This window comes from Coenobita brevimanus, chromosome 111 (genome assembly GCF_032717465.1).
Source record: "Coenobita brevimanus isolate Jiangsu-jjx chromosome 111, ASM3271746v2, whole genome shotgun sequence".
NCBI classification, from domain to species: Eukaryota; Metazoa; Arthropoda; class Malacostraca; order Decapoda; family Coenobitidae; genus Coenobita; species Coenobita brevimanus.
In genome coordinates, this window is record NC_137064.1 from 6,458,964 (window position 1) to 6,526,559 (window position 67,596).

The following is a 67,596-nucleotide window of genomic DNA, read 5'->3' on the forward strand; positions in this document are numbered from 1 at the left end:
ATCATCAAGAAGGTGATTGATGGGTGTGCAGGAGAGGTGGAACAAGTGAAAAAACTTGCGAGTGGAGACCTTCTCGTAAAAACCAAGAATTCAGCTCAGGTCAAGGATTTGCTTAAACTGAGGAAGTTCCACTGTCACGATGTCCAAAAAACGAACCCGCACGCCATGAATTCCTGCAAGAGTGTTATCACCTGCAGGAATCTTGTGCTTATGGAGGAGGAAGAAATCGTACAGGAACTTGCTTAGCAAGATGTAACAGAGGCCAGATTCATCACAAGATATTCGGAAGGCATAAGGACGAAGACCGCAACAGTTGTTTTGACTTTTGGAAAGGTATCTCTCCCAACCAATGTGAAAGTTGGATATGAAATAGTAAATGTCAGACCATACATCCCGAACCCCCTTCGTTGTGCAAAGTGTCAACTCTATGGACACAACGAAAAGGCTTGTCGGGCTTCCAACATTGTGTGTGGTAAGTGTGCGGCTGTAGGTCACTCTGCTGACAACTGTACATCCGAGACAGTGCTGCTTTCACTGCAAGGATGCTCACTCCACTTCCTCAAGGGCTTGTCCCAAGTGGAAGGAGGAGAAAGAGGTCTGCACAGTGAAGGCAACTGAGGGCATTTCCTTTTACGATGCAAGGAAGAAGGTGAAGGAGTTGGATGCAACTCCCAAGCCTAATATCTCCTATGCATCGGCGGTTGTGTCCCGTCCCGTGATGTGCACCGTTGAGACATAGACTGACCTTACATTCGCTCCTCATGCTCCACGCCCTACCTCTCGGTCTAAGCCTCCTGTACGTTCCAACTCTCTGACAGACATCCCTGTTGCCACTTCATACTCTCAGGCTGCCGCTGCTCCTTCGCAGTCAGTGCGGCCAAAACAGAAGCCTGACAAGTCAGATAAAATTAACTTGACCACCCTCACCAAACAGTCACGTCCTCATGTCCTTCCTGCTCCTAGTCCAGCGAGCGAGAGAAAGAATAGCTCTTCCTCGATGGATTCTGGGAGCCTTGTTATTGACGAGAATATGGAGATCTCCACGAGCAAGCACCGGGAAAGGTCCCCCGGTAGCCACTCGCCTGGTGGCGGGCGGCATAAAAAAACTAAGAGCACTGGCCACCCTCGTAAATCTTAAACCGTCGCTTTCACTCTATTACAGTGGAATTGTAGAGGTGTCGGGAATAAGTTACACAATATAGCAATCTTGCTGTCAATGCACAGGCCAGACGTTATTTGTTTACAGGAGACGTGCCTGGAGGATCACCCTGATCCTCCACAGTCAAAACACTACCACTCGTATAGAAGATATGAAGGTCACAGAGTCGCCATATACACACACAAATCACACCCACAAACGGAAGTGATTCTAAATTCTACTCTGGAAGCGGTCGCGTGCAGAGTAAAATTTAATAACACGTATCTGTCTATTTGCTCTCTGTACTGTACTCCACATGGCCCCATTGATAGTGATGCTTTAAATTCACTAGTTGAACATCTACCTGGGAATAAGTTAGTGTTGGGGCTCCTTTAACGCCCATCACTATCAATGGGGTAGCTTGAGGATTGATGGTCGTGGGGAGCAAGTAGCCGACCTAATATTACAGTCCAACCTCTGTCTTCTGAACGATGGTAGAGCGTCTCGTGTAGATGATCGTACTGGTAACTTTTCGGCCATTGACTTATCTTTGGCCTCCCCTGGTATACATCAAGATTTCTCATGGGACCCTTACGACGACTCCTTGGGAAGTGATCATTTACCCATCTGTCTTTCTTATACACGTGACATCATTTCGGACACTCCACCTCCAAAGTTTAACTATAAGAAAGCAGATTGCGGATCCTTCTCAAGGATCGCCAATTTAGATATATCTGGGAAGACCATAGATGTTAAGGTCGAAAATATACCTACTTCCATATTACACGCAGCTGAGGCTGCTATTCCCAAGACTTCCACAGTTAATGCGAAGCATAGAGCACATTGGTGGACGCCGGATTGGCGACAAGCATTAAGAAAATGCAATAGGAGATACAGGATTTTTTATAGTCAGCCCGCTGAGAAAAATTTTATTGCATACAAACAGGCACGGGCTGAGGCAAGGAGAATAATAAGAAGGGACAAACGTGACTCCTGGCGATCCTTTGTGTCCACGGTGACTCGTACAACACCATTACGTAAAGTCTGGTCCACTATAAGAATATTAAATAATAAAGGCCCATACATACGTATCACCACCCTCCGGGTTAATAATAACATCTATGACGAGCCCGTGGACGTTGCTAACATCCTCGCCAGGAGTTTTTCTCATGTAAGTAGCTCAGCCAATTATGATCCGCGTTTTCAACATCATAAACGCACGGCTGAGCTACAGATATTAGACTTTGCCACAGAAGACGTAGACTTCCCGTACAACCAAGAGTTTACGCTAGATGAACTGCTCCTTGCCCTTAAATCCTGTAAAAACACCAGCCCTGAACCAGACACCATCACGTATGGTATGATCCAGCATCTTAATCAGGACAACCTGATTAAGATGTTAGCATTGTACAATGAGATTTGGGCGTCTCGAACGTTCCCAAACTCATGGCACTTTGCGCTCATCATACTGATACCCAAAGAGGCTGGTCGTCTTATGAATCCCACATCATTTCGTCCTATTGTGTTGACTTTTTGTCTATGTAAGGTCATGGAAAAAATGGTAAACAATAGGCTTCGTTTTGTTTTAGAGTCGAAGATTTTGTTAAATGATCAACAATGTGGCTTCCTTAAATACAGAAGTTCACTAGATCATTTAATGAATTTGGAGCATTGTATTGCAGAGGCATTTGCCAATAAAGAATTCATGATAGGGGTGTTCTTGGACATCCATAAAGCCTATGACATGACATGGTGACATGGTATACTAATGAAGCTCTATGCTTATGGTTTAAGAGGAAATTTGCCAATTTTTATTTCAAATTTCTTAAGGGACAGGACTTTCTGTCAAATTGCCCCGTAACGTAACATCGGATATATTTATCCAGGAAAACGGGGTGCCACAGGGAAGTGTCCTTAGTCCTACTTTATTTAGTATTATGATCAATGATATTCTGTCATCAGCTCCCATCTCCAGGAATCTTAAATACTCGCTCTATGCTGACGATTGTGCAATATGGCACTCCTCCCGTAATGCACAATTTTCGGCGGGCGGATTCAAGCAGCCCTTGACTCCGTCCACTTGTATGTGCCTCGCAGTGGGGATTTAAGTTTTCCGTCCGTAAGTGTGCCGCTATAGTCTTCACTAATCGTAACGTACCTAATTTGTACTTAACTTTGGATAATCTGGCGGTACCTTTTCAAATTTCTGTAAAATTTCTAGGAATACATTTTGATCGAAGAATGAATTTTAAACTTCACGTTAATACTTTGCTTGCTCGTTGTGATAAACCGTTAAATGTCCTTAAGTACCTAGCGGGAACTACCTGGGGTGCCGACAGAAAATCTTTATTAATGGTGTATAAGTCCCTTATTCAATCGAAGCTAGACTATGGCGCACAGGTGTATGGCTCGGCATCTGATGCCACGCTGAAAGGATTGAATGTGCTACAGAATAAATGTTTGCGAAATGTGTCTTGGAGCCATCCGGTGTACACGTGTGGCTCGTATGGAAGTAGAGGCGAATGTGCCTCCCCTCCGTATTCGCCGTGACCACCTGGCCTTGTCCTACGGCGTAAGGACATTAAGGAAAAGTAATATCGGCAATGTGGCCTGTACCCCTCTGCGTCAATACCACCACCTTCTGCGGGGGGTGCGTCGGCCACTTGCCGCTCGCCTCCACTTACTGACTCAGGAGCTTGGTGTGGACCCCAGTGACTGTGACAAGTTGGTGTTTAAAAATATAGCGCCTTGGGAGCCACCCGGCTTTACAGTGGATGTCTCATGGCTCCCAGCACCAAAGGCCAAGGCGCCGGAGGCGGAGGTCCACCACTTGTTTTGTAACATCAGTGTTCGTCACTTGGGGTCCCATCAATTGTACACCGACGGCTCCAAGTCGAGTGAATGTGTGGGTGCAAGTGTGTGGTCGACTGAATGTGCACTTAGGTATCGGTTGCCGACTCATACATCTGTGTTTACCTCCGAACTTTTTGCTATTGACAAAGCCGTAGACTATGCTCTCAATTCTAGGCATGACTCATTTGTCATATTTTCAGATTCAAAATCAGCCCTTCAGGCAATTGCATCTTGTACTACGGACTCTCACGAGATCCAGGGCCGCATCGTTAATAAGTTGCATTCATGCAACAAGTCATTCACGCTGATCTGGGTGCCTGGTCATTGTCGTATCTACGGCAATGAGCAGGCTGACTTACTTGCAAAGTCGGCTGTAGAGCTCGAGGAGACTTGGGACGTTTCTCGTGATCTACGGTCGAGTCTCTCTCTCGGAAAGAAAGCAATAAATCTTCTGTGGCAAGGTCAGTGGACCAGACTAAATATTCCGACCTGTAAGCCGTACCTGGGCGACTGGGACACCGCCAACCGCCCCAGTCGCCTGGAAGAAAAAGTGTTAGCACGGTTACAGCTTAATGCCACCATTTTAACACATATGAAACCTTATATGGAAAGACGCTTCCCACCGCACTGTGACATCTGTGATGCAGTGTTATCTATCAGTCATATCATCCTGTGCTGTCGGCGATTTATTCGTGAACGTGCTTCACTTATAAATTACTGCGGTGCAGCAGACGTCCCCTTCACACTTTCCACCATCCTGGGTGATGGGGACATTGTTATGACTAATAAATTGATGGCTTTCTTGAGAGAGACCGGACTGATCAGAGTGATGTGACTTTTTTACTGTGTGGTTATGGTTTTTATCAACGGTAAATATGTATATATTGTAATATTAATTAGGGTTGACAGTAAAACAATAGCCAGAAACTGATACGTGCTTGGCGCTGCTCCTGCATATCGAGAAATTCTCCACTTCGCCGGCCCCCAGCACACCCTAGCTCTTCTTTAACCTGGTTTGGTGTTTCCCTTATTACAATTTTACAGTTATGGCTCGGGGAAGAACTACTAGACGTGGACGGGGTAGGGGAAACTCTAACACTGAATTGTTGCCACCGCGGTCCGAAACAAACATGGCTGCGGCTCCCGTAGCACAGGTAGTAGTAAACAATGATCTCGTCACTTCATTAGACACCTTTCCTCCTCTGCCTGGAACTACAGTTAACCATCACTCTGATCAGTGTGGAACGTGCAATATGCTAACTAGGTTAGATGCTGTAGGATGTGATCGTTGTGAAACCTGGTTTCACCCCACAGCTATGTGTCTGGGCCTCCCAGACCAGCTAGTGGAAAGCATAAGAGAGTACGATGGTCAGGGCATTGCCTTTATTTGCACAGAGTGCCGTTCTACTACTGGTAAGAGCGGCACCGTGTCTGATTCTGCATTTAGGCAATTGTTTCAGACGGTCAAAAAATTATGTGAGGCTGTCCAAACTCTCTCTGCTAGGCCCGACCTGAGCAGCATTGGCCAGGCAGGTCGGGCCGACCAACAGCCTGAGCCAGGGCCCAGCCCATCCATGACAGACAGGGATAGCCTGAGAACCCTTATCAGAGAGGAAGCTAAAGAAATGGAGGAGAGGAATAAAAGGAAGACATCAATAATAATTAGAGGCCTCGAGGTACAGTCTACTGATGCTGTAAATACTGCCTTTGATCCCATAACCAGACTCATTCTGGGATCCCAGGTGACGCTGTCAGACGTAACATGCATTAACAGGGATAAAAAGTTGTACCGTGCTAAGATACTGGATGACGACGTGAGGAAAGAACTGCTAGATAATGCGAGGAAATTACATAACACCCAGTTTAGCCATATCTATATCAATAGAGACCTGACATACAACCAAAGAATAGAACTGCGTGCCAGGCGAGCACAGCGTAACACTGCCAGTGGAGGAGCGGCCAGGGGACCCTCCGATACCGGCCAAGCTAGCCCCCATGCTGCTGGAGATGCCCCAGTTATACCCAGGACTTCCCGAACCCAGCGCACCCCTTTGGACACTCAGGCCGCTGCAACCCACGCACAAGATAATACACCCATGAGAAATTTAAACCATTAACCTCGCAGTCCTCCCAGGCAACAGTGAGTTTTCACAATTTGAAATTAGGGTTCTGTAATGTAAATAGTATAATTAATAAATTACATGTCATCTCTGATTTTCTGTTGGACAATGGTATAGATATTTTTGGAGTCGCTGAAACCTGGCTGCTGCCTGAAATTCCCGATTCATTTGTTCAGATTAATAACTTTAACCTCTCACGTACTGACACCAAAGGTAATACCCGTAAGCACGGAGTATGTATATATATAAGGAGTAGAATAAGTTATGTAGGTATAAACACCAACTGTGATAATGTCTGTGCCATCCATTTAATTTCATTTAACCTGTACGTAATAGTAATATATCGCCCTCCTTCTAACAGTGATGCTGATAACCAAGCACTACTAAATTTCTTACTAGACTTCTGTCCATCCAAAGAGGTTCTAATTGTTGGGGACTTTAACTTACCCCTTATCAACTGGAAATCAAGCACAGCACTGGCTATGAAATATCCTCCTCTCCATCAGTCATTCCCGGACTGTTTTGCATGTCTGGGTCTGCACCAGTGGGTAACTATGCCCACATATCTAAGCTCAGGCACCACTCTAGATCTTGTCTTCACATCCGAGAATGATAGAGTAGGAGATATTGAGGTAGCGAGTCCCCTGCCCAGCTGTGGACACTGCCCTGTGCTAATACAATATTATTTCCAGGCTGCTGTGGTGACAGATAGCTATTTGCACACCAAGCGCTCCTGGCATAAAGCCAAATACAACAAAATAAATAATCATCTGCGTGAAATAGACTGGCATTTTGAATTCCAAAGCCTGTCAATTGATGCCATGTATGACAGATTGCAGTCCATCCTTAGCCCACTAATTGACCAGTATGTGCCGAATATGCCTAGCACACCTCCCTCACCTCCCAGATCACCTCCCAAGGCCTTAAAAAACCATCGCAGGAAAGCCTGGGAAACATACAAACACTCCAGGAATGTTTATGGAAGACTATCTCCTGAGGCTTCCCGAGCTCTGTCACACTACGACTCTCTCAACGACACCTTTCGTAACTACTTTACACACATGCAAATCAATCACGAAATGTCACTGATTAGAAAACTACAGGTCTCCTCAAAACCTTTTCACCAGTACATCAGAAATAAGAAAGTAGGTGTACCCTCAGTAGGCCCCATAAGATTGGACAATGGTGTGTTAACATCAGACTGTACCCAGATGGCAGAAACTTTTGCTACACATTTTTGTACAGTTTACTCAACTCATGCTCCTCACGCTCCCTTCCCTCACCAAACTTTTGAGGGTATTCTCGACACAGTGACCCTATCCTTGCAAGATGTGAGAAATAGGCTCGCAGCACTGGACCCGAACACCAGTATGGGACCTGATGGCCTCCACCCCAGTCTTCTGAAATATTGCCAAGCCTTAGCATTACCCTTGTTTTTGATATTTCAAAAGTCTGTCACCATTGGTAAATTGCCACATGACTGGAAAAAATCCATTATCATTCCTATATTCAAGAAAGGCTCTCGACACAAACCCCTTAACTATAGGCCTATTAGCCTAACCTCTGTCTGCTGCAAAACCCTGGAAAGATTCATTACAGAGGCATTATACAACTACCTTGACACTAATGGAGTGCTGTCAAATGAGCAGTATGGATTCAGACAGGGTAGAACGGTAGATGACCAACTGTTACTCGTGTATAATGATGTTACGTCGTGGATGGATGCTGGATACGTTGTGAATGTTGTCTTGTTTGACTTTAGCAAAGCCTTTGACATCGTCAACCATTCGATACTCACTGACAAGCTGAGGCTACTTGGGGTCAGTGGTTCCTTGCTAACTTGGATCTCTGACTTCCTGTCCGGCCGCACCATGCAAGTGTCTGTGTCTGGCTGCGCCAGTTCCTCAAGGAATGTTCTCAGTGGAGTTCCCCAGGGATCGGTTCTAGGCCCCTTGCTATTTCTGGTATATATAAACTTTCTACCCGCATACATACGCTCCAAATGTAAATTCTTTGCTGATGACATGAAGATTTACCTCAAGTTGCGCCAAAACACTTGTTCCACATTAGCTGCAGACATAAGTACATGCCAGAAGGACATTGATATGGTCTACAATGTCGCTGAGTCCTGGGGTTTACGTTTTAATCTTGACAAGTGTACTGTTCTGCGATGTCAGAGAGGCCCAGTAGACTGGAATTCTATTGGCGCACTTCAGTACTATCACATGAACAACACCAGGCTCTCCGTAGAAACTACACACAAAGACCTAGGTATCTTGGTTGACAGTTCACTAAAATTTCATTCGCACATAAGAAATACGGTAAAAAAGGCAGCAGGCCTGTCAAATAATTTACTTAGGTCCACCCTCTGTCGAGACCGAGATTTTATGTTGACTTTATACAAATCCCACATCAGACCCATCATGGAGTTTGGCTCCACTGTATGGAACACAGGCTACCACGGAGATCAGAGGCTCCTGGAGTCTGTACAGCGCAGATGGACTAAGCAAATCAATGGCCTGTCTGAACTCAGCTATGCTGACCGTCTGAAAAACCTGGGCCTGTATTCTGTAAAAGGGAGACTGATCAGAGCTGACCTCATTAAATGCTGGAAAATCTTCCATCGCCAGTCCCCAATTGCACCGCCTGAGCTCTTTTCTCTTCCTCCATTAACTCACACCAGGGGCCATAGATTCAAGGTGGCCAAGTCCCGCACTTCAGTTGAGTGTAGACGCAGGTTTTTCAGCATCAGATGTATAGACCTCTGGAACTCTCTTTCAGATGATGCTGTTAGTGCTGACTCAGTTGCATCATTTAAAAAGTCCCTCCACTCACAACTAGGTCACATCCTGTTCGACTATATAGAATAACTACGACTCCTAATTCGAAGTCCTTCAAGTAGTGCAACTACCGTGCATATGGCACAAAACTCAGCCTCTAATCAATAGTCTATTCTGATGATGATGTATATAGGAAACGAGGCTGGCGTGCCAGCAGGTATGGGCTGCCCTACTTCTTGTAATGCAGATTCCTACCGAGCCATACTGTTAATTGTAGTAGGGTAGCCAACCAGGTGAGTAAACCAGGTGAGTTGACATATTTTAAAAAGTTCCTCCTCCCACTGATCTATTTCTAATATAGATGTCCCCTACATTAAGGCAAGTTCCTCGCCTGACAGTCACCAGCTGATGAGTGCAAGTGTGCAATATAGGAAGGTATTGGGCACTTGCAGTCGATGGTGGTCTGCTGGGCGAGGTTCTTCACTTTTTGTACAAATTATGTAAACACATTATACCATCTTGCTTAAGTTATTCTAATTAGGGCCGACAGCTGACGTATATGGAAATGTTCCTGACTCGTCTGGTTCCCTTTCATATATTGATGGCCCCTATATTAGGTTGTCCCTCGACTGACAGTCACCAGGTGATGAGTGCAGGTATGTAATGCAGAAAGGCATTACATATCTGTAGTCGATGGTGTTCTCTTGGTCGAGGCTTTTTTACCATTAGTGTAGGTCTAGTTATTTGTCTCTTAGGATTTAGTATAGGTTAGCGATTTGTCTGTTAGGTGGTTAGTTTTAGGGTATTTAGATTAGTTTTTTTTATTATAGGTAATATAAGGTTAAAAATATAGAAAAAACTAAATAAAAAAAATAAAAATAAAACTACAAAAAAATAATAAAATAATAATTATTATATACGAGTATATATGTACGTCTGCATGAAAGTGTGTATGTTCATATGCATGGATGTGTGCATGTATGTATGTATGTATGTATATATATGTTCGTATATATATGTATATATATGTCAATGTATATACATATATATAATTTTGCCTTAATGACCAGGGGCTCCGGCCTCAATGGTCGATAGAAAAAAAAAAAAAAAAAAAAAAAAAAATAACACTCAGGCTTTTGACCGGCCCGCGCACCCTAGCCTTATGCGTTCACAGAAAGTTCTTTTATTGGGGGGACTTAGATAATTACTCTAAGGTTCATTCTCTGTCCTGCCGACACTGAGTTCTTTTGGGCTATTGGTAACTGCACTGTTCTTCACTTAGTCACTGTTCACTGTTCTTTTCCCCGATTTGTTCTCGACACAAGGGGAGTCACTATTTACCTGTATCTTCTGGGTAATGTTCACTCCGTGACAAGGGCGTGAGGGTAGAGCCCTAGGGGCACCCGGCCTGTAGAGGGCAAGGGATTACCCGCAGGGGAGTCACTGCCCAGGTCACACTCGTCGGTGTGGTGCAGGGAGGCCCTCCTGTCTGGGGGCCTCGACCTGAGAGGTGGCCCTCGGGACTGGGGCTGAACAGCCTGAGTAGTCGGGCCTGTCGTCTCTGGCTCCACGGAGTGAGGGAGCCGGGATCGCCTTCGTCGGGAGCCGGTGGGTCTGGCCTGGGTGTCCTGGGACTGTGGGCACCTAGGGGGAGAGGCGCCGACAGGACTGGGCTGCGGCAGCTTCTCCTTCGGGACTCGGGCGGGAACAAGGATCTCCCAGGCGTGGGAGGTAGGTCCGATATCGGGCCTTGCCACCACTCTAGTGTCACTTCCTGGGCTATATTCCCGGGTGGTGACGAACGACTCCCACAGGGAGGAAGAGGCTGGAGAAGGACTCACGTCACTCGTGTCCTCTCCGGTACATACTGAGGCCGGAGCCTTGGATCGCCTTACCCTGCTACGTACGTTGGCTGTGGCCGTGAGCTTACCCGGCGTACAAGGAGCAACTGAAGGGCGTACAAGGCCGCTCCTTCCTCGCCACGTATAGAGACCGTCGGCGTGGTGTTGCTCCCGTAGTAGGGGACAAGCCGGAGTGAGGGGCACAGAGGCCACACTCTCTCCAGTACGTACTGAGGCTACCTTCAGGGGCTTCTCTACCCTGGTAAGTGCCACGGCTGGAGCCGGATGCCCACCCGTCTTACAGAGAGCAACTGAAGGGCGTACAAGGCCGCTCCTTCCCCGCCACATATAGAGACTGTCGGCGCGGTGTTGCTCCTGTAGGGGAGAACAGCAGGAGAGGGATGCACTGGGGCAACTCTCTCTCTGGGGTGTACTAAGGCTGGAGCCTTGGGTCACCTTACCCTCGTACACTTTATTAGGCCGTATGTCGGGCTTGCAACGATCATGTACTTGCCGCCCACCCAGATACCGCTGCTCCTGACGTCATCTCCACCTCTTACTCACACGGCCCCTTCAGGCCGAGGCCTGGGTCAAGTGGGAGTAGAGGGGGAGAGGAGGAAGGCGGAGAAAGGAGGAGTAGGGAAGAAGACGAATGTGGGGCAGACGAATATGGAGCGAGGGACGATAGGAGAATGGGTCGCGAACGCCAGAAGTACCTGAAAGCAGCATATAGAACGCTACGACGTAAGCATGGTGCTGAGGTTTTGGCACGTGCCCAGCAGGAGTGGAAAAGAGCACAGGGAACTGGGGGACAGCGAGGGCTGGAGAGAATTGCGGAGGAAGGGGAAGATGAAATACAAGAATAAACGAAGTGAATAAAGGAGTGATGAGAAAAGGAGGGTGACTACGTAAGGAGAGTGGCTAGGTGTGGAAAAACACCCAAGATGCACATTAATCATAGCTCTCGAGGATCCAGGGGTCAGAGGCCAATGTACCGGTACTCGAGGTACCCTGGGGGGTGGGTGGTTGTCATCTGTGAATCCTCACTCATAATGGTGTGCCAGTGCGTAAGAACAAGGGTGTATGCTGGATGTATACGGGGATGGAGTATGGTGTATTAGTGACTCAGTGTGTATGAGAGGTGTTTATAAGCACACTCATGAGAGAGATGGGGCTAGAGAAGGTTTGGCAGTCAGACAGGATTGTCTTGTGTTCAGCTGGGACAGACGGCCAGAACAGCCACGACCATGGGCTTCGCGGTACTGATGAGTAGAAGCAGTGAAGAATAGTCTTGCGGGAAAGTAACGCAAGGTATATAAGAGCCGTTAGAGTAAAGTAAAGTACCGGCAGTCTCTACTCGGAAAAACCAGCAATATTATTTGACGCGTATGCTCCAGGTCGTGGCGAATATTAATTAAATAGTAGAGTTAACTTAGGGTAAGAACTATAACGTTTAAGTGAACCTCTGTCACTCATGGATGGACGTCTAGTCTTTAATAAGTAGACTGAAGCCTTATATGGCTATCAAGTCAAGTACTTACTTACAAGTCGTAAATAAGTGATTGAAATTTCCCTTGTGTCGAGATGAGCCTCGGGATAATAAGTTAATGTTATAACTGTGTAATTTGTTCTGAAGTAGTGTAAATACTTTGTAGCAGATTGTTAAAAATTAAAGTAAAAATTGTTTCTGTGTTTTGTAACCTTAGTGTGGAACTGTTAATTTTTGGGAAGTCAAGGAGGGAGTCTGGGGCAGAAAGGGGTATTTAATATCTTGTTGCCCTAACCTACGAGGTTACAGGTCCCTTCTGGGCTTGTTTCCACACTCTCCGCTGCTACTGTCACACGCTACCAATACTCATTAGTGGCGGCCATTCACCGTACTTGGCAAGACTGAGTACGAAACATACCTCAGGTAAGTAGAGAGTGGAGGACACGACAATGGTGGCAGCTTAATGGGATATTTAAGGCTTAATTAAACTTTTGTGTTAAGCGGTTCCACACCTAGGTTCTTACACTAGTGTATGGAATTCAGTAGCGACTCTAGTTCTTACAGTGGTTCAGACGAAATTTCCTTTGCTCATTACTTTGATTTAGACACAGACTCAGACGAAGTACTGTTCGAAATGGCTGATGCTGCAGCTGCAGCAGGGATCGCTACCCTGTCCGACCAACTATCGCTGGCTATTGCCGATAATGCTAAGGATGCTGTCTACCGCGTTAAAGGGTTAAAGAGCTTTGCTGCAAGTAGAACTGCCACATTACCTGAATATCCTGGTGTCATCTTAGAAACAGACCTTAGCAAATGGCTTCAGGACATAGAGAGTAAGACTACGGGACCTAAGTGGACTATTGCCGGTCGCTTTGATGTGGCCCGGGAGTACACTTTAGGTGGGGTACATGACAGCATTGAGGACCTTATTATCAGGGCCAATGATGATTGGGACCGGTTTAAATCTGTTCTCACAACGCTGCTGTCCCCAGAACAAACTCTCCAACCTACGTTTCATGTGTTAAAACATGCGCGTCGTAATCCTGGCGAACGGTTGGTTGAATACTGGCTGCGATTGACTAGTATAGCTAAACGCATTGGAACTCTGCAGCCTTGGTACTATGACTGTTCCTTGTACCATGCTTTGGACAACTTTCTCGACGTATTCCCTGCCCAGTATAGAGCAACACTTGACTAGCAAGAGTTTACAGGCCCTGTCGATGCCCTTGATAAAGTTGTGAGTAAAGCCATTGAGTGGGCACAACGAAGTCACTCGTCGTTGGCAGATGTAAATGTAGCAAAAGAAAAGAGAAGGGATGTAGTTGTACATGTAAGTGTAGAGTCAAAAGAGGCCAAGGTTCCAAAAGAAAAAACAGGCACTGGAAAATCCACGGGGGATGCCCCAACCAACTATAATAGGTGCGGTGAGGCGGGCCATCAAGCACGTACCTGTCACGCGCCTAACCCACTCTAAAGAGGCCAGTACTGTCGCCGTACAGCAAGCTGCGGCAACAACTACAGTAATACAGAGGACAACGACGACGCTGACGACGCTGATGATGGTGATGACGACTTACACCAGGCATTTGGTGGGAACACAACACAGGCGGCTATGGCTGACTCACCCACCATCCGACCACAACCACCCACACCACAACCGCGACATCCACAACAGCCAACCCATGAAGATTACCATGGTGTTCCGACTTCAGTAAAGGATAAAGGGTATCGAAAAACGTTACGCGACAAATATCGTTATCTGCGGCACCTTTTAAGTTGGAAGAAGCCGAGGATCAGTGAATAATGAAGAATAAAATGAAAAGTGAATGATAATAGGAGGGAGTGTCGAGGCCCACAGTTACTCTCCCAGCTCTGTACTGTCTAAACTTAAATGAATTTATGTGCCCCAGATGGAAGAGCTAGATACGGCCTAATAGAGTAATATCCTACATATACGGGACAGAGATAAGAGAAAAGTGATGCAGAACTAAAAGGTAACCATGTCTAGTGTGAATTAACGTTATACAATGGACATTATTTCAAAATGTTGCGGACCAGACCCGACTAAGAACACTGAGAGAAGTGAACGAAGGATATGAGGAGTACACGCCTACTTCCGGCCCCTGTACTTTTCCTGAGGGAGAAGCAGAAGGTTGGAAGTCAGTAGAAGCAGAGAGGGCAAAGAGTCGAGAAGAACCTGGGGAAGATCTTAGCTAGAAGGCCCGCCTGAGCACCCTACCACGACGATGAGACTGGTGATGTCTTGGTACTCTACGGTATCAGTGAGTAGATATTCTTGTTAGAGAACATAGAGGAAAGTGGAACTGAAGGTAGGAAAGAGAGAAAGGAGAAGAAAGTGAAATACACTGTGAAAAATATTGAGAGTATACTGTAGATTCGTGGTAGGGTATAACAGGACGGGCCGGATAATTTGTACGATTGTTAAATTAACTTATTTGCTCAATGGTGAAAAGAACAAAGATTATATAAAAGTTAAGTGTCTTTATGGAGAAGTATTGAGTTAGGGTACATGACTGTGTTAAAGAGTGATATTAATTTTGCAGAAATATATTGAAATAACTTGAGGTGAAGTGATACTAGAATAAAATGTTACAGAGATTAATTTTCTGGTAGTAACAATGCTAGGGTGAGATGATAGTGTGCTAGAGTATTGTTCTTAGTATTACTCTATGTGTAAGAGAATATTACCTTTAGTATTACCTTGTATTTAGCCATAATACTCTTGGTTTTATTTTAGTAAGAGAGAGTATTATCTTCAGTGACGAGTAATAATCGTAGTGACATTTCAAGTGTTACGTGACCATACTCATGAACTGTTACTTGTTTAATGGAACTTAGTTGTATTGTTGATTACCATAGTAAGGTGGCATGATTTAATAGTTTTATTGCAGAGTAAAATCATAAAGTAGTTGCATAACTTGGAGTTCGTAGAGTGAACCAAATCAGTTGATTGCTTTGACTTAGTGTATAAATTGTACATAATTTGTAGATAAACAAAAAAAGGAAAATTAGTTTGAGTAACCCTAGAATCCCTTCCTTTTAATAAGGAACGAGACGCTCCCACGTAGCGCCGGCCTTAAATGGACTTGTGATTACTTGATCCAGCGCTACCTAATGAAACTTAATTAAATCTGATTGACCTGATCTGGACTTAACGTAACGGAACTTAGTCTTCCATAGAAGAAGAATAGATAAAGAGTAAAGCAAGCAAGTGGGGCACGACATACTGGTGGTAGCTGTGGTGGGATTCTAATGTGAAAAAAACTCGTGGTTTAATACAGAGTCCTGAAGCGTGGTTTAGATTACGTAGGTGCGCATCAGAGGATGCGTTACATCAGTATCTCGCGAATCTTCGTATTCAAGCCCCACCCCGGTGTGACTCCGCGTTTTCTGACCATTTATTAGATTATTTTGGGGGAGTTAGAGGAGTTAACATGAGCAGACCACACTCTCCAGTAGGAGGCGCGGCCGCTGCCGCCCCTGCTCCTGCTCTGGACCCTTTGCAGAATCTTGCCGATAAACTAAGTCAGATTTTAACTGGCAATGCCGTAAATAATTATGCTAAGATAACAGGTCTTCCTTATTTTTGTGGTGGAGAGGTAGTGTCGCCGGATTTCCCTCAGTATAGATGCATTACAAGCGCGAGGCGTCGGTTACAAACTATAGATGATATGACAGTGGGACCACTTTGGACTGATGAAGGTCGATTGGAACTAGCTAAAACGCATAGCATAGACGCTGCCTATTCACATCTCAGTACGATTAAGAAAGTCGGTGCGGATTGGACAGCTGTGAAAGCTGAATTTTTAAGAATTTATCCTGCTGATGCAAGAGCCACTACACTTTTAAGTGAACTGGGATCTGCTGTTCGCTCTCCGGGGAAGACGTTTCACCAATTCTTTGTGCGTCTTGAGACTTTGAGTACTCAAGCGAACGAGGTAGAGCCAGATCATGATGATGTTATTGATAAAGTAGCTGCAGGTGCTTTACTTAAGAGTGTACCGCCGGAGGTGCAAGACATGTTGAGCGATGTGGAGCGTGAAGACCCTTATAGGATCTTGGCAGCCATGCTAAGATATGCAGAAACACAGCCCAAGTTAAAGTTGTTAGAGAGGACAGAGAGAAATAAGCCTAATATAAATGTAGTGACGACAGAAAAGCCGAAACCTCGCACTGGCCTCAAAAGTGGTGGAGCTCAAGGAGTGAGAGCGCCTTCACTTATTACTTGTTATTCATGCAAAAAGACAGGACACATTGCTAAGAATTGCCCCGTGGCTGAGTGCTATTACTGACACGGTAAAGGCCATATTGCTCGAGAATGCAACTGGAGGTTTGGCCCTACTTCTAGTCAGACAGGCGTTGCTAGTAATCAGCCAGGGAGATGCTACCACTGCAATAAACCTGGTCACCAGGCACGGCAGTGTTGGGTAGGCAGAAGGAGAGCACAAGAATGGGAGAGAGAAGATAATAGAGGAAGAGGGGGAATTGATCAATGGGGACAGACGTCAGGTGAAAGACAGTCAGGTGCTACACCTTGGACTCAGAAAAAAAAAACGACCCAATTCCGATCGCCTCACTCGTGGGCTACGAGAAACTAGTCGCAATGATGGTGAATGTGAAAGGCCTAGATGAAAGTGTCTTAGCCTTGATTGACACAGGAGCTGCTAGGTCGTTGATTACGAGAGAAGTATATCAACAGTTAAAAAGGAGCGTTGAGCAAGATGATTTGGAATCAGAGGAACGGTTAAATTATTTAACGTAAGTGGAGATGAGATATTGACTGATGGAACTATAAAGGTTGAACTTCAGATTGGAAATAAGTGGTATGCTCATACTTTTATTATAGTAGGAAGCTTAGGCTTACCAGCACCCATGTTGCTTGGGATGGATTTTATGCTCAGCACTAGAATGGAGTTACTAACGAATCCTCTGACCTTGTATATAGAGGGCGAATCTGTGAATATTGTCCCTCTAGAGTATAAAGGAGCGGCACCAGTGAACAGTGGGTCAGAAGCGGACGTAGAGGTAGCAAAAGCCGTGATACCGACGAGTACGGAGCTAGGTCCTTGGACTTGCGGTACCGTCATTTTAGAAGTAAGAATGCGGTCAAGCGAAGCGGCTATCTTTGAACCTCAGGAAGGAAACATGTTGGCATCTACATTGTGTCCAGGATTAGTGTTATTACAAGAGAAAGCTGGGATCCCAGAACGAGAAGAACCAGAGGAAGTAGAGAAGGCACGAGAGAAATCGCGATTTCATTTTAAGGTGAGGTTCGTCAATCCTAGTCCGGACAGGATCGAACTCAAGGGAGGTACATGTCTGGGTCATATAAGGCCGTGTAGTAGTGTATTGTGGGATATAAATGAAGTGTCTTACCTCGGACACATAATTGATTCACTCCATTAATATTAACCTTAAAATTATTCACCGCATTCACCGGCAACACCTCTCCCGCTCCCGCTCTATCCAGCAGACCCCCACCACCTTCTCTCTCACCGGGAAGCTTTTGGGAGCAGTCGATGAGACTGTGATTGCCTTACTAAATGACTCAAGTCGCTAATCAGCCCAAGACGTTCTTTCAACGAGAGCTAAACTATCGATAATCGACCTGAAACTTACTATAATTCACGAGTGAGTCCTGCACTGCCTAGAGTCCCTACTCTAGTACCCGAATCGAATCCCGAGGCTATATGCACGAGGGAGCCCCTTAGTAGGGGTGAGGAGGGGAAACAGCAAGGGTGGCAACAAGCTGGCTAGGATAGGGATAGGCTGCCCATTTTTGGGAAGACCTGTGGTTCACCAAGGACCCTCGAATAGAGGTAATTGGCAGGAGCAACCTCAGGTTAGGTAGGATGTGAGGACTCACTCTTTACTCTATTCAATAGACATTGCACTATGCCTAGAGTCAGATTCAAACATCCCAGCCCTCAAGGGCTCACAGCAAAGCACCAGCTTCTGGAAATTGCGGCTCCAGCACGCATTAAAATTACGGCACTACAATCCTCGAAAGACAGCATAATTGCAATCACAGCCACAGATCAAGATGTGGATCTCCTCCTATCTACTCCAGTCATCGATAAACTAAAAGAGGCTAATTTCACCCCCATCTTGCCTAATTTCACCCCCATCTTGCCTAATTGTCCCCCCCCCCTGTGGCGGGGGGGACACAACCTGGCCGCACTATGGGGTGGTACTACTACTCTGCGGCCAGGTTGTGTTAGGAAGAATACTGCCACCGTATTCCCTGCGTGTCGTAAAAGGCGACTAAAAGGGGCGAGGTGAGGGGACTAGGGACCCCCTCCTCTGTTTTTTAGTTCCTAAAAAGAGACAGCCCAGAGAAAGGGATGGGGGATGGAGTTATCCCCGTACCCTGAAGACTGGGTCTATGAATGTGCGTGGATGTAGTACGATTGAGGCTAAAAGGGAGGAGATTGGGAGAATGTTTGTGAGAAGAAAGTTGGATGTGTTAGCTTTGAGTGAAACGAAGATGAAAGGGAAGGGAGAATCTATGTTTGGAAGTGTGAATGGAAGATTGTCAGGTGTTGATAGAGGAAGGGCAAGAGAAGGTGTGGCCTTGTTAGTGAGTCCGGAAGTACAGCAGTGTGTGATTGAATGGAAGGAGGTGTCATCGAGACTGATGTGGGTGAAAGCGAAATCTGAACGTGAGTTGTGGGTGTTTGTGAGTGCATATGGGCCTGGTAGTGAAAGGGATGAACAAGAGAGGGAGTCTTTCTGAAATGATGTTGATGAGTGTCTGCAGAGTTTTGGAGCGAATGTGAATGTGGTAATGATGGGAGATCTGAATGCTAGAGTGGGAAATGTAGCAGTTGAAGGCGTAGTTGGTATGCATGGTGTGCCTGGAAGAAATGAAAATGGGGAACGAATGATAGCGATGTGTGTTGAGCGAGAGATGGTGATTGGGAATACGCTGTTTGAGAAGAAAGATATTTATAAGTATACATGGGTGAGACAGGAGGGTGGAAGGGTTGTTGATAGAGCCTTGATGGACTATGTGGTTGTGTCTAGGAATGTAATAGGAAGATTGTTGGATGTGAGAGTTCTGAGAGGGGAGGGTGGAGGTATGTCTGACCACTACCTGGTGGAGGGAAAGTTAAGAGTAGGTAAGAGATGGGTGAGAGCTAGGAGGGTTAGGTGTGGCAGGGAGGTTTTGAAACTGAGTGAGTTGGATAAAAGAGAGAAAAAGATAGAGTATCAGGAGAAATTGAAAGATGAGTGGAACGCAGTGAAAGATCGGGAAAATGGCAGCGTGGAGGAGGAATGGCAGTTGTTTAAGAATGCTGTGGTGGGGCATGCAGAAGAGGTGTATGGTGTGAGACGTGTGGGTGGTGGTGTAAGAAAAGGAAGTGAATGGTGGTGCGAGGAAGTAAGTATGGCTGTGGCTGAGAAGAGACGTGCATATGAAGTGTGGCTGCAGAGGAAGGATGAGATGTCATATGAAAGGTATAAGGAAAAGAGGAATAGAGCGAGAAGGGCTGTGCGTGATGCTAAAGTGGCAGCAGATGAGAGGTGGGGTAGGTGGCTGACAGAGAATTTTCAACAGAACAAGAAAATGTTTTGGAAGGAGGTGAAAAGGGTGCGAAAGGGAGAGTCTGGGAAGGAAGAACGAGTAAAAGCAGAGGATGGAAGGATGTTAATTGAGATGGATGCAGTAAGGAAGAGATGGGCAGAGTATTTTGAAAGATTGTTAAATGTAGAGGAGGAAAGGGTGGCTGAGATTGTGGCAGATAGAAGGGTGCAAGGAATAAATGTGTTGGGAGAGTTGAATGATTCTTTGATCACGAAGGAGGAAGTGGAGAAGGCAGTAAAGGAGATGAAAACAGGGAAAGCTGCGGGTATGGATGGGTGTGCTGTGAAATGCCTGAAGGGTGGTGGAGTGACTATTGTTGACTGGTTAGTAAGATTATTGAATGTGTGCTTTGAGAAAGGTATGGTGCCAATTGACTGGGCAAGTGCTTGTGTGGTCCCGTGTATAAAGGCAAGGGTGATAAGTATGAATGTACTAGCTTTAGGGGTATAAGTCTGTTGAGTGTTGTAGGTAAAGTGTATGGTAGAGTGTTAATTATGAGAGTTAGAGAGGGTACAGAGGGAGTGATTAGTGATGAGCAGTGTGGCTTTAGGAGAGGGAGGGGATGCGTGGATCAGGCGTTTGCTGTGAGACAAGTGTGTGAAAAGTATTTAGCGAAAGGCAAGGATGTGTTTTGGGCATTTATGGATTTAGCGAAAGTGTATGATAGAATTGATAGGGAGGCTTTGTGGACTGTTTTAAGATTGTATGGACTTGATGGTAGGTTACTAAAAGGGGTGAAAAGTTTTTATGTAAATAGTAGAGCGTGTGTAAGAGTGGGAAATGCTGTGAGTGATTGGTTTCCCGTGAGAGTGGGGCTGCGACAGGGATGTGTGATGTCGCCTTGTTTGTTTAATATTTACATGGATGGTGTTGTAAGGGAGGTGAATGCAAGAGTTTTAGGTGGTCTGAGTCTGGTGAATGTTGATGGTGGAGAGTGGAATGTGAAGCAGCTGCTGTTTGCAGATGATACTGCACTGGTATCTGATTCAGAGGAGAGATTGAGACAGTTGGTAGAGGAGTTTGGCAGGGTGTGTGAAAGGAGGAAATTGAAAGTAAATGAGAATAAGAGTAAAGTGATGAAGTGTACGAGGTTGATAGATGGTAGGGGGATGAATATAGTTTTGAATGGTGAGTTGCTTGAGGAGGTAGATTGTTTTAAATATCTAGGGTCACATGTTGCTGTGGATGGAAGAATGGATGCAGAAGTGAAGTTTAGAATAAATGAAGTAGGAAAGGTGCTGGGAGGAATGAAAAAAGTGTTTGAATGTCGTTCCCTTAGAATGGACGTAAAGAGAAGGCTGTATGGGGGTGTTGTGGTACCGACTGCATTATATGGGGCTGAAACATGGAATATGGGTGTAGCAGAGAGGAAAAGTTTGAATGTAATGGAGATGAGATGTCTGAGGAGTATGTGTGGAGTGACACGTATGGATCGAGTGCGAAATGATGAAGTGCGAAGGAGAACTGGAGTTGTTCGGGAGATGGCTGGCAGAGTTGAGCAGAGGGTGTTGCAATGGTTTGGGCATATGGAGAGAATGGATAATGAGCGATTGGTGAAAAAGATAACTAGATCTGATGTGAGAGGCGTAAGGCTGAGAGGAAGACCACGAATAGGATGGATGGACAGTGTGAAGAAAGCCTGGATGCGAGAGGGATGTCTGTTGAGCAAGGAAGAGTGGCTGTGCGTGACAAAAATAAATGGAGAGAAATTGTAAATGAATAAGTGATGACGCAGCCCTGAGGGGATATTCTCCCGCATTTGGTCTGATCAGCTAGTCAGGTTAGGTGCGGGTAAGGGGATGGGTCTGTTATGATGTGGCAGGGGTAAACCAGCTCTGTTGTCGGGCCCTGCTGCGGATGTCACTGATTGCATTGCGCAGTTGACCCTTGTGCGGTGTGGTACGGTGAGGATCTGTCCGTTCTCCCCTTTGGGGCTAAGATGCGAATGAATGTGTTTGAATGGATGAGTAAATGGGGAGTGTGTTGTCCTGTCTCGGCTACCTCCCTTTCCTTAGGAGAAGCAGCCAAGGTATATAGATAGAATAAGTGCTGAACACCCTAATATATAGATAGATAGATAGATAGATAGGTAGATAGACAGATAGATAGATAGATAGATATACATTTACATATATACATATACATATATACTGTATATATATATATATATATACATATATATAAATAAATATAAATATTAATTTATATATAAATTTCTATATATATATATATATATATATATATATAGATATATATAGAGACACATATATATACATATATATATAAATATATATATACATATATATACATATATATAAGTATATATATACATATATATACATATATATAAGTATATATATACATATATATATATATATATATACATATATACATATATATATATATATATATATATATATATATATATATATATATATATATATATACAGTATAATCATTCTCATCTTAAATGTCAGGACCAACTTGCCTAGCCCCGGGCTCCTACGCTCCTCATTGGGCACCGTAGGATTGGATGATGGATGGATGTGTATACACACACACACACACACACACACATATATAAAGTATGTTTGCACCCAGTCGGCTTGCGCGGGCAGATTACACTTGGTTCACAGACTACACACACATCCAAAGCCATTCCAACATTACAGTTACATTTACAAACACTTCTTACCCTACATACAATCTCTACCAGCCAGCCTAAGCCACTTGATTGAGATACATAGGCTGTATCGTCCCCACTTCGATTGGGATAGGCCGGTCCTGCAGCGGATAACTCAACAGCTGCTGCTGCTGCTGCTGTATATCTGTATCTATATCTATCAATCAATCAATCAATCTGTCTATCTATATCTATCTATCTATCTATCTAGCTATATAAAGATTTGAAGATGACGTTGTCCTAATCTCAGAAACAGTAGAGACACTGCGAAAAATGGTAATTGACCTGAACAGAGAAAGTCTCAAAATAAGGCTAAAGATGAACCGGAGTAAAATTAATGTCTAATCCACAAACACCAAACAGCGTCATCGGAATAAGCGAAGAAATTCTTGAAGAAGTCGAGGACTACAATATTATTACTTGGGGCAAACACTTAAATTAATGAAAGATCATTATAGTGGAAAAAAAAAAAAAAAAAAACGCATTACAATTGGATGGAAAGCTTTCGGCAAACATAGAGACATTATGAAAAGTAGTTTGCTAGTTTGTATGAAACGAAAAGTATATAACGAATGTATAATTCCAGCTATGACGTATGGTTGTGAGACCTGGAAACTGACAAAATCGATGCATAATAAATTAACCCGTTCTCAGAGAGCAATGGAAACGTCATTGTTGGGAATATCATTAAGAGACAGGAAAAGATCAACTTGGGTGAGAGAGTAGACTAATGTCAAAGACATTATAGAAGTTATAGAAGAACAGATATGGAGGTGGGCAGGCCATGTAACAAGAATACGTGATAACCGCTGGACCAAGAGGCTGACTGACTGGACCCCAAGAGATTGGTGTGTGTGTGTGTGTGTGTGTGTGTGTGTGTGTGTGTGTGTGTGTGTGTGTGTGTGTCAAGAAGACCCCAGTGTAATAAGCAGACAATGCACGGTAGACAGCCACCACCAAGAAATACTCCTCAGAGAAGGAGACTTCGGGGTTTTGGACAGCGACGGTGAGTATGGATGGTCAAGAATGTGTCTGCAGTCAGAAAAAGTTATGCTGTCCACAACAACACTCAGTGGCAGCAAACTGGACTGCCACTGGCACTTGTTGCATATAAAGTTCTTGCCTCCGTATGATAAGGCTTTTAGTTACATGTTCAGTTAGACTAAGCATCTATGGGCGTCTCTCTCTCTCTCTCTCTCTCTCTCTCACTGCGTGGCAGGGCAGCATAAACATTCACCAGTGACATTGCGCCATCTAACCCAGTCCTGTATGCTGATTTCCGTTCTGTGTACAATTCTTGCATTTTTTCTTATACAGGACAATCAAGGTTAGGTAAAGTTGTTTCCTTAGTATCGGGTTGTTGCGTAGCGCAAAATTAGTATACAGAACGGAAATCTGAGGTCAGGCCACGTATACATGACGTCTCTCCCTGTGGACGAGATCCAGTTAGGGTTAAAATATTTTCTGTACATGTAAATGTAAAGACCTTTTCAAGAAATAAGAAGTTGCATTCCACGATTTTATTCAGAATTACAAGAATCTGAAGTACTAACACAGTTAAGCAATGACGCGGGCTTAAAATTATGCAAATCATCTGTAGCTGTGTGGACGAAAGTACTCTGACTGTCTTATTCCAAGAATTTTTCTTTCTGAGGTTAATTACACAGCTGTGCTTCGATATAGAGTGCATTTCTTGCAAACTTTATATTTGTTGAAGATGTTTAAAAAACATTTTACTGCACTTCTTAAACAGGAATATAAGATTTCAAACTACTGCGTAATATTTGTCCAGCACCCTATCCCACAGCAGCCTAAAAGTAACCTCGTGATCAAGATAATGGTAATGCTATGTGCAGAGAAAGTGTCATGGAGGCGATCATCAGTCAAGTTCTACTCTATACAATAAATACTAGAGGAGGGAGGATGCTTTCTCTATTTTTCAGTGTATTTCTCTGTCATATATTTGCCCCATCAGTACCTTCGTCGTCTGCATGGTGGTGGTGGTGGTGGTGGTGCCCTCTTCCTCCGCCTTCGTGGGCTTAATTGCTCCAAGCAAAAGATGAGCACGGCCATCACCAGTCCACACCCCAGCACCAAGAATGTCCCCTGCAGCAGTGACATACATGTAAATTACAGAGAGAGAGAGAGAGAGAGAGAGAATATAATTATATACTGTATACAAATATTCTCTCTCTTTCTCTCTAAGATATATATATATATATATATATATATATATATATATTCTCTCTAATATATTATCATCAGCCGTTTGAGTATCCACTGCAGGACCGGCCTATCTTGACCGAAGTCAGGACGATACAGCCAAGGTATCTCTACCAAGTGGCTTAGGCTGTCTGGTTGAGATTGTATGTAGGGTAAGAAGTGCTTGTAAGTGTAACTGTAGTGTTGGAGTGGCTCTGGATGTGTGTGTAGTCTGTGAAACAAGTGTAATCGGCCCGCACAAGCCGACTGGGTGCAAGCATGATTTATAGTAAGCGACACTGGTTCAACCACAGCACCCCTTGTGTCCGCCACTGCAGTATGTGGCCGAGTGAACGCTCCTAAAGTTTATTACCCTGGCGGGGTGCGAACCCGGGTTCACCCGTGTACGAAACGTACACTCTACCACTGTACCACAGAGGCTCCCTCTAATATATATATATATATATATATATATATTCTCTCCCGCTTTCTCTGATATATATTTAGAGAGAGAGAGAGAGATAGAGAGAGAGAGATGACGTATTCATGAGTTTATATTTTGTAATTACACTAGCATACTGAATATTGCAGAGAAATGGAAAACATCTAACACAAACGGAAATTCTGACTTATTTCTTTATGCTTCCCACTGGATATACTAAAAGCTGCACAAAATTGTATTTCAACATTCTGAGTTATTTGCGTAAGTTAAAATGGCGGCTGACGTTTATGTAAACTAATTCTAGGATTTCAATGTTTTCTCCATCAAACACAAGATCAGCTCGAGTTGCTCTCATTTACCTGGCATCTTGTAACTTAGGTAAAATTAAATGACATTAACAACAACAGCCAACTGAGTGAGTGAGAAAATGTTCAGTGTACAGTATCAGCTGGTCAGAACTTACAAAACAGAAAAACTATATCATGTCGGACGAATATTTCTCTCTCTCTCTCTCTCTCTCTCTCTCTCTCTCACACACACACACACACACACACACACACAGACGCATTTCCAAAATCTATTGTGCAATCTAACTGTTGACCTGCCACATAACTTTTGCAGTAGTTTTATCATACCCTAAGCTGCCTCTAATAATTTTTTTTAACCACTGTCGGTTTTCCGCTTCAGTCGCCTGCCTTATCTGATAAACCTTCTCATCAGACCATATACTGTATACTTCTGTTTCCTTTGCATCTATGTTAATTTAAATGTTATTTCCTATGCTGGTCTACATACATGCATACTTCCATACTTTTTTTTTTTATGCAAGGAAGAAGGAACCAACGGCCAGTAGCCCGCAAACCGTTCCTCCCCCCTCAAAAAAATAAAATAAAATAAAAAATAAAAATAAATAAACAAATGAGAGCGAAATTCAAGATCCGTTCGTTCTGAGTTCATTACAAACGATGCCATGCTTCCTCGTAAGGAATCCCCATAATGGGGTTGGCCACAGTGATGTTTGCTATGGACTGGACGCTAAACCAAGTGCCACAAGCAGCTTATTACTTCCCAACAGTTGCTGGAAGTTGTTGGGGAGATAAGATCCGTAACAATGTGAGAATCTCAGCTTGCACTTTTGACTCTGTGTACAGACTCAGAAGAAAGATCATCGAATGACTTTATTTGCGGCTGAATCTTTCCTGACCAAGAGTGATGACTGTGTGGCTAGTTACCAAGCTTGCCACCCATCTGCTACTTCTATGCTGTCCTACACCTCCTCCGAAATGAAAATTGTTTATAAATGAATCTCGGTATGTACATAAATATGTTTAAATATAATTTAAATACAGTATATGTAAGTATGTATGTATGCCTACACCTACAGTGTAAACTTACATTTCTACATCTATGCATGTACAGCAAATTAAAAAGTAGTGGATGTTCGTATGTGCAAATATGTCCGTGTGTGTGTGTGTGTGTGTGTGTGTGTGTGTGTGTGAGGGTGTGCTGATATCCGTAAATTTTTTGGTACTACTGCGGACTCTAATATCGATCAACCTTTTTATTCGATCAATTATGACACACAATATTCCGAGTGCCTTGTTGGTTTTCCAAAGATACAGTCATTAGGTTTCAATGGCAACTGCTCACCACCTCGTTATTTATCGTTAGGGTGGAACAGTATTACTGTCCGCAATAATACATCAAGGGTTGGAGTCTCGAACGTATAATTATACGATCGGGTCCCTTTTGTACCCTATGGCTGTATTCTGAGTGACTTTGGAGATTTCGTAACACCTCTTCCTTATAGATTTATTCTACACGTTACACCTCAGTATCCTCTTGTGTGTTAGTTGTGCAGTCTATGTGACATTACAAGATTCTAAATTACATACACGAGATTGTTAAACTATAATATGCAAAACAAATCACAAAGGAAGGAGTGCTACGAAGCGAAAGGAACTTTAAATACCGTTCTTATATTTAGTTTTGCAGGCTAAACTAGAGGTATGGGGGATCCCGCACTCTTATTCCCTTGTCCTTCCTGTTAAACAAATTCACCCTCAATCACCAGGATTTCTTGTTGTAGGGGGTGCAAGGGACATGGGCAGAATGTGTATTTCCTTTTCATTGTCATTCCTGGGAGAGTAAATCACACTTACGACAGGGATTTGGTCGTAAGTGTGCCTGAATCCGGCCTCTGCTGAATTTCCTGCGACTTAAACTCTATGGAATGCCACATTATTCGCTCGGCATTATGATTTATCTGATTTCTCTGCAACTAAAGAAATACAGTTACTTTATTACTACGGTGTTTCAAAGGGTCTGGACAGAGAGAGAGAGAGAGAGAGAGAGAGAGAGAGAGAGTTACCATGAGATGTTTGACGGAGTATGGGTGTAGTGTGGCATCCTGTAGTGGTGTGAGGCACTGTGAGATATTCTGCAGCTCCTGTGTAACCCACGTCTCGTACACAGCATACTCCCGCAGCATCTGGATCCTGCACCGTAGAACATACATCATTTATTAACAGAATATTCATTACTCATTTTAGCACAACATAATATGCTGTACTCTTTTTAATTCAGGACAGTATGCATCACTCATTGACACACAAAGTAGCAACATCTCTCGTATAGGACACTACATGTAACCACTCCTTGCAACACAATATACATCGCTCATTTTAACACAGTAAATTAAACCTCTATCTTATTTTAGAGGAATCCTTCTATTTCAGTATATCATAAAATAAATAGTCTACTGTATATTGGACTCCTGATAGTTTAATGGTTTAAGGAGCACCAAACGGATGGAATCTGTAAGGGTTTCCATCTGAGGGTGGTTGTGTTCTATTGCTTACATAATGCCACTCAGGTTTAATGAGGCTGGTCACCCTTGCCTTAAACGTCGGAAATTAGTAGTCTAGCCATGGGCCCCTACCTCCTGGTGAGGTGAAAAATGATTGGATGATGGCTATATGGAATGACACGTTAAAGCTGAGAAAACTAGAAACATGGATTAGGTTACTGCTACTGCTACAGCCACAAGTAGCCAGCGTCCCTTCACACAAATAAGTTACGACTTCCTGATGCTGAAGCTTAAGGGATCTTTAAGTGGGAGTGAAAGAAGAGGTGAGTCGATTAAAAGGACTAATTCATGTAAAAAGATGAAACAAAGTCGGAGATGGAAGGGTGGTGGCGATTCTCGATTAAAAATAAAAACTAATTTTTTACACCATAACTTCTGCTTCTTGTAACCTATCCTGACTGGAATGCTGGCTCCGCTAGCGAGGCAGCAGGTGGAAGGAGGCTGACTTCAGGAGAGTGGTGTATCTGCTTGTTTTGCTCTTAGTATGTATTCTAATTCATTGGTGTTTTTTATCTTTAATGATTCGGTGACTTCCTCAGCGTCACCTACAATGCTGAGGTGCTGTGAAGGGGAAAAGTTCAACCAAGTCCTGTATGTCCTGCTGGGTTTCGTCTTGGAGCCGGTCTTGGTTTTGTGCTGCCAGTGGTGAGGGCTCCAAAGTTCCAATTGTTGAGAGGTCCATCTGGCTGTACTTTGTTTGGAGTTTTCCGAGGCTTAGCTGCTCTTGGCTGTCCATCGCACCCCACTGACTACGGCTTACTGCTCCTCACCTCATACTTTCTCACTTGATGACTCTTCGTAACAGTGATTATAATAGCAGCCATTAATGTAAACGGTAACAGTCAATTCTACATTATCCTCCCCGAGATGTAGGAGCCTGAGGCTAGGATACCGTAGATGACCAGGGCAGGTGACCAGCCTTCTTTCCTTGAAAGCATTACGTGATCAAAAAATCCTCACTTGTCACCACTAGACTAATAGGGGACATAAAAGTGCCGAACCTAATACTGATGTTATATTTGCGAACAGACCTGTGGGACACAGACCCCTAACAGTTTAAGCGAACATGAACCGCTTCAGTAAGAACTTAAATTGTACTAATGTTTATCCAAGAATATCAAAATGACTGCATCTCTCATGGGTCCACACCCACTTACTGTCAACAAAATACAGCTACACACTGACCCTGCCTAACTACTGAATCCTGTCTGTTGTGTGTATGACGGTTAACCACATTTAATGATCACTGCTGTTCCATAAAGGGCTGTCAGAAAGAAGAGGTTGGCCTAGCCCTTTGCCTTCTCAGTATTAAGTAACAACCACTTGTTAGAGGAGGTGTGGTGGAAGGGATTCACAGCTCTTACGTGCATGGATACCCGGTGGTCAGGTGGATTAAGGTGGTTCAACTGGATGTAGCCCATAAAGATTTCAAACTGAAGGGCTGATTGGGATTTATTGCTCACGTAATGCCACTCATGTGACAGCGACTGGTCATTCTCTATTTTAAATGTCTGGACTGAGCAGTCGAGCTCCTAGTCCCCAGGCTCCTCATGAATAATAAAGATGTAATAGATCGTGAAGTTTACCTGGAATTCATCAGAGGGAGGAGAGGACTGTCCTTGGGTCCGCCCATTGCGATGACGGTAGGGAAGAAGTGCTCCGAAGACATGTATAGCTCACACTTTCCTGTAGTTTACGAATCACTGTTAATAACATACATTTTTATTATTAATCCATATTCTTATTTCTAATTCATACTCTCATTTCTCTGTCTATTTCATTATTGATATACGAGTATATACTTTTTTCATTACTGATCAATATTCTTATATCTCTGTCAAAGTCTAGGGGTACATCATCGTGGTCGCGACAGCAGTATCAATCGAACATGTCACCAAGCATCACCTCTACCACCCTCTATTTTAAGTTACCCTTGTCCACACTATTAACTACACAATTATAGTTAAGGCATCTGACATTAGGGTGTATTAAGTCCCCGAGATCCAGAAGTCCTATGCGCGACAGACCACTGGGGGGACAATGATCGGACCACAGCTATAGGGCTCTCATGCAGGACTTGAGTGATGGTACTGGTGGGGGCGTTTTTATTACATGGCGGTGGCTCCTATGAAAGTTCTGTTGAGGCTCTCCTTTCATCCTTCCATCTTGTGGTTTGTACTTAGGTCACCCTTTCTTTTATCCTGCATCTACTTAGCGTCTATACAACTTCGCCTCTAAATTTTTTTCTCTGTACTGTGTTCTCGCAGGCTCTCCTTACACATTGCTCTTAACTACATTTGTTACTTGTACCTCCATTCCGCGGCGCTGGCAAGGAGCCTACACTTGGTATCGCTGTGTAGTCTGGGTGGAGCAGCTGCGATGTTCAACTATACTCCATTTCACCATGTCTGGCACCATCAGTGATCTCCTCAACACCTGTAACATTGATAAAGGTCCCCAGAACTGGATATACCTTTTTGTATTGCCTTTATATATTGGTTCTCAAGGTAAAACATAGAGGTTTACCTAGTGCAGAGGATTTACATCAACACTACAGGCATTGAGGACATCACTGGTGGTGCCAAACTTGGTGAAATGGAGTATAGTAGCAAAGTCTCCTCCTATTTCCTAGCACCTCGCAGTGGGAAAGGACCCTGATTCCATCCTGGCGAGGCACTCTCTACCACAAGGGGGCGCCGGATCCCTACACGATGTATGTACTATACTGTACCTGTAGAGCGGCCCCACAGAAGCAGTTCTTTTACCTGTCGTTGACGGGTCTGCTCAGCCACGCAGACAGAAACAACAGTCTGTATTCCGCTTTGTCTACACACCAGTTCATTTTCTCAGCTATATCTCTGCATGTACACTTTTTTCCTGTGTTTGACTTTGAGTATAGACTTGATTGTCCGTTCTCTGAGGCCCAGTAGTTTTCCTATGGATCACACCTTCACATGAGGAGCTGCTTCATTCAGGACAGGTGCACTGATGTTAGCGGGGGTGGGGGTGTTTGTGGCATATCGGTGGGTCTTGAACATCAGTGAATCTTCTTTTGACAAAATTAAAATTCTCAGACTACTCGTTGCATCAGCCTATGTTTTAACTAACAATTGGCATTCCTTAAGAACCGATTACTTACAAAACTTTACTTTCCCTGCGATACAAAGTATGCACACTCTTAAGCAACCCTATTCTCTCATTCTTACCATACTCATCCCAGAAGTATATCTATCTGTCAATTGCCAGACGCCTTAATCCCGTAAGGGAAGGCCACAAATCTCCATGTCACCCTGTCCCCCGCCATTTCATTGCCCTGCTCCCAGCTCACATCCCCCTCCATTATATACCTCTCCACTCGATCCCTCCATCTCATCCTTGGCCTCCCCCTCCCTCTCCCCCCTCCACCTCACTCATATACACTCTCCTCGTCAGTCTCTCACTCTCCATCCCAGTAGTCTTTCTGATATTATTGTCATTCACTACTACATAGAAATACTCGAGTATACCCCCCCCCTTTGTTTTAAAACCTTTTTTCAGTTTCCTCCATACAGTTCTTTTACTTGCCCATAACTGGTATATTCTCTTTTCATTCATTCGTAATCATTTAATTTATCCTTTTGCTTTCTTTCACTTCTATCCACTCCCATCGCAGTTTTCCTTTCCCATATACCAGGACACCGCAAAGGTTGCATTGTTGTTTTACTTACTGTAGATCTTGGCCTTTCTTCTCGCCATCCATTCCTTTTACTGTCACATTTAGCTTGGTCTCCCTTAGCTTGTGCTGCTCTTTCAGAGGTGTCGATTTGGGGTCCAACTTTTTTTTTCTCTCTCTTTAAACCAGAGCGTATTACCGTGTTTTGTACGTGTGCGAAACTGTCAGTCTGATCATCAGCCAACCAGGCATTGCCAGGGTCCAAGAGTATGTAAATTTGTAGGTACCGCAGTGGCTGCAATGAATATATGTATATATGTATGTATGTATACAGTATGTGTGTGTGTGTGTGTGTGTGTGTGTGCAAATTGTAATACTCTCCAGTCCGGACTTCAGCTACGTCTGAATGTTTGGTGTCTTTGCCTGAAGGTGTTAAGTGTGGCCGCTTTGACACCAGTCCACTCTTATACCACCACCTTTCGTGGATGACAGAAAGTACTTTTGCCGTAATAAAGTTATAAATACAGGGTGGCATTTATCCCACGCTCCTCTTCAACTCCACCAGATGATTTCTTGTGTGTTTCGGGGACGACTCTGACAGTTTTATCAATTTCTAATCTATATTATTTATTCATTTCCTATTACCACTGCCACACCCACGCCTACACCAGCGTACTAAACCGTCCCCGTCACACATGAGATACAACCAGCAGAGTTTCTAGTCCAGCGCTACTTATAGGCCAACCTGTATATCATGTAAAAGTCATTTATTTCCAATTTTACCTTCTTTTTTTTTTTTTTAATAGGAGGGAGGAATGCTTGCAGATCGTAGAAATTTCCCTAAGAAAATAGATAGTTACTGTTTAATCTATAAAATTTATCCTCTGTTTTTCCTGTCGTCACCACCATCAACTTACCGACCAGGCTAACGGAATCCGACATAAACTTGAGACCCGTTGTCTCCTCCACAATGATGACATGCCGGCCGTCCTGCAGGCTTGGCACAGACTTCCACAGGTCCTCAGAGTTCACATAGACTCCCCGCGTCGTCATAGAGTCCGCCAGCTCTTTGTAAATGCCTTCCGTGGCGCTCTAGGGAGGAAGAGAAGGAACGTAAATGTTATCCAACCCCCCAGAGTAACTTGCAGGGAGATAGGAAAATGTAACATATTAACTTGCAGGGAGATAGGAAAATGTAGCTAACCCCCTATGTAACTTGCGGGGAGACTGGAAAGAAAATGTAACTAACCTCCTGTGTAACTTGCAAGGAGATACTATACCGTACTGCATTTTACTCTAGCGTGGCCTATAATAACTGCCCACACTCCATTTTTAATACCGAGCTGTAGGAATTGACTAACACTGCAGTATGATGGCAGTCATGAATAAGAGCAATGGAAAGGTTGTAGAATGTAGCACTGTCTTTATCTGCCACTCAGCTACATAATTGGCTGAGCCAATTTTATGTAAAAAAGGGAAAAGGGTGTATTTCTGCAGAAGTTAGAGGTACTGAATTTTTTCCACAATTATGGATCCGTTAAACCCTTTTATCTGCTGAAAGTGAAGCAAATAACGTTCATTCCTTTGATGCATGTAGCACAGTAAGAACAAGCTATTTCCCTTCTAATACATATATCACCTCATTTCTCCTCACTTTCCTATGATAGGTAATATTTCAGGCCTATGAGAGGTGTGGTATGTTTCTCTGCCTACAGATGATTCTCTTTGATACGATGTGTCAAGGAGGAAACTGATCGACGTGGCCAATGTGAAATACATGCAGTGAAGTAATAGACAGGCTTTTGTCACTGAATGTAAATATTACTTTCTAATTATCCTTAGCTCTTTTGACTTTGTATTAAAAAAAGTTAGATGGATATTTATTAGATTGAACCGAATATTAGGAGGAAGTACAAAGAAGGGTGAAAAAGCTGAACAACACAGTATAGCGAAATTGTTCTCTCCATAAAGTTGAGTGGGTATGTAGCAGAAGGTTGTGTCATCCTAACACGTGTACTGGATAGCTTTCGTCATATTTCGTCAGCTGTATAAATAACCATTAGAAAATACTAGGAAGAGTTGCTCCACTGATTCTACAATTTGTGGCGAGTGACGGATGAAAATTTGTAAAAGGATGAGTGTGTGATTACTGAGTAGATCCTGTGAATGAGGTGGGTGACTTTGTGTATTTACCAGTGTGTTATCGAGTGTTACGGAGTGTGTTATCGCGTGTTATGGAGTGTGTTATCGCGTGTTATGGAGTGTGTTATCGAGTGTTATGGAGTGTGTTATCGCGTGTTATGGAGTGTGTTATCGAGTGTTTTGGAGTGTGTTATCGAGTGTTATGGAGTGTGTTATCGAGTGTTATATGATGTGTTATCGAGTGTTTTGGAGTGTGTTATCGAGTGTTACGGAGTGTGTTATCGAGTGTTACGGAGTGTGTTATCGAGTGTTACGGAGTGTGTTATCGAGTGTTATGGAGTGTGTTATCGAGTGTTATGGAGTATTATCGAATGTTATGGAGTTTGTTATCTACTAATATGGAGTGCATTTTGGAGTGTATTATCGAGAAAGGAGTGTGCTATGGAATGTTATGGAGCACATAGCACACTCCATAATACTCTATAACACTCTTCAAAGCACTCCATAACACAGTGTTTCATAATGTGTTATGGAGTGTATGATTACCGAGTGCGTTCTCAAGTGCTGTGGAGTGTGCTAGGGTCCTGTGTGTTAACGACTGTGTTACGGAGTGTGTTTACCAGTGTGTTATTGTCATGGAGTGTGTTGTGGAGTGTGTGTTTACCAGTGTGCTATTGAGTGTTATGGAGTGTGTTATAGAATGTGTTTACCAGTGTTATCGAGTGTGTGTTTATCAGTGTGTTACGGAGTGTTATGATGGAGTTTGTTAGGGAGTATGTGTTTACCAGCGTGTTAATGAGTGTCATGGAGCGTGATGTGGAGTGTGTTTACTAGTGTGTTATTGGGTGTTGTGGAGTGTTACAGTGTGTGTATATTTACCAGTGTGTTATGGGGGTGTTACTGAGTGTGCTATGGAATATGTGTTTACCAAGTAGAACCCGGTGAATGCCGTGGAGGACTCTAGTATGAGGGTGACGTTGGGGTCGTTCAGCACTTGTCGCAGGGAGTCGTACCGAGCCGGGGCCTTCTGCACCGCCAGCAGGGACGTCAGAGAACCCCTGTCAAAGAATATCAGTTTTACCTTACCATTGCCATCATCATCATCGTAATAATAGTAATAATAATAATAATAATAATAATAATAATAATAATAATAATAATAATAATAAATATATTTTTTAATGTATAGGGTGGGAGGGATCTAGAAATATGAACAGAGAAGCAAAAGAGCAAAAATTGTCAGTAGTGTTACACCTGATATATCTGTGTGTGATTTCTGTGTGTGTGTCAAACAGCAATCATTTCCAGGGAGAAAATACGGTTGCAGCATACTACTCATTAGGCTTTGTGTCGAATGCCAGCACTGTACATACATCATCATCAAACGATTTCACATCCCATTGGCGGATAAACATACTGGAAAAATGAAAACGAAAGAGATTATCATCAGGTGGATGGAGAAAAAGATATTAAATAAGTAAAGTTAATAAATGTATACTCAGGTGTAAAAGGAACTCTTGATTTTACTTGAACGAATCAGATCAGCCTGACTAAGCCAATACGAAGCCTATAAATACTGTTTGCTTATTTTCACTTGATAAAAAAATATCTACGCTCCATCGCGACTGCTAAGCTGAAGCAAAAGCAAACACTAGAAATATCGTACTAATCACGAAAGTGTTGAAAAAAGAATGTAGAACCGTAGCTGTGTATTATTCTGTCACTGAGCTACGTGAAACGAGCTGCAGAATGACGAACATCTCCGCTAAGTTACTTTAACTTGGCCCAGATTTTTGTTCCTTTTGCAGCTTGTTTCACAAATCAAGATTAATGGCAGAATAAGACAGTGCTGAAGCTCAACAATCAACATCCTTTCCACTTCACATCTTGGCGACTAGATCATATTCTAGCGTTAGCCTATTTTTACAACTCAACACTGAAGGTAGAGACAGCAATTTTATACGAAGTTAGAGTAAAAAAGGGTATATAGCACATATCTCCATGCCTCCCTTATTCACTTCACAACACATCACTACTACACACAATTCCAAGGACCAGTGCGACAAATACGGCCATTATCCCTAAATTCATGCACCTACTGTCCGTTTGGTTTGACATGGTGGAACTGGTCCACTACCACAACTGGAATATTAAGTTGTGGCACCGTAAAATTTAATGGGCCTTAGTTATGAGGAAAGAATGAGTCTCCTTTGTTACTAGTGATATCAACCCTCCAATCTGACTATACTATGCCGGTAACTGTGCAGAATGGAGTTAGGGATTTCCATCAGCTAATAAGCAAAATAAATAAATAAACAAAATAAATTAATAAAATGAGCTATAGTCAGGTAATAGTTAGAAGAGACCAGCCAAAGTGCCGAACTTGCCTTGCACATGGGTTTGACACTTCCAGAGTTTACTGGAATTTTGTCAATCATTCAGAGATATACTCCTTTTCCTCTGGTCTGGCCCAGATTTTCGTATTTTTGCACCTATTTCGCGTACCTAAATGGAAGAAAAGGCAGCACAGTGACTCTACATATTTCCACAGCATTTATTCATGGCAAAAATTATATTCCAGTGCTAATGGATTCTTACAACTCAGCATTCATGACGGTGAGATGGCATTTTTACGCAAAGTCAGAGTAAAATGAGCACCTCAGGGGGTTATTCTTCCATATCCTTCAGTGTCCCTGACTACCGTAGCCTAGCCTCGGAACCCTGCAACCAGAGGGGGGGGGGATCATATGGCTATGGTTTTTATTTTCTATCTTTTATTCTTCCTTTTCTTTTTCTCTTTCTAACTGCTTGCTCTTGCTAGACTATAACTTGAAGTTTTTGTTGGTTCTTAAACGCTTTGGTCCGCGACCCCCGAATAGCGCTGGTACAGTTTGTTGATCTCCGCCCTTCCCGAATATAAAACAAAAACGCAAAGACATGCAAACACACCCACAAACAAACACACAAACAAACAAAAACAAACACAGACAAAAAACGCACAAACACATAAATAAACAAACCAATACAAACACAAACACACACAATAAAACACGACCCTCCTCACGCACAAACACAAAAAACACAACCCTCCCCTCACACACACATAACGACATGGGGTACGGTAAATGTTACAAAGACTTGCATATCGTGAAAACCTGTTAGGAGTCTTTTTATATACGATCGCTAGATATCCGTTACGACAGGGAATGCATCCAAAGTTTGTACATCTCTACCCAGGTAACGATGTAGCATGACCGAAACAGAATGTAGTATCAACCCCTTCAGCCCCATTACCTATTTTTAAACTCTTCTCTCTAATGGCGTATTACTTTAACTTATTATTGCAACCTCCAGACGATTCAATTCGATGTCGGAAGGAATTCTAATAATCACGGGGTTATTGAAGGCTGTATCTAACCTCCCATGCTTGAAAAATCTCCCCTGACACGTTTAGAGACAGAATAATACGAGAAACACGTCACTGGACTGAAAGGATTAATTTTGAATCTTGCATCTCCAGTTGAATCTAATCACCTTAGGGGAGACATATCGAAACAAAGATTAGATACAGCAATCACTAACCAACCCCCTTCCACTACTAGAGGCTTTCCTGTTGTGGATAAGTCGTATGGAAGAGCAGGAATAATTTAATAAAACTTTACAAAAACGTCATTTCCTTGAAGGGGCTAAGAGCTGGTGATTCATTGGTTTCCTTCTGCTGCATAAAGTCATGAATCAGACGGCAGATGAATGAAATGATAAACTGAGTCATGGGTGTCCATTGCCTAGGAATCTATTCCAGAACTACTGAGAATCTATGGAAATATGTATATATTAAGTAAAAAAAAAACGCTGTTTTTGACGCTGAGTGGGGTTGTGCCTGTGTGTGTGTGTGTGTGTGTGTGTGTGTGTGTGTGTGTGTGTGTGTGTGTGTGTGTGTGTGTGTGTGTGTGTGTGTGTGTGTGTGTTTGTGTGTGTGTGTGTGTGTGTGTGTGTGTGTGTGTGTGTGTGTGTGTGTGTGTGTGTGTGTGTGTGTGTGTGTGTGTGTGAGAGAGAGAGAGAGAGAGAGAGAGACCCACCCATAGCTCTGCGTGATGATGATGGCACCCAGCATCCACACTCCCATGATCACCTGCAGTGAGAGTGCCCGGGGCTCCCACGGCAGCGCTGTGGACAGCACGGTCATGAGTAAAGCCATAACATGAACATATTAACTCAATCTCACACTTTAACTCATCTTCATTTTAAATTTTATTCAGTAACAATTATCTACCTATATCTGTATCTGTTTATGCAACCCCTCCTGCTTCTCCCTCCACAGACTTCAAACAAAGTCACGCGAGACCGCAACAACCGACAGTGATGAATTTATATTTAGCTACAGATCAGTACCATTAGTGTTAAATGATTCGGTTTTTACAAACCTGATTTTCGATGTCCATGGAGAGAGAAGCAGGAGAGGTGACAGAACTTTTGATACCGACTGTATATATGAACGCTACAGTCGGATTGTTTTCAGCTAAGGGAACTGCGCCACAAAAACTACTTGAATACTATGTCGTGGTTGCATGAAAGTCGACGAGTCTTAATATGAGACAGGGATGCATCTCACTGGTTACTAATCGAATCAACCTGCCAAGCTACTTGTTCTCGGCCATCAATCGAGCTGAAATGGGCTAGGGATTTTTGAAAGCGTAGAACAGTCGCATTTTAGTAATATCACTGCCTGGTTTGGTGAATACTTTAAGTCAGGGAAGAGGCAGTGGCCATATTATAAGTATCGTGGGAGGCTTCGTAGCAACTCTTCCTTAACGACTGATTCTCTTGCATGCTGCTTGTATAGTTTTAATATCGACATACTTTGTGTGTGTAATGTGGAGAATGAATTGCCAAGGAAGACGTGTTACGAAGGCTCTTATGCTACTTATAACACGGGGCACTCAAGTACCATACGTAACTGTTTGCTTAGGCAATTTAACACCGGTAAAGACATGACAAAGCGCTAACAATCGGAAGGACGTCACGGTTCATTCCAAGTCACCCCAGATCTTAAACTCAGCACGCTCAAGACGACGCTCTCAACCCAGGCGCCAGCAGGCAGGCAAACACACCCTGGGGTGGGATTCCCATTTATAAATACACGTACGATTAATCCCCTGTCATAACTATAACCCTCCCCCCGTTTCCCAGGAAGGACAAGGAATAGCTAGTGCAAAGGCTTCCCATGTCTTATGTTCCTCCTACAAAAAGCAATTATCTGTTACGTAAAGAAAATTATCATAGGTTATATCTTCTTTTGCAGGAAGAACAAGGAAAGAACAGTGCATTATGATCAATGTATCTGGTTCTTCCCATAAAAATAAATCTAAGTTACAAGGAATCGATCGTAAATATGTCTGAGAAACCATCCATGTTCTCGTGGGCCGAGGAAGCTCTCAAAAAATCTCTTCCTGACCATTTTTTTTTTTTTCTGTGTAAGTCACGTTAATGCTGTCGCGTACGATATTTATGCGAAGTGTGTCGGTATTTAACAATGGATAAATAATATTTGAGATTATGAAGGTCCAGTGTGAAAAATTTATCGCTTTGGAAGGGGTACAACTATCATCTTAACTTGGCTTTGATTTTCGTCCTTTTGCAGTTCCTTTCACATAGTTTAGTGGCAGAAAGACTATACAATTCTGCACCCTTTCCACTGCATCTCTTTGTGGCTAGCATCATATTCTAGTCCTAATATTTTGTTAAAATTCATCAGTCAATATGGAAAGACAGAATTTTAGACCAAGTTAAAGTGAAAAGAGTATAGAAAGCCTGGTAAGCTCACTAAGATTCATCCCCACCTCCCTGAAGGCATGTACCTTAGCCCGTGATGGCAGAGAGGTGGCAAATTTAGGCCAAGTTAAAGTGACAAGAGTATAGGAACCATGTTAAACCTATGAAAATAACCTCTTGGAGACACCCACCTTTGCCAGTGATGATGGCGATGGATGCGAGGACGTGGTCTGCCAGGTGAGGTCGCCCCACCCTGCCCACACAGTGACCCAGAGCCAGACTCACAGTCGTCACTGCAAACATGGCCCCGGCAACCCACCCCCATACGCCGCTCCTGTACCAACACACCACCGTATATATAGTTTATTTCTATATTCTGTCTGGAGAAGTATTGTCTGATACTCGTATGTCCATTCTTTCTTCCTTTCTGACAAAAATAATTTGCGTTGCAAAAACTTTTTATTCAGTGACATCGATCTTACCATCATGCATCACATCTCTTCTTAAAGGTTACTTCCTCAGAAACAAATACGGTCATGGGCCAATAGACCATGTTATTTATTAGTTGTTACGTATTACGTCTGTTAATGTATGCATTTGGATTGCTGGAATAATTTAACAGGATGCCAGACGTACGTGAATGGTGCGAGAAGGCCGAGTGGGTCCGGTGTGGGCGAGGGCCGGGCCTGCAGGATGCGGTAGCTCTGCAGGAAGAGCGGCTCGGTGAAGGCGATGGCTGTCATCCTCTCCTGAGTCATACCCAGCGGGCCTAGCAGAAGGTCCGCCTCCTGTTAATAGTCACTGGGTTTTAAGTCGGCTTTCCAATAATTCAGTCCTCTTATCTGATATAAAAAAGAACAGCCAAAAATTTTATTCCGCCTTTTGCTAAGTAGTCGGTTAATAACTCACCACAGGCTCAAAAGTCTAAATTATGGAGATAAGCCCTCGACTAATGGCTTCATGACGCCTGCCCACAACTTTTTTGCCAGATTTTACTTAGCTTATGAGGCATCCATCATTTTGAGGATATTACGGAATCAGGAGTCTCCTTTACCTAATAAAACAGGCGACCGCCGAAATTCGATGACTAAGTGAAATAACAATTCTCTGCGGGTCAAAATGATGCTGGGTAGATGTGTTCATATTTGTTCATTCATTTATCAACTTCTAACACTTGTCTGGCAGGTGGGACCTTCTCATGTAGCGGTGATTCGTCCAGTTTTAATTTCGTAATTGGTTACACCTTTCTGTCTGCCTTTCTGATCCCTGCATCTACTGTACTATGGACGCACACTCTGGTAACTCTAGGTCAGATGGAGTTATCGTCAAACCTTTTCTTACAAACAACAAAAGGCCGGTGAACACCTTTGTCTACCTCACCAATAATAACCTTCGCCTTCCGCACATTCACTCTCAAGGCCTGGATTTCATAACCTCCTTTCATTCCCCGATTTTTTCCACATAACCTTCCGCACTACCTAGGGTCAGTGCCGGATCATCTAGCATTATATTCGCACAACAACTTCCACGGCAATTCAAGCCCAGACCCCCACGACAATGCCTTAAACACCATGATAACATAACGGGTCTCACAACAGACCGTTATAGACGGGTACACTGTATATTGTGAACTCTTTACTCTCTGCTGTATTCAGTCTCACAAAGTTCAGACGCCATCATACATCGTTACTATACCGCATACTCTATCTTGCAAGTAAATGAAGCACATTTATAACGAAAAATACCCTCGAAAATATGCGTACATAGTTAGGCCTGTGCGGTAAAGCCAGGCTCCTGGGGGACTGAATGAATCAGTGTCTGGCCTATTTCACTGGGCATGTGTTGATAATTTCCCCTCTATCGTGTTCCTTCTTCCTTGCTTTCTGGAGTCTTCCTTACCCCATCCTGAGGTGGTAAAAACAAATGATGACGATGATGATGATGATGATGAACCAGCCACACTTGTATCCCCAGCTTTCTCAGTGCCCACTGTACTGGCTATCTGAGCATCCCACAAAATCCACAAAACCTTGATAGAGTCTTTTCTGCTATCGTAAGAACTCCTGCAATGTTTCTGTGTAAATGATAGCCACTCTCTCCAACCCAGTATTAATTCAAAGTCCACGTCATTTCATCACTTTCTCCCAAGTCATACTTTCCCAAATCCTCTCTCTTTGACTTTCATATACAGTTTAAGAGCTTCAGACCCCTACTGTTACCGTGCTGCCTTTAATATCATGCACATTCACACTTCATCTATCAACAGCCTGTGTCCATCACTTCCAGGTCACATTTCAGTGTGTCCCACTGACCCCTGGCGCTGCCTACACTATTCCCTGCATTCTCTTTCACGTTGCACAGTTCAGCGTGAAGTGCATCCCATACCTTAACGTTCTGATTCCTTCGCCCCCTCTGTTCTTCTAGGATCATACATTCATTTCTTTTTCTTTTCATTATTTTTTCATAGTATACTATCATGAGGAAGAAACATTATATCAGGATAAATCTGTTCAGCATGGGAGTTGGGGTGCTGTACGGTTCTCAGAGGTTTTTGCATTTTGAGTGTCAGCAGCCTTCAGACAAGGTTTTGCCAAGGTAATACCGTAGAGTCAACAGCGAAATATCGTAAATCACAAGAATGGCAGCATGAGGAGGGAGGCTACGTGGCTCGTGTGAATAAACACTGAACAAAGAATATTCATTATGACCTACGCCAACAAAGATGGAGAAGGATATGGATTCATCTCTGTTTGTCGGTGTTTGTTAGCCAGTTAGTTTGTCCACAAGATATATCAAAAAGTTATAAATGAGTTTCAGTGATATTTTGTGGATAGGCCTACGTGGGTCATGGGCCAAAGAAGAATTGATTAAATTTTGGTGGTGATCTGAGTTCGAGTCCCAGTTCAGGACTTTTTTTTCTTTTGTTTGTTTGTCCACAAGATAGTTAAAAAAGTGTATGGGTAAATTTCAGTTAAATTTTGTGGATATGTGGGTCAAGGGCAAAGGAAAAGCTGTTTAAATTTTGATGGTGATCTGAGCTGTCTGGTATAGGCGTTAACGGGGGTATGGCTCTGAGTGTGTCTAACTTAAGAAGTGTAATAAACACAAAGACTGTTATGCAGGCCTCTAGTGTGCATAAAATATAGTTTGCATGAAGACTCAGTGTGCAAAAAGTAGAGTGTTCTTATATTATGTGTGCATAAGGTATGGTGTGCATAAAGTACGGTATAGTGTGTACAGTGTATCGTGAGCATATAGTGTGCATAAAGTATAGTGTGCATACAGTGTACATAAAATATCAGTGTGAGCCAGCCAGCCGCCTCACCCCTCGCAGCGTCATGCCTATTATGCCGTTCCAGGTCCCGTCCGGCTGAGGCGCCCCGAAGAGTCCATCGCCCTGCACCAGCGTGTACCTGTGGGGCAGGAAGGGCAGTTGATTTATTTATTATTTTATTTATTTATTTATTTATTTATTTATAATAATAATAATAATAATAATAATAATTATTATTATTATTATTATTATTATTGATTATGATTATTATATCTTCCTTTTCGCCAACTCTCTCTCTCTCTCTCTCTCTCTCTCTCTCATCCTACCAGTTGTTTTAAGATGTTGGCGCAGAAGTATATCCAGTCCTTTTCTGCCCCATCAGAAGCGTAGGGGCCCGGGACTAAGCTGCTGAGTCCCGACACTGGCGTGGGTGACCAGCCTCGCTCGCCCCAGAATGGTTTTAGTTGAACAATGAACCCCAACCACTCCTGGGATTTTAACCCTTGGAAGCCCCATCCTTCTGGAACGTCTCTAAACCGCCAGCTATATGGTTACCACTTAGCGTAGTAAATGGTTTCCTGGGTTACAGTAAATGTGTTGATTGCTATTCAGTGCGCAGTATGGAGCGCATCATAAAACTCGCAGGAGGGGCGGAGGTCAGGAATGTCACTCCGGAGATGGGGAGGACCAACTCAAGATCTACTTGTAAAGAACATCAGCTTCTCTTCCACTTTTGCTCTGGGTCCTCCCTTTTATTTTTTTTTTTTATATATATAGGCTAGTCGTCATCTGCACACTTCTCACCCAGCTTCCTGTGTTCACAATGGGTGGCGTGTCTAAGGTCCCGTCCACACGAGCGGGCACTGCCAGCTGATAGTGCCCGCTGAGTGGATATCCCTCGCTTTTTTAGCAGGGTTTCCAGATCGAGATGTCCCCGGCGGCCGTTGGCTACATACAGGCCATCAGCCCAGTAGGTAGTGCCTCAACAACAGGCAGGGCATTTCGATGGTTTGCCCTTGGTTTCCCTGCTTATGACGTCATCTACACTCGTGCGCGCCACCCACCCTCTAAACGTGTGAACTGGAACGTGATTTGGTAACAATGTTTGCCCGTCGGGCACTGCCCGCTCGTATGGACGGGACCTAAAACGAAGCTCATTTGATTTCAATGAGGGCATGAATCAGTGGGAAAAGGAGGTTCTTGGAGACAATTTACCTACTTCCATGCTGCACGAGGCACGACGTTCCTTACAATTCAAGTACTGGACGAAAGAACTGCCACATTCCAATGCCAATATATTGAGAGGTGACTTCGAAACCCCGATTTCTCGCCCTTTTAGTAAATTTTTATGATACATATGCAATACTTGAGTAATATTCTTCCATCCGCTTTCCTAATTAAGATATACACGTTATTCTGGGTGAAAAAGTATAGGTTTGGGAATCAACTAGAAAGAATGACACAACAAATGCCAAGGAGTAAAAGGGCTTTTGTGGTCGATGATTTTACTGGAAAATTTGATACAGGTGCTGTTACTGATTTTAAGGGTGATTTTATTGTGCCAGGGGAAAATGATAAGGGATGATGTTCAAAGTCATGGCTTATACAAAGAGAAGTAAATAAAAAAAATGGTACTGAGAGACTGCATGAATGTTGAAACCTATTTATGTACCTGGAGAATGAGAGACTGACTAGGAGGGTGGATGTCAATGATATTAAGAGAGGGAAGGAGAGGAGGATGCTGAGAATCATATGGAGGTATGGGGTGGAGAGATATACAGGAGAGAGGGTGAGCTAGAGAGAGTGCAACCAGATGGCGCAGGGCTGGATGACATGAAGTTGATTAGTCTGTGACCCATCATCTGGGGATACAAAGACAGATAGAGAGATAGAAAGAAATAGACAAACAGATGGACAATCTAACACACAGGCAGGCAGGCAGGCAGACAAAGAGAGAGAGAGAGAGAGAGAGAGAATGCCTGGGTGTATCATTGGTATGAGAACTGTGACAGGAGAGTATATGAACAAGTGACTTTAATATGTAAGGAGAAATTTAATCCTCATCCTATGACGTGCCAGACTGAATTATTCCAGCGATGTCCAGGCGATTTTATTTAGCTTTGGTTTAATCTTTTCTGGTGAAGGAGTAAGTGAAGGCTAAATCTACTCCCTCCAGTTAGAAAACTCCCTCTAAAGCTGAATAAAATCATTGCCGGGAGATAGCAAAACCGAAAAAAAAACAACAACAACGGATTGTTAAAAAAAAAAAAAAAAAAAACGAGCATGGGAAAAAAGGCTGAGGGATACTTAAAGTGAAAGATTCGAAATGGAAAAAAGGGAAAATAAAATAACTTGCAGATGAATGTAAGCAAAAGATACAGGAGAAGCTTGCGGGTATAAACTCAGACCGGATGAACTTAGTAAACCCGTGGAAAACATGCAAAGAAAGTATTAGTTAGGGATGCTAAAAATGTACCGAAAGGGTGACGGGCGGTAAGAAAGGAACAGTATAGTGGAGTGTGAAAACAGAATAAGTAACAATAAGAGAAGAGAAGGAAGTGCATTTGGCGGCTGCAGGAGAGGGACTCGAATTAAAAAAGAAAAAAGAAAGAAAGAATATGCTGAGAACAAGAAGTGTGTAAATGGGTGAGAGATGGAAAGGAAATGAATGGATGAATTTTGAAGAAAAAATAATGCAAAATTCTCTGAAAGAAGGAAGCTGTTTTGGAAAGAGGGGCTGTTGTAGGACAAAAGCCTTCCTGCTTCTCTATCCTTATTTTTCACTCGTAGACTAATTTATTTATAGCTTACGCTTTAATAAACAGCCTGGAAAAGGGCCGACAGGCCTGCTGCTGTTCCTTGGCATCATCACATTATTTCTATCTTCCTTGAACACATTCACCCCCTGTCCCTTAACACACACTCCAATCACACTTTTAACACTGCACTGTCTTTTTATTTTTTTATTTATTTATTTATTTATTTTTTTTTTTGCCTATTCACTATTGGGGCAGCCACACGAACCTGTGTAGCTTTACCGAGTCCTGGACGGATATGGGTCGAAGGTTCAATGATCTTTTGGGTATTGCTGTTTAAGACAGGAATCCTGGGCCACACCACCCTCTTGCTTTTTTTTTTTTTTTTTCCTGGATGATGTGTTGGGTAAATGTGATTAGTGTCCTCCAACCCCAGGGATAACTGCATTATTTAGAGACAGATCAGAAATCTGTATGAAGATCTGTGTGTTAATCTTACCGTGAACTTGGCGTCTGTGAATTTTTAACTGGTCACTCCGTTTCCCTAAGAATGAATGGCTTTGCGGATGGTTTTCAGACTTGGAACCACACTTTGCAATAAGTAACTTAATGCATGATTACTCCCCGATCGGTGGTACCTGATAATGTCCAATAAGCTCTTAAACTACGTTTCCGACTACTGAAATACTTCAAAAATGAAATTTTCACATACTCGTATTCAGAAGCTAATGCTGCTACATCAACATGAAACCTGTCATTTGTTTGCCCTAACTCGGCAGAAATTGAGGATTTTCATTTTGAAGCTATTTCCTGTCACGCGGTGGCAAAATATAGCATTACTGCGGCTCTACATCCTTTCCATACAATTTCCTCGTGTCTAGCACCATATTTTAGTGTTAGTCTTGCTACAGCTTAGCATTCAAGAAAGAGATACGGCAAATTTTTGTCAGGTTCAAGTGATGGGAGTATTGTGAGTGGTAACATGAAGCTGAGTGAAGCAATGAGACGTGGATCAGATTAACAGTAGAATTTGATACTTGTCACGTAAAAATGCTATGGAAAGGATGAAAAGCCGTAGCACTGTTTAATTTTGCCAATGATCTACATGAAATAAGCTCGAGCATACGAAAATCTGGGCCAGGTTAAAATGAACCGGCTATATTAGATAGCATACTGGCGTGAAACTGAGTGAAGCAACGAGGACGTGGCGTATTGCCGTATTCTGTCATCGTACACCCTCTCAAAAAATTTTCAGCACCCCTTGCTCTGATACCCTTCGCAACGATTACTGTTACAGACGGCGTGAATACGTGGTGTGGTTGGTACCCCTGTACCTCTCTACCTCTTCCAATGGATTTCATCATTAGCAGACGAACTGACACACACCAGCAACACAGGCTAGGGATATCAACCACGCACCATAATTCAGGAGTTGATTCAGAATGCTTCGTGTGGTGTGGCATAATGCAAGGTAAAGAGAAGAGTATACTGAGAGGTAAGTACAGCAACCCCAAGCCGCGCAGATTCTGTGACGTCAAAGTTAATAAGAGAGAGAGAGAAGTGGGGTGGTGGAAGAAAACGGGAGCTTGACAGAAAACCATCTGTATGTATGGTATGCTTTTGTATTATGAATGTTCACACAGGTCGCTACTCAACACACTCACACAGTAATGGAACTTACTTGTTAAACTCGGTAGTTGAAGAGTAGGCACTGCTCCTTTCTTGAATTTCCTTTGTCCAGGAGGCACTGGTAAACCAAGCAATTCATACTTAAGGTTGCGTTCAAAGGCAGTACTCTCAAAATGACGGCTGCATTCAAAACCAGATGACCGATTTTTCTTTGTCACATAATTCAATCCATTTTTTTCTAATTTCTTCATCTTTCGGCAGTGCATGAAAATGTATTCTCTTGTCACCTTTCACATGAATGGATTTGCATCCACGAACTATACAAATTGTTGGCATGTTCACAAAATTATCTGTATTGCCATAGCCACCCCTAAAAACAGAAAACAGAGTACCTATTTACAGGCAGGTGTGTGTGTGACTGGCGTGTGTTGAGCAGGATGAGCTGCAGTCTGTATTAACTATGACGTCATGCGCAGACCGAGACGCATTTTAGCTCTCCCCTCACCCCCCCATGAAACTACCTTTCATTCTCTTTACCTAGGCATAATGTATCGTGCCGTAAGGGTGCCGAAAAAATTTTTATGGCCTGTAATTCGTGAAATAAGTTACAGAGGGACAAAAATCTGGAATAGTTTAAGGCGCGGCAGCGAGGGTGTAGATTTCGATCTTATTCTTTTTATACAATTATTTGAAACAAGCTGCAGAAGGACGAAAATCTGGACCACGTTAAAAAGGCGAACAAACTACAATGAGGTACAGAGGGCGTAGTGATGGAGTAGGCCTATTGTCTTATTCTGATACCGAACTACATGAAGCAAGCTCCAACATACGAAAATCTGGGTCGTAAAGGTGAACAGACTATAATTAAATACTGACGTGAAGTTGAGTGAATCAGCGAGGGCGTGGAGTAGCTTGACTGATGGCCCTGTGACGACGGTGGCGCCGCTCTGGTCTCTGCTAACCTGTGTGAACGGCTGCCACTCCTCCACCGCTACGCGCAGATGTACCCCGCCGGAGAACCTGCCTCATAAACCATAAACATTTGGGCTGTGTTACTGGTAGTTTTGGAGATTCCGTTTCATATCTTCCTTACCAATTTATTCTGCACCATATATCTCAGTATCGCCCCTATTAATGATGCACCTTTTGTTGCGAATAAAACATAACGTAAAAGAAAGTGTTAAGATGTAATAATACAAAATTAATCGCCGAGAAGAGGTGCTACGAAATCACTTATTTCACTTCTCATATTGCCCGTATGTACAGGAAGGCGAGTAGTGGTGAACAACAGTATTCTAACATCATCATGTCATTTTATCATCATCATCATCATCATCGGTTATTCAATCATCATCTCTTCTTGTCATTATTATCATCATCTGTAACTTTATCATCATCATCATCATTCTGTCATCCTACCATAAGCATCATTAGTCTATTATTATTATTATTATTATTATTATTATCACTGCTATAATCACATTTACTGAATGCCCCACTATTATGTGGGGTGGCAACTAATGCAGACAGTATCAATTAAATTTTTCATCAGAGCCATCTTTATCAATCCGTAAGAGGTTTACTACTAGGCAAAATCTTAGAGGGACAGTGACAGCCAGAATGAGTCCTTCGCCATGCTGGAGAAATGTTGACATGTCTGTTTGTGTGTTTGAGGGTCGTATTTTATGTGGTTTTTGAGATTTTGTAACACCTCTTCTTTAATGTTTATTCTGGCCAGGACACCTCAGTAATCTCTTGTGTTATTGATGTACACTAAGTAAATATTAAACTGATACAAATAACAAAGAAAGCAAGTTCAAGTGGAATTTGCTGGATAAATTGCTAAGGATGAGTTGCTAGTAAGCCTCCCGTGGCACTTACACGAGTAATACGGCCCTGAATCTGTACAGGGTGGCCTTTAAATAGTGCTACAGTAGAAACTCATGTTAGAGTATCTTTACGTGTTGCAGGGACGGCTCACTCGGCTGGTGTGGGCATGGGTTTGACACTGGAAGTAGGAATGAGTAATGATGCAGGGCAGATACTGATAATACTGGCTGAGCCGGCCTGGAAGTTCGTTCGTTCGTTTACAGATTTCCTGCACCTACTGTATAGTGCAGGCCGGGCCATACATTAGCCCGGTCAGTGGGGTATGGGCTGACTCGAAAAATAGTAAGGCGGAAGACAAGGCCTGGGGATTGCCCAGCACACACGCCCTGTCTTTTGGCTGGCTTAGTGGTGTGTGTGCCGGCCTGGAAGTGGGGCGTTATATATATAGGCTATCCTTTACCGGGCTAATGGATGGCCCGGCCTGCACTATAAGTGCAGAAAACTTTAAAGGAACGAACGGCTATTATGCAAGTGCCCTCGGTATCAACGGAAAGGCTGCCAACACGTGCTTACCCTCTCAGTCCCCATTTCACTCTTGCTATTTCCAGATTATTTTTCACCAACTTTTCGAACTGGAGGGGTTAAATATGAAGCCTTCATTAATTTAATTCCTTGGGGGCTTCCGTACGCTGAATAAATAAATTAATCTCGTAGTAGATAAAACAACACAGAAATAGCACCATTGGACTGAAGGACTTAACTACCACTAATCAAATCTGCATAACTGCAGTAGCTTTCTCATTATGCGGGATGGTCTGCACATAGCACTCCACTAGAGACTCAAGCGACTTAGATTAACAAAACACTTTGTATACTTCCAATCACAGGTGAAATTATATATATATATATATATATATATATATATATATATATATATATATATATATATATATGTGTGTGTGTGTGTGTGTGTGTGTGTGTGAAACCTGCTGAACACCTTTGCTCCGATGACGTATATAGTGTTTTAGTTTTTTCTTGCTAACTCTAACATCGCTTAACATAGAGGACTTGTTTCGAGTGGAGTGGCTAGATACAGCCTTCATTAACTAGTCTGCTGTTAGAGATTCCTTCTAAACAAAACCATCTGGCGGTAACCTTAGGAAAATGCAAACAAACGCCTTCGTTTCCCTCGTGCCCTGCGTCGCGCAATGAAACCATCATTGGTACGGAGAGGGGGGGAGGTAAAGAAATGGGCGTGGTGAGCAAAGCAATGGGTGGGATGGGCTGGAATGCTGATGGCGGTGGAGCTGGAACAGGAAACCAAGCCTGACCACAACGCAAATTTCTAATGTGCATTTTTTGGATAACCGGTGTGTGGTACAGTCAGATGCAGAAGTTCTTTCACCTTCTTGCCTCTTTTCCTCATTGCTGGATGTACAGACGTTTGTGTAAAGTTAGTGAACAAAGGAGCATATCATCACTCACAAAGGAATGATAAAATGTACCTCACTCTACTTGGGTCATATTCAAGCGCCTATGAAACCAGAGATGAAAGAGAGGCTGAAGAGGCAAAAGGACTTTGGGATTTGCCAGTACAGCCTTTGGCACCAGGATTCTTGGGATCTTTATCTTTCTTTCAAGGCAACCAGAGCAAAGAGGTGGGAAGCAGGGAGGCGGCAAAGTGGCAGATGGGGCGGGAAAGAATCCTACTCATAATAAAAGCAAAACAAACCAGGCTTAAAAAGCTTAAGCAGAAACAGACAACAGAAATAACAAATTCGTCATGATATATACATTTTTCAGACCATACCATTTCCCTCTGGTCCTTGCGTCCACCCTCAAAGGCTCTTCTCCCACTCTCCCTAGTTAAAGGATCCCCCCCCCCCAGGGTTGAGAATCATCGTGTTAATGAGACAGATCAGGAGAGATGATGTTATGAGGAGTATACGGCTACAGAAGAGATGATGTTTGAGTGATGATGTTATAAGCTCCTATACTCTTTCCACCTTAACTTGCCCGATATTTTCGTTTTTTTTATTTTTTATTATTATTACTATTATTTCTTGTAGCTCAGTGGCAGAAAAAGACAGTGCTACAACTCGGCATCCATTCATAGCACTTGTTTGTGATTAGTTTCATATTCTGGTATTAATCTAATGTTACAACTCAGCATTTAGGGTGGAGTGATGTAAATTTTAGGCCAGGCTAGAGTAAAAAGAGTATTGCAACTCACTTGAAAGCCAGCTGATTGTCAGAGTGTGCCAGCTGCCGCAGCCCCTCCCTGGCCAGCGGGTACCACCGGGGCTCCACCATACCGCCCCACCCCGACCAGCACATACGCCTCCAAACACACACAAAAAAACACCCTTCCTTAACTCCTGCAACAGAGACAACAAAACAAACTCTAAATTCTGAGGCGTATACTCTCTGGAAATAGAGTTCATAACATTTATTCGTTAGTTAGATGGGCTGTATTTATTTTATTTATTCAATTATTTATCTATTTTTTACGTCGGCATAGTTTGCACCAGTAACCTACCTTAGTAATGTGTATATCATGTGTATATATTTTCAGCACTGACATAGCGTGCATCAGTAACATACAAAAGGATATCCAAGTAAAACCGGACAAAATAAACGGGTGTTGCCTGTTGACTGCATAAAGGTCTGGCCGTGACTCAGTTTTCCAGCAGAAGGCGACCTGCAGAATAGTTTCATATCCAGGTCCCTAGGTGAACAGGGAAACAAAATGAGTCCACCAGTATCCACAGACCGGAGAACTAAAGTCAGGTTCTTCGATCCGCGAACTGGACGTGCTGACCAGTGCACCAGCATCGGTTCCCCATGACTCCAGTATTAAGATCAAGATGATACCATCTGGTAGTAGGTGGCGGTGACTGTCATCCAGTCACATATTGTTGTGTTGCCTACGCCTTCCTTAGGTGACTCTACACTGAGTGACAGCCCTAATGGTTTCCTGTAACACAGGAAATCATTTACAACGCTGGGTGGCAATCATATAATCAAATAACGGCACGATATGGAGCCTACTATTGTGCTCCTGTTAATTGAACGGAGAGACGCAAATGCGGCGTCCATCCAGCAACCAAACCTCCACACTTCCCCATACCTCGCTGTGGAGAGGCACTCTCCACCGCAAGGAAGCATCAGTTCACTGCATGGGATGGTCTGCAGGGGAGACTGATTGCCTGCGGTTGAAGGGTTTGTTCGGCCAGACAGACGGGTTGATCTACCACTACTTCTACTGCCACTACTACTACTACTACTACTGCTACTATCGTTTGGTTAATTCTTCCTATCACCTGAAGATTTAATGACTAACCCCTTCAGGTCGATGACACACTTTCAATTTTATTTACATCTCCAGACAATTTGATTAAGCTCATGTCTTTCAGAAGTTGAGAGGTCTTTTCTAAGCCGGATAAAATGGTATGGAAGTGGCAAGAACGATACACTGAATACGTTATCGGACTGAATGTGTTAAAAGTAACTCCTACTATGAAGATTCCCCTACGCCAAAAAATACAATACAATAAAAATAAAATAAAATAGAACAATAAGATTCATGTCTCTCCAGTCAGGATTAGAGGATGAACAGAAACTATGGCTTAGTAGTAGTAGTAGTAGTAGTAGTAGCAGTAGCAGTAGTAGCAGTAGTAGTAGTAGTAGTAGTAGTAGCAGTAGTAGCAGTAGCAGTAGTAGCAGTAGCAGTAGTAGTAGTAGCAGTAGTAGTAGTAGTAGTAGTAGTAGTAGCAGTAGTAGTAGCAGTAGTAATAGTTGTTGTTGTTATTGTTATTGTTGTTACTGTTGTTGTTGTACTCCCAGGTTCGTCCGAAATGTGAACCGGGCTGACTGCAGGCTTAAGTTCACCTGCAATTCACCATCCTCTTTGTGGGGGATAGGAAAGCAGCTGAAGGAAGCTTGCATAACCAGGCAGTTGAGCGACCTGGCTGTGTCGGTGCCACCACATGAAGGCGTCCCTCTCCAGCACCAACTATGGTTTACGAGTACATAATTCCTGCAAAATCCCACGTGCAGTAGAGTCAGGCAGTACCGGGGAAGGACTGAGCCGCACCCTCTGATCCACACTAACCTTAATTAGTTAACTAATTTTCGTTTCACGGTCAGTCACTATCTCTTCTATCCAATCTATATTCTTTGCTGCCTACATATTTTCGCAAACTTTGGTGGTGATTTGAGACGAGGACGTGAAACTTAGTACACTGCACATCATAGTATCAGAATCATCATCATCATCATCATCAATGATCCTTAATCTACTAAGCTACACATACTGAATAATAAAGTGTGTTTTCAGAAGTCACCATAGTACATGTCTGTCTGACTCAACTTCTGCCCATTGCTGTACCATATGTGGATTCCTTTACCTATATTGCACCAGTGATACCCTTATACATGTTTCTGTAGCCACCATGTACTTTTGTAAATAATGCGTAATATCACGATACTGAGGGTGCTATATAGAAATACAGGGTGTCCTGGGAAATATGTGAGAAGCTGCAGTTTATTTTGGGTTGATTTTGAGTAATAACACAGGTCCAGGTCTCAGCCGTTACCGTTCTACAGTTACTTGTAACCATTTGGGCGAATATGATCTGCTTTATTCACCCTTAACATCATCAGTAACTGTATCTCCGTAACGGCTGATAATTTGATCCACGGTGAAACAGCATTTATTACCCAAAATAGCCCACGAATACCTCTTGTTTCCCAGGCATTTCGTCATCAGGAGGACAAAGGAGCGTTCGGCTTGTGGCTGCGTCGGATGAAAGACAGGAAGCTTAACCCCTTCATTCAGTCCGGTGAGGTATTTCTTATCGTATTCTTGCTATCTTCAGATGGTCTTATTCAGCTTTAAGGGGAATTTCCGGACTGGAGGAGTTAGCTACAGCCTTCAGTAATTCCTTCTGTTTGAGTTCTGTTGTTCTTGGATAGGTCACTTCAGATAGGTAAAATACAATAATATACATGTAATAAATCATCGTAGTTAAGTGGTTAAAACCCGAATAGTCTAGCCAAGAGTATAGGCAAATATCTGGCCACCTTTTGTTCTGGAGGTCAAGCAGTCCACCTCAACATACCGAGAGTGAGCTAGGCCAGCATTCTCTTCAGCTTAGGAAGCTTTCTGCCACCTCTTCTTTAGCCTATATATTTTGCATATTACACCTTAATATCTTCTATGGCTTTTATAGTTCTTTGTTAAATAATTGTACTTGTTGTGTATACATACACAACAACATAATTTGCTCTCAAATTCCTGAACTTGAGCGTTCAGAATTCTCTACACTCTGGCTTTGGTTGTCTTGTCATTCTTTGACTGTCTTTGCTGTTTACTTATTTCCTAATTCTGCTGACTATGCAAATCTTTTTGACTATCTTATTTCCAAAATGGAACACATTCTTTCCATTCCTCCCTTTTCTGAAGTGTCCATACTGGGTGATTTCAATACTCACCGCCACCTTTGGCTCTGGTTACCATTTTACTGCCCAGCCTATTAAACGAGACTATCTCTTCTCTATCTTAAATGACCTAATGCAGATTGTAATGGACCCTACTCACCCTGACCGCCTTGGAGCTACTTCCAGCATTTCTGATTATCCATCTGCTTACCCTGTCAATCGTTCTCTCCTATGGGCTCCTCCAGTCACAATCTTTTCTCCTTAGTCCGTCCTATCTCTCCAATGAGGCCCAAGAAGTGCTGCCTATGGTGTTTTGGTGCTGCTTATTTGGAGACACTCAGTCACTACTTCTTTGGTTTTTACCTGGAATGATTATAGTTTCCATGGCCGAGAGCCATCTGAGTGTGTTTCTTGCATAATGGAGGTTATCCTCTCAGGCATGGAAACATACATTCATTTTTTCCATCCTTTGAGTACTGAAAAAAAAAAAAACTTTTTTTTTTAATTCACTCATGTTCTAATGCTATCCACAGCATAGAGGTGGCATACAAAAGGTACTGGCATGCTGTCTTCTTCTTTTTATTTATTTACTTATTTATTTTTTGCTAAAAGCAATTTCATTCTCTTTACATACTCTGAATTCTTCAAATTCTTTTCACTCACTCTAGCAACTTGCCAAAAATCTTTCTAATAACTTTACTTTCTCCTCCATCCCTCCTCTTTTCCATTCTGTTGATACTGTAGCTGTTTCTTCTACTGAGAAGACAGAACTCTTTGCCCAGACTTTCTCCTCTAATTCTACTTTTGACGATTCCTTTGCTGCCCCTTAATCTCTATCTCCCTCTGACTTACTTATGCCTGTTTATAGAATTTCTTCAAAATGTGTACTTTCGACCCTCACTGGCATCAGTATTAATAAGTAGCACGGACCTGATGAGGTACCTCCTCTTGTTCTAAAAAATCTGTGTTTCTGTGCTGACACCCTGCCTAGGGAAACTTTCGCCTTTGTCTGTCAATTTGCACCTTTCCTTCTTGCAGGATATTTGCTCTCTTTCAGCTGTCCCAAAGAAGAGTGACTGATCCAAACCCTCTAACTATTGTCTAATTGTTTTCATACCTTGTATTTCTAAAGTAGTCAAAACTATAATTAAAAATATTGAACACCTATCGCATCAAAACCTTCTTCCTGACCGCCAGTATGGGTTCTTCCGGGGATGCTCCACCAATGATCTTCTCACCTTCCTTTCTGAATCTAGGTCATCTGCTTCTTGAGAGTCTGGCAAAACCTTTGTCATCGCACTTGACATTTCACAGGCTTTCGACCGAATCTGGCACAAATCTTTAATCTCCAAATTGCCCTCATACGGTTTCTATCCTTCTGTCTGTGTCTTCATCTCAAGCTTTCTCTCTGGTCATTCTATGGTTGCTGTTGTAAATGGTCACTGTTCCTCATCTACAACTATCAACAGTGGTGTTTCTCAGGGTTCTGTCTTGTCACCAGCTCTCTACCTTTTGATCTGGAGTGGGCTGAACTGCAGATATACAGTCCCATCCACTCATTTACTGATGGCTTCATTCTTCACATTTCTACTCGTTTCTCTCAGCCTCCATCACAGCGGTGCGTCGGCAATCATGAGGTCAAGTTCTGGCACACTTAATATCTGACCTGGCCATCATATCTGCGTGAGGTAAGAAGGACGTTGCATCTAAAACTCCGTTCCTACATCTTTTGATTCATCCAAATCTCCTACAGAAATATTCCTTATTATCACATAACTCGGTCCTTCATCATGTTTTAATATCTCTGATGTTCCTTTTTCTCGGGATCTATCATAGAAAAATCACTATACCTCCCTAGCAAAATCTGTGTCCAAGAGATGAAGTGTGCTAAGCTGACTCCATGTTTCACAGGTGTTGATGTTATACAGGGTTTTTTTGTCAGTGTGGGATATACTCTTAACTCGCATGCGGAGGAGTGGGGGGGAGGGCTTACCACACACAACTCTTCTAAACAGGATGGAATTAAAGGCTTTTCGTCTCATCAGCTCCCCTCCATTTACCGACTCCCTTCAACCCTCTTTCTTTCCCTGCACTATTGCATCTTTTTCTCTTTAGTATCGCTACTTCGTTGGTCATGTTCTGAAATGTCTGCTTGCATCCCTCCTCCACCGTCTGGCAATACTCGTACACTGTCACTCCTTTTCTGTCCATCTCTCTAATGCAAGAGCTAACCGATGCTCTCAGTCATTCATGTGTGCAACAGGTCAACTCTGGAATTGTCTTTCTCAGTCTATATTTCCCCCAGCCTATGAATCACAGTCTTTAAAACGCAATGTGTCATCTCAAGATGAACGGATCTTGATTTTTGTTTGTTCACTTTTTCTTAGTAGGGGCAAATTTGCGGGCCCATAGCTTATGGGTCTTTCTTGTTTGCATTAAAAAATGGAGTAGAGATTATACTTGTGCATAACAATGTGCGATATGCTGATTTAAAGTGATACGGAAGAGTGCAAGGGAGCCCCGACACTGATGTGCAGTCTCCAGAATTAAACATCGCCACTTGCACACTAATACCGACAACCTAAACTGTAATATGCTAGGGATAAAATGCCGAGAACAAGGTGTGGTTGTCCTAACAGGGGCGTTTTCAGGAGTGGAGAGAGGACCTTGAGGACGATCCTATACACATCACCCACCGAGTACGGTGGCGTAATCTCCCAATGGATAAAAAAAAAAAAAAATAATAATAAAAAAGCTTGAAGTGAACAAAAGTTTTTAGAGATGGCAAAACTTTAGCACAAAAAGCGTCACCGCACTGGTGGGGTTAACAGGTTGGAATAGGGAAACGCTTAACATCTTCACCTCCATGGTGTTTTATTTCCTTTGTCTTTGTAATCTTTCTTCTTTTTCTTTTTTCTTTTTTCTTTTTTTTAATCAAGTTACCAGCGGACAATTTCAGTTAACGATGTTATTCAACATTATGTATGAAGGATTAACTAAGGCTTTATCTAACTTATACAGCTCGAAAAGTCTCTCCTAAAACTAATATAATTGTCAGGATACGCAAGAATAAAAACATTGTCTTCGAGTTGGAGGAATAGGTAATTTTCTCGTTTCAGCCTATATTCAATTTGGCGATGACTATTATGGTTCCCTCCCATTTTTAAGTGATTCGTTTGATTTTTACCTTCATTTCCGTCAGAAATTACTTTTATTATATATTTATTTATATATATTTTTAGCTGTGCCCCCCTCCTACGTGGGCAGGCAGCATCTCGTACGGTGACTGGCTGAATAAATGGCCTGACTCGTTCTGGTCGAACCCTGGATAATAGTGTTACATCTCCGTTTTTAAATATCACAGAAGAAAAAGCGTCTGCACATGTAAGATCTAATTACAGAACACCCGTAAAATACCACAGCAATTACAGGCTGAAACGGGAAAAATACCAAGGCGTTAATGGACTAAATGAAGTGATAAAAGTGCGTTTCACCAAAGAAAGCCGTAACCTTTGAATCCAGTGACTCTTTAAAAACATTCTATACTTGCTAGTTACAGACCACTTTCATTCAACTTAAAGCACACCTCTAGCAGTGAAGCGGTTAATGAACGTTACATTTACCTCCTCTAGTCACAAGGTCTCTCCTATGCTGAATAAAATCATCTGACTGCTGCTAGAGTTAAATAAAAAGGCCGGCACCGGACTAATGATGTTAACTGGCGTGTTGATTCATAGACTTACGATCATTCTCCTGTCGTATTACCAGGAAGGACTGGAAATGGAAGAAAAAAAAAAGATGGATTGTCTCATTCTTCCGACAAAGTTGAATCGCAAGAGGATGATCATCGTAAGTAATTTTGTGAGTCTCAGGTCAACACTCTCTTCTTATTTATTATTATTATTATTTTTTTAAGTGGAGTAATTAATGCATAACGAACACTCAGATATTTACTTCATTAATTTTACCTACAAAGACTGGACTGCAGAGCTGGTGAAATATATCGTTAAACATTTACCTTCTGAAACATGACAACACCTGAAGAAATATTTACTTATTTACCTACTGAAATTTGGTTGCCAAGCTGATGAATTGCGACTCTTTACTTATTCATTAGCCTACCGAAACTTGATGGTAGTGCGTCTTAAATACTTCCTTACACATTTACCCACTGAAACTTGATTGTACTGCTGATGAAATAAGTCCCTACTCATTTACCTACTGAAACTTGATTGCAGAGCTTCTTAAAGATTTCCTTATTAACTTACGAAATAAGTCCCTACTCATTTACCTACTGAAACTTGATTGCAGAGCTACTTAAAGATTTCCTTATTAACTTACCTGCTGGAACTTCACTGTAAAACTGTCTAGATATTTCGTTATTTATTTACCTTCTGAAACTTGCTTGTATACAGCCGATGAATTATGTCCCTGTTCATTAACCTACTGAAACCTGATTGCAGAGCTGATTAAATATTTTTTTATGCATTTACCTCCAGAAATTTGACTGTAATGCTGATGAAACATTCCCTTATTAATACTCTTACCTCAGCCGCAGCACAGCTACATGGAGCAGCAGGTCTCGTTGACTGTTGCCGAGGCCGTTGCCTAGACTCGTAGTCTCGTTAGCTAAGGAGGCCCACTAACTAACACCTTTTTCTTACTGGAATGATAGTTCATAGAGAACTTTGATAGTCTCTTGTCTTATTTCAGTGCAGTCTGTGACGATAAATAAAATAATATGCATAACAGAGAGGAATATTAATGTGTGATATGTAAAATAAATCTCCAAGTGACAGGTGCTGAAGCTTACTATATCCAACAAGCAGAGAGGTAGTGAGAGCATCAACAATGAGCCGTATTGATGGTCGTTTAGGAGATTTCGTAACGCCTTGTTTTTTAGCGATATTTTTTGGCTTATGACATTTTTATCCTCTTGCACGTTACTGAAGCAAAGAATGTCAACACTAGGGATATACAAGTAACAAAAGAAAAATATTAACTCTTAAAATGCATACAAAATCGCTAAGGCAATGTGCTACGAAGTCTCCTATGTCACCCACTGTATAAGGCCCACGGTATCCTGTGCGAGCCAAGACGGAACCGTTCCTCCAGTCAGCCTGTCTCCTAATCAACTGACCTCAGACTTCTGCTGGCCCACGCCGGTCCCACAGTCACTCACTTCATTAATACATAAAAATATTGACCTTTCCTTCCCTAGCATAACTTCAAAATTAATTACTGAGTCGGGGTGTTCCACAGTGTGTACGGTACGAATGAATTTTTTATTATGGGCACGAACATAAAACGCAGCGATATTGTCTTACTGCTGTTCGCCTTTCATATTCGGGGAAATGTGACATGTCTGGTAGTGTGACAATAAATACTGAACATTTATGGGACACTCTGTAATCATTTTTTTTTTTTTTCACGGATGTGAGTTTAATACACCAGTGACACCCATCACTAATTTTTTTTTACATTTTTTGTCTAAATATGGAAACTATTGTTTTCACGTTGACTTGGCCTAAAAATGCCATCTTTTGCTCTTCAGTGTTGTGTTGCAGGAATAGATAAACGATAGAATATAAAACTTGTCACGAAGAAATGCTGTGGAAAGGATGTAGAACCATATTATTGTCATGCCATTGGTGTACGGGAAATAGCTACAAAAAGACGACAATGTGGGCCAAGTTAAGGTGAAAAAGAGCATAGTATACTCATCAGGATTGGGTTTTTATATGTACGAATAATTAAAAATAACGCAAAAGAAAATGTTTATTGATGTGAAGATCAAGTCTATCAACAGGTGTGACTGAGGAGTGGAACTGAGACGGGTAGAGTAGAGTACAGGTGACAGTGCTGCAGTCACACAATTTCACGGGCGAACAAACTGTAAAATTACCATTCCATTTTGCATATAAACAAAAGCTGGAGATAAAAGGGTAAAACATACTAATACATGTTGCCACAAAGATGTTACACTTCTTTTTTAATTAACCATCAACCTGTGCACAGTTTCCCTGTTACACTACATATACTTTGCTGCTACTGAAGAGAGCGATGATACCCAAAATGAGAGTTTATCACGCTGTCAAGTAAGTGCACGTCCCCACGTGTGCTGGAACAACCATGTTTGCAACATCATGATGAAGTCTCAGCTATCTCGTATGGACACACTTTTCCCATGACCTCTGCTGCCAGCAGGTTTGAAGCTGCACTGTAACATGTTTGCATACATCTGTCCAAATACTGCTGCATACGTGTATCCAAACATGTTGCCAGCTGTGCTGTCAACACATGTTCGAGTACCCGTGTGGACGCAACCTTACGTAGCATACCAAGCGATGTGGACTGGTTCCCGAGTGACCCTCACCCGAAGAGTTCAGTAACGGAAGGTTCTCAAATACCAATGACCCTAACTTCAGCAGTTTGACTATAATCTGTTTTTATAATGTTGTCAGTAATACCGGTACTTTATTTGTAAAAACATTCACCGTCGAATTTATAGCAAGACTCCCACCAGTTTAGGGAAGGGCGTGTCTTTAGCTGCCTCCACCAGGTAGTTTTGTTACATGTAGGTCAGTGTACTGGTTTTGTTTTCTCTCACTATACGGTAAGTCATCAAAGATTTCTTGTCTTGTGAAAAAAATTCATGCATTTTGTCTTGTTAAAGGTTTTCTTTGAACATACAATATATCACAGTAACTTTACGTAGAATGTCATCATCAGTATCACCATCATCACATCCTGAGCTCCCCCCTCCCCCCAAGGAATGGGTGAGGTAGGATTCAGAGAGAAAGAAAGCAAAAGTAAAAAAGTGGGAGAGCTGTCAACATGACCAGTGAAATGGATCAGACAGTCATTCAAACATCATTCAAGCCCCCAGAAACCTGGCTCCATCTCAGTTGTATAAAGAAGCTGCCTGTTGTCTTATAAGGATGAACTGGTGACTGGTAACTGGTCAACTGGTGTAGCGATGGCGGTGGCAGTGGCGTTTTGTCTGTCTGAGGAGGGTGGCAGAGGCTCATCTCCTCGGTCATCTTCGTCAAAATCATCCTTTTCTTGTGTCTGAGCCATGTGGAACGCGGAGGAGAAGTCAGCGTCGAAGAAACCATCACCCGGGTAAAAGCCAGAGCCGCTATCAGGTCGTAACCTCCCGCCTGACTGTCTCTGGCGGGGTGGTGATGTGGGGGACAGGCGGAGGTTGTGGGGAGAGGGGCGGCGGGAGGGACGCTGTTGTGTGGGGGACCTGCCTGCTGTGGGACTGAGGGGGTAGCGAGTTGAGGAAGGGTTAGATAGAGTGGGCCGTGAAGGTGGTATACTAGAGAAGGTGGGACGGTTAAACGAGGTACCGGGCAGGGATGGGCGAGAGGGAGGTAGGTTGGAAAGAGAAGGGCGGTTGTTAAATGGTAATGTCGGTGGACGATTGGGTGACGGTGGGACGCGTGAGGGTGGTGGGCTGGGTAATGTGGGTCTGGAGGGTGAGGAGCGAGGGGCACTGGGTCGTATTTGAGAGGGTAGGGGTTGCCGTGGTTGTGAGGGCAGAGTTTGGCGGGGCTGAGAAGGAGGAGGCTGGCGTGGTTGAGAGAACGAGGGTTGGCGGGGTTGAGAGAGTGGGGGTTGGCGTGGATGGATGTTGTCTGGTTGACTGGGTAACAGCCCGTTTGAGTGCGGTGGAACAATGGTCCTCCCCCAAGGACCTAGATATCTGAATCTTGGTAACATAACTTCACGGGGGTTGTAAAAGAAGGAAGGACTGGTGGTCCGGGTGAACGAAGGGAAGAGCCAGTCCAGGAGACTGGTATATGTGGGCCACGGGGGTGAGGGGCTGCGGCCGAAGGGCTGGTTGCGAGGGGGAACAGGGCCAGGGTACCGAGGAGGGAGGCGGGAGTGGGGGTCGTGCTGTGGGGGAAAAGGATTGTGTCTTTGGTCACCCTGATCACGAAAGTTACTGGCAAACTGATTGTCAACGTTGTGGTTACCAAGGTTGTGATTGCTCAGTAGCTCTGAATAGCTGGAAACTTCATCATCCTCTACATCTTCGTCATCTTCAAAAAATTCCTGAATAATCAGATCATCCTGATTGACTTCATGCTCATCTCCGAAGTGTCCAGAGGGTGGGGGGTCAGAGTCATCAAGGTGACCCAGGTGGTCTTGACTTAGCCCAGGGTCTTGCCTGAGTCTGTGGTCTTGGGATGATTCCTGATCTCTTGTTTTACTGGACACGGGAGGCTCCGTATAATCACTCTTAAAGTAAATGTTGCCATCCTGGCCAATGTAAAGATCGTCCCTAAGTGGATAATCCTCCTTGAAGTGATAGCCCTTGTACACTTCAGTATTGGGGTCTGTCACCATCTCGATCTTAAAGTCCTTGTCTTTTGAGGTTGCTGCTGCCTCGCTGTCACCGGACAGGGGAGGCACGGCGCGCCGGCCAGGTGGATGCGAGAGGTACGGGTAGCGGGGCAGCTGCGGGAACTGATTGTGGCCGAACAAATTAAAAGGATTCAGAAGCTGTAGGAAATTGTCTGTGGGACTCCCTATTCGCTGGTAGGGTGACCGAGGTGCCGAGATGTGGTATCGCCCTGGCTTGCCGCCCATCCTCTCCACGCCAGGCAGAGGAGAGTGCGGCAAATCGCTGCGGCGTAGGCTCTTGTAGTACTTGTCAAATCTGTCATGGAAGTCCGCCCCAAAGAACTGACCGGGTGTATCAGGCTTGGATAAGGGCCTGGTGGTGGGGCTGGGAGCAGGGCGTGGGCTGTGGCCACGAGCAAGCTGATGTCTTAGGCCAGGGCGAGGCTGGGGCTTCGAGGGGAACCTGTATTTGAACACCTGCACCCCCACCAAATTAGCAAGGGAGGGCACTTTCTCCACGTGTGCACCCTGCCTCACTAGCACGTCTGGGTCCACCCATGCTAGTGGCTCGGGTTCAGGCAGCTCCTCTCCCTCGTCATCCTCCATGTCGGCATCATCATAGGCATCTCTCTTTCTCCGTCTAATCTTTCCAATAGTTTTATCATCAGCAATTGTTTCTTCCCTAACCTTCCTTCCGCCTGTACTTTTTACCCCTCTGTGGCATTTCATACTTTTATTATACTTCGGCTTAGTTACCTGAAAATTTTTCTCCTGTTTCCTCTCTCTTTCTGCCTCTGCCATATCTCTCACATCACCGTAATGCAAATAGGTTTTCCTTCCCGGACTATCTTTTCTGTAATCATCAGTTCCACGCTCCGTATGATGGCCAGTGCTGCCTGACACACACTCCTCCTGGTCCAAACAGCCGGCATGACCACTCTGGCCGGTCAAAAGAGCACTCGTGGTTTGGTTGGTATCAGCGACACGTGTTATCGAACCTCCACTCCGCTGCCCACTGGTCACTGACGCCGCTGAGACCACCTGAAGATGAAGACAAATATCATCATCAGCAACAACAGCATCATATCAATCCTGTAATTATTGAGTTTAGTTATACAACATTATTTACGAACGCAACACACCTTACCCGTGACAACTACAACTTCTGTCCTAACCTGGGCAAAAGAGAGAGAGAAAAATGTGGTTTTCACGATCTGACTATGTCTTTTTAGATTTGGTTTGTGTAATATCCATAAATTAGGCTGCGTGCCGAAACTTAATAATCATCCCAGTCTCTTTTTTTTCTACAATGCAATATCATGAGTTGAATGGAGTGACGGGAGAAATAAAGACTTACATGCAGACATTTAGAGTCAGTTCTTAAATGGATGAACAATACCTACATAATAGAACTGTGCTTCTTACCAGTATACAATAAACACAATATCAACAGCCAACGTGGATATTATTTCAACCCATCCCCAAGTAAGAATCAGGGTCGTAATGATGATGGTGATGATGATGATGATGATGATGATGATGATGATGATGATGAGGATGATGATGATGATGATGATGGTGATGATGATGATGATGATGATGATGATGATGATGATGGTTGTATTTTCACTCATCTGAATAATTATGACAGTCAAACAAGACACGGATTCTGAAAAAGTTGGTTTTTACATATTTTTCATCCGCACGAGAATTAAAGATTACTCGAGTTAGGTATGAATGCAGTCCAATGGTTGTGTTTAAGATCGTTTGTTTATGATTTTCATCTTCATTCTTACAGCTATCAAACACTGCACAACCAAACTACACTGAATATTAGAAAGGAAATAAAATAAAATCACTCTTTATTATAACTGACTGCGAAGGAGCCTTGTATGTCGTAGGAATTGGCTGAGATCCATCACGAGAGAGGCCCCTGTGATTTCAGTCTGCACAAACGCTACATGACGGCCTTTCACCCCTAGAACCGAGTGACGTTCCTTTTTTATATTTATTCTTACTACGACTGGACGATTTTATTTAGATCTGGGCAGACTTTTCTGACTGGAGGGGTTAGATTTTATTCAGCAAAATCTCATCCTTTTTCTCTCCAGCTATCTAATGCAAGAGTTACCCAATATTTCCAGTTCTTCATGTATGCAACAGGTCAGCTATGGAACTGTCTTCCTCTGTCTGTAGTTCCCTCTGCCTATGATCTCCAGTCTTTTAAACACAGTGTGCCCAGATACCTTGAAATGAATGGATCTCGAATTTGGCCTTTTTTTTTTTTCTTTTTCCCAGGAGGAAGCAATACTGCGGGCTTCTGGCCTTTGATTTCTTCTGTTTTGCGTAAAGAAGACATTCCTTTTGACTAGAAGAGTTCTCTGTAAAAGCTGAGTAAAATCATCTGGTTACGCCAATAATAGTAATAATAATAATAATAATAATAATAACCTGACTGTAGGAGTAAAAGGTTACTACTGTATACAACATGCAGGTTGAAAGCACAGGGTCCGTCTTCATAAAAGATTTTAACAAATTTTTACGACATACAAGTCTCCGGAGTCAAGGGTTGAAAGCTTAACAGTGCTCACCAGGACGAAGAGTATGGAGCACAGTGTGGTGGTCATGGCGTGAGTGCGTGCAGGGGATGAGTGAGGGTGGTGTGTGACCGGCGGTGTGCGGTGCTGCGGCAGTGTGAGGGGAGGGCTGGCTTCCCTCACTGCACTCCCTCTTTCATTTCCCACCGTGAGAGCCTTGTGGCCGTACCCTGATGGGAGATCCGACTTACTTCTTTGCTCTTTTCACTGTCAAACTATATATATAGCAAATGAAGACGTTCTTATCTATTGGACCATTTCGCGTATTAAAAAAAAAATAACGAGCAAAAATGATCGTTTTAATTTAATAAATTAATTAAGATTAGACCGATACAACGAACAGTATAAAAAGTTCAGGTCAAACACTCGTCGATGAAATTATTATTTCCAAATGAACAACTATTTGTACATATATACTGCATTCACTAATTCCTGTCTTCTTATTCCTAACTATATTTAATTTCTGACACAGCTCTTGCTAAGCGTCACACACTATCTTCCAGCGATGCGGTAACCAGCAGACAACTGTAAGAGCAGCAACACACCTGCAGCCTCGCACACTCACCACTGCCTCCCCCAGCTAGCGGCCCTGCTCGACTTCACTTAACCACGGGGTCATTTTAACTGGCTAGTCGACAAGTGCAGTTGGCGGAACAGTTATTGGGCGTGCACAGTGACTTCACACTGATTGATGACTGTGTAAACTTTGATTTCTGGAGAGTCCTGGAGGAAACCTTCGATGTGCACCTCCCACCTCCCGCAGGTTTATGAGATCATGCGCTGTGCACCAGACAAATAGCACATGTAGTTCTGCTTGACTTGTATAGGAGGCTTCAGCTGTGGATGGTCTTGGTGATTTTTGAAATGTGATGTGTGTAAAGATGTAATTGACTGGGATGGTGGCTGCTCTGTCCAAACATCACATTTTCTGAAAGTAAAAGTACAGGTTGTAATAAGAAGTAACACTTTAATTAATGCTTATTTGTTTTTATTTTTAGTCATTTCACTATGCTAAGCGGAAAAGTGAATTAACTTGTACGAATAAACGAAATACTGTACATAGTCCTGACTTCTTCCCACCTTGTGGATGGGATGAGGTAATAGCTAGAAACCAAAGAATGAGAGGGCGCCAAGAAGGGAGGACAATCAAACAGCATGTACAGTGCTATGGGCCAGACAATCATTCACACACCATTCAAGAGCTTGGATTTCTGGCTCCAACTCACAAGCCAAACCATCTGTGCATATTTTTCTCTTCATGTATTTGTTTAACATACACTTGCCAGACAGAATCAGTCCTTGGACTTAGAGGTAACAACAGAAGCTCAACACGAAGGAACGCTGAAAGAACGTAGCACCCGCGCTCGCCAGTTGGGGTCTACGGACCAAATATATGACTTCCCGCATTGATCTTGATCTCCTATTGAATTCTTTCAAATCTAATTACTTCCTTCTTGCCTGACCTTTAACACTTCCACCAAGTTTGGCTTAAATGGGAACTGAACCATATGAATGACCTTTCCGGTAACCTTGACTTTTAACAGACTGTTCTCAAAATGGAGACCCTTTATCCTGGCCTTAACCTGAATGCCGGTCTAAGTCAAATAAAAACTATTTAAATTGACCTTGTCCTGTGATCCTGACCAATTGTTATAGAAGATAAACTGGCGCTCCCTTCAGCTGCTCCTTAACATTTCCACAAAGTCTGGTTCAGATCTGATCAAAAATCTTAGTTACAGTATTGGATTACACACAGACACGCGGTTCAAATACTAACCTTGCCCTGTAGTCTTGACCTTTTGGCCGATTGTTCTCAAAATCGACTCCCTCCATTCTTGCCTTATCCCCAACACTTCCACCAAGCGTGGTATAAATCGGATTTTAAATGTTTTAAGTGAAATAGCTTAGTCAAAATTTGACTAGCGACCTTGACCTTTGAACTACTGTTCACAAAGACAATAGGTTAAACCCTTTACTATATCCGTACTCTTCCACCGAGTCTGGTTAAAATCGAATAAAAATGTTTATTTGGTTCACACACACACACACACACACACACACACACACACACACACACACACACACACACACACACGAACAACGCGCGCGCGCAGATGCACA

The 67,596-nt window shown here is 43.1% G+C and overlaps 1 protein-coding gene across 1 annotated transcript; it reads right to left on the reverse strand.

Moving 5' to 3' along the window:
• Positions 1–27,315: 27,315 nt before the first annotated feature.
• Positions 27,316–51,394, reverse strand: LOC145417766 (putative glutamate receptor). The gene is made up of 12 exons (XM_080286373.1): positions 51,315–51,394; positions 48,128–48,271; positions 42,918–43,005; positions 40,229–40,380; positions 39,784–39,926; positions 37,900–37,987; positions 34,749–34,878; positions 32,596–32,770; positions 29,613–29,712; positions 28,968–29,057; positions 27,529–27,655; positions 27,316–27,438 (listed from the first exon to the last, which is right to left on the reverse strand). Exons 1-12 carry the CDS (start codon positions 51,392–51,394, stop codon positions 27,316–27,318), a joined length of 1,440 nt encoding a protein of 479 aa, XP_080142499.1.
• Positions 51,395–67,596: the final 16,202 nt, after the last annotated feature.

Coding starts and splice junctions, on each gene's coding strand:
- LOC145417766 (XM_080286373.1), bottom strand. CDS start 51,394: ATGGTGGAGCCCCGGTGGTACCCGCTGGCCAGGGAGGGGCTGCGGCAG. Junction 34,879..37,899: donor ATCATCACGCAGAGCTATGG/GTGGGTCTCTCT, acceptor ATTCTTTGACAG/GGGTTCTCTGACGTCCCTGC. Junction 29,058..29,612: donor CTCCCTCTGATGAATTCCAG/GTAAACTTCACG, acceptor TGTGTCCCACAG/GTCTGTTCGCAAATATAACA.